Consider the following 62,428-nt stretch of genomic DNA (forward strand, 5'->3'; position numbering starts at 1 on the left):
GGATCACTTGAGCCCAGGAGGTCAAGGCTGCAGTGAGCTATGATCATGCCACTGCACTCCAGCCTGGGCAACACAAAAAGACCAACTCAAAAAAAAAAAAAAAAAAAGAGAGAGAGAGAAAGAAATAAACATGGTGTTAGTGTACGTAGCAATGGGAGGCAGGGCAGGGTATTAGGTGGTCCTTCCAGGCAAAGCCAATAGGCATGCAAATCTCAGATTGGGGATTTACATCTCAGGCCAAACACACCTCCCCATCAAAGCCCTTCCTGACCTCCCAAGCGAGGTGTTAGCCTATTGCTGATATCCTAACAACCCACCAGTCCCTTTTCGGACACTGATCATAATTATGTTTTTATTTATTTTATTTGTGAGACAGAGTTTTGTTCTCATCGCCTAGGCTGGAGGACAGTGGCACAATCTCAGCTCACTGCAACCTCCGCCTCCTGGGTTCAACCGATTCTCCTGCCTCAGCCTCCCAAATAGCTGGGATTACAGGTATGCACCACCATGCCCTGCTAATTTTGTGTTTGTAATTCAGATGGGGTTTCTCCATGTTGGTCGGGCTGGTCTTGAACTCCCGACCTCAGGTGATCCGGCCATCTCGGCCTCCCAAAGTGGTGGGATTACAGGCGTGAGCCACCAGGCCCAGTCCATAATTACATTGAAATAAACATAACATTGGCCGCTTGCTGTCAGTTTCCCTCCCTACAATGGAAGCTCCTGTGCCCCTTGCAGTGGCTCTAGGCACTTGGTCAATATTTGTTAAAGGCATAAAACGTGCTAGTTACATAATTTCTAACCAGCTTCCGAATTCCATAAATCTAATCAGAGCAATGCCCGGGGACAAATTTTACCCAGATGAGACATCCTTATACAGTAGATATATCTAGGAAACGTTTTTTTCGGTACACACTGTGCCTCTCAATCTTGAAAATGCTACAAAGTGCTCGCTTTGGCAGTGCATAGACTAAAACTGGAACGACACAGGGAAGATGAGCAGGGCACCTAATTTTAAAAATGCTAATGAAAATGTTAGAAAAACCATAAATGGGGCCGGGTGCAGTGGCTCACGCCTGTAATCCCAGCACTTTGGAAGGCCAAGGCGGGCAGATCACGAGGTCAGGAGATTGAGACCATCCTGGCTAACATGGTGAAACTCCATCTCTACTGGAAAAAAAAAAACAAAAACAAAAACAAAAAAAAAACCACTATAAATGGATGGAACACCGCAGTGCCTGAGAGGAAACAATTATTTAAATGATAGCATCACTGTTTAAAAACAAAAAACTGTCGGGCGCGATGGCTCACTCCTGTAATCCCAGCACTATGGGGAGGCAGAGGTGGGTGGATCACTTGAGGCCAGGAGTTCGAGACCAGCCTGGCTAACGTGGTGAAACCCTGTCTCTACTAAAAATACAAAAATTAGCCAGGCGTAGTGGCGTGCACCTGTAATCCCAGCTACTCCGGAGGCTGAGGCAGGAAAATCTATTGAACCCAGGAGGCAGAAGTTGCAGTGAGCCAAGATCATGCCACTGTGCTTCAGCCTGGGTGACAGAATGAGATCCCATCTCAAAAAGTAAATAAAGGCTGGGCATGGTGGCTCACATCTGTAATCCCAGCACTTTGGGAGGCTGCGGTGGGCGGATCACCTGAGGTCGGGAGTTTGAGACCAGCCTGACCAACATGGTGAAACACCGTCTCCACTAAAAATACAAAATTAGGGTGTGGTGGTGCATGCCTGTAATCCCAGCTACTCGGGAGGCTGAGCCAGAAGAATTGTTTGAGCCTGGGAGGCGGAAGTTGTAGTGAGCTGAGATCGTGCCATTGTACTCCAGCCTGGGAAACAAGATCAAAACTCCATCTCAAAATAAATAAATAAATAAAAATAAAAACGAAAACAAAAATAGCTTAAAATCACAAAGAAATCCACTTGAAAACAAATAAGACATTTTCTTTTCTTTTTTTTTTGATGGAGTTTTGCTATTGTTGCCCAGCTAATTTTTGTATTTTTAGTACAGATGGGGTTTCACCATGTTGGCCAGGCTGGTCTCGAACACCTGACCTTCTGATCCGCCTGCCTCGGCCTACTAAAGTGCTGGGATTACAGGCGTGAGCCACCCCACCCAGCCTAGTTTTTCTTTTCTTTTTTTTTTTTTTGAAACGGAGTCTCGCTCTGTTGCCCAGGCTGGAGTGCAGTGGCGGGATCTCGGCTCACTGCAAGCTCTGCCTCCCAGGTTCTCACCATTCTCCTGCCTCAGCCTCCCGAGTAGCTGGGACTACAGGCGCCCGCCACCACGCCCGGCTAGTTTTTTGTATTTTTTAGTAGAGACGGGGTTTCACCGTGTTAGCCAGGATGGTCTCGATCTCCTGACCTGGTGATCCGCCCGTCTCGGCCTCCCAAAGTGCTGGGATTACAGGCTTGAGCCACCGCGCCCGGCCTAATTTTTCTTTTTTATAGAGATGGGAATCTTGCTACATTGCCCAGGCTGGGCTCAAATGCCTGTTCTCAAGGAATCCTTCCGCCTGGGCCTCCCAAAGTGCTGAGATTACTGGCATGAGCCACCAGGCCCAGCCTAAGATAATGAACTTTTAAAATTCACTGTAAACAAGGCAAACAGCATCCAGTGTGTATGACGTTCTTGGCCAATGGAGGCTGGAATGGGCAGGGAGAAAACCGGGTTATCTTGGCACGCCAGCAGATTTTCAGCCTCACATCCTGCAACATAAGTCAGGAAGTGAGCTAACGGTGAAAGTCAAGGCATCATTCAAACCAAGATGTGTTGCCTGACCTCTCTGACAATTCAATTGGAAACCTCTGGATTTGGGGAAAGAGGATTTTGGTTTCAATTTTATTTTCTTTCTACATGCTTCCTCTTGGTGTATAACTGCCTTCCCCTCTTGTGATGACAGTCTGGGAGCTTAGCCTCAGTGTGTATTTAATTTCCTGAGATTTCATGGATTTGCTGGGAGGAATTCTCTGTGGCTACTCTTTGCCCTTTCACAAGAGCCTGTGGTTTCCCCAGCACTCCCTGGTTCCCCAACATGCTGTTTTTCAGTCCCAGGGACGCAGTTGGAGTTTTTAAGCTCTGAGCTCGGTTTGGGCCCAAGTCCAATGGGTCACAAAAGGCTCAGTCTAAAAAAAAGAAAAATGTCCTGACAGTGCAGCTTTGCCCTAAGAATCACCTCCGTCTCTGGTTCTCCTGGCATTCCAAGCACATCAGTTAAGAGGATAGCCCTGGCAGCACCAAAAGGCCTCTTGTAGAGTGGGGGTTTTTGGAGAACCATGAAAGGAATCATGTTCTGCATTTATTAAAAATTAGTTTAGGTTCTAAACTGTGTTATGTGATGGGAAGGATGTGTGTGATAGTGATTACAAGGAAAACATGAAGATTACCACACAGGAACAATTCTATGGAAAAACCGCAGACATTTCAAGAAAAGTTTATATTTCAAGAGGAGTGTGTATTTTCTCCTCCGGAAAAATGAAAGACCTGTGAATAATGATTGAAAAAACAGACAAGACGGCTCCATCAATTTAAAGGGGGAATAGGGGAAAGATGACCAATTCAAGCATTTTTTCCAAATTACATGGAAAGAAAAACACTGTGTAAGTTCTGAATCTGTATACTTTAATATTATCATTAAAACAAACTGTTTGGCCAGGGGCATTGGCTTACACCTGTAATCGCAGCACTTTGGGAGGCTGAGGCAAGCGGATCACTTGAAGTCTGGAGTTTGAGACCAGCCTGGTTAACGTGGTGAAACCCCATCTCTACTGAAAATACAAATATTAGCCAGGTGTGGTGGCACACGCCTGTCGTCCCAGCTACTCGGGAGGTTGAGGCAGGAGAATCACTCAAACCCGGGAGCTGGACATTGCAGTGAGCTGAGATCACACCACTGTACTCCAGTCTGGGTGACAGAGTGAGACTCCATCTCCAAAACAAAACAAAAACAAAACAGAATGATCAAAGCACTTGTGAATCTGAAGTACCTATTTTCTTTTCTTCTTCTTTTTTTAGAAACAGGATTTCTGTGTCCCCTGGGGCTGGAGTGCACTGACTTGATCATGGTTCACTGTAGCTTCGACCTCATGGGCTCAACCCATTCTCCTGCCTCAGCCTCTCAAGTAGCTGGGACTACTGTCACGTATCACAAGTGGATCATTAAAAAAATTTTTTTTGTAGAGATGGGGGTCTCACTTACGTTGCCCAGGCTGGTCTCAAACTCCTGGGCTCCAAGGATCCTCCCACCTCAGCCTCCCAATGTTCTGGGATCATCATTACTGATTATTACATTTTGGGCTATGGGAGGAAAGACTAGGTAGAAAAACAGCCCACAAAAATGCTCAAAGCCCTTACAAGGTTGAAGTATTTATTTTTCTTTTCTTTTTTTGAGACAGGGTCTTGCTGCAGACCAGGTTGGAGTGCAGTGGTGTGATCAGAGCTCACTGCAGCCCGCACTTCCTGGGTTCAAGCACTCCTCCACCTCAGCCTCCGGAGTAGCTGGAACTGCAGGTGCGCGCCACCACGCCCAGTTATTTTTTTTATTTTTATTTTTGTGGAGACGGGGGTCTCACTACGTTGCCCAGGCTGGTCTCGAACTCCTGGGCTTAATCTCTCTTCTGGTCTCTGTCCCCCAAACTGCGGGGATTAGAGGGGTGAGCCACCGCACCCGGCCTTGAGTCCCCATTTTCCTGGAACGAACACTGCATTTCATCTGACAAAAGGACAGTTTCAGTTTCCTCCTCTGCAAAATGGGCTGGGGGTGGAATTCCCATCTTGCAACCGAGAATTCCCTGATAATAAACGTCAAGTGCCGAACGCGGTTGAGGCGCAGGAGCCCACCCAACGGGAGCAGCTCACTGGGACATTCAGAACAATCTGGAAAAGTGGGCACGGGCAGCCCCAGACGTCATCCCCGGACCCCGCCGCCCAGCAGCGCCCGGACGCGAGCGCTGTCCGTGTCCTAGCACCGAAGTCGGCGTTTGGCCGCAACGCCCCCGGCCCTGCTCCTCCCACGCCGCCGCGGAGCGGATCTTCCACAGAAACTACACACAAACGTCCGTTCCGACAGCGACCTGCTTTCTCTGAAGGCGTCACGGCCAGAGCTCGCCTTCCTGTAGCTCCCAGGCCGGACGCCAGCTCTCCCCTAGCAACCGCGGCCTCTAGCGACAGCCGCCCGGGAACCACCGGAACCCTCTTCACCGGCGCGGAGAGGCGCGGGTACGTGACTTCCGCTCGCGCCCGGCGGAAGTCAGGGGGCGGGGCTTGTGTGGCGGCGTCACGGGGCGGGGCCTCGGGTGGCGGGAAGAGGAGGCGCGAGAATGGAGGTGGAGGCCGTCTGTGGTGGTGCGGGCGAGCTGGAGGCCCAGGACCCTGCCCCTTCCTCCAGCAAGGCCCCCGGCAGCGCCGGCCACTACGAGCTGCCGTGGTGAGGTCCCAGGCCGTAAAGAATGGGCGCATTTGGATGTGAGGGCGGGCGAGTGGCTGCCCGTGCTCTGGAGAAACTCGGGGGGCAGGGGCTCGTTTTGGGGGATCCCGAAGGAAGAGGAGACCCCGGGTGGCATCGAGATGATTTCAAGGAGGCGAGGGACATGGATCGAGAGTGGCCGGCCTAAACTCTGCGAGCGGAGTCTCGCTCACAACAATGCTTATGACAGTTAGGGCTACCCCAGGTGGCCACCTACTCTGACCTAGTTGGTTTTTTCAAAAGTTTTTGTGGATAGTAGTGTATGACCTCGTGTTTTTAAAAACCTCGGTCTTTTAAAAAAAATTGATTACCTGTTCAAAATAATATTTTGACTGTTAGGTTCAATAACATTTACATTTGAAATTTTTTTTTTTAATAGAGACGGGGGTTTTTGCTGTGTTGCCTAGGCTGGTGTCCAACTCCTTGGCTCAAGTGATCCTCCTGCCTCAGCCTCCCAAGTAGATGGGACTACAGGCATGCAACACCATGTCCAGCTAATTTTTTTGTTTTTTGAGATGGAGTAACACTTTGTCACATAGGCTGGAGTGCAATGGTGTGATCTTGGCTCACTGCAACCTGCGTCTCCCGGGTTCAATCAATTCTCCTGCCTCGGCCTTTCTAGTAGCTGGGATTACAGGTGTGTACTACCACACCCTGCTAATTTTGTATTTTTAGTAGAGACTGGGTTTCACCATGTTGGCCAGGCTGGTCTCAAAGTCCTGATCTCAAGTGATCCATCCGCCTTGCCCTCCCAAAGTACTGGGATTACAGGCATGAGCCACTGCGCCCAGCCTAGATCTACGGTTTTTGTCTAGCCAGCCATGCTGTATATTTGGCACATGTCTGCAGAAACTGGCAGGTAATCCTTGCCTGGCACGGTGGCTCACGCCTATAAATCCCAGCACTTTGGGAGGCTGAGGTGGGCGGACCACCCGAGGTCGGTAGTTCGAGACCAGCCTGACCAACATGGAGAAACCCCATCTCTACTAAAAATACAAAATTCTCTGGGCGTGGTTGCGCATGCCTGTAATCCCAGCTACTGGGGAGGCTGAGGCATTAGAATCGCTTGAACCCGAGAGGTGGAGGTTGCAGTGAGCCAAGATCGCGCCATTGCACAACAAGAGCGAAACTCTGTCTCAAAAAAAAAAAGAAACTGGCAGATAAGGGATGAGAAAGGAGCTTGGCTGCACCCATGTTGTCACACCAAATGATGTCAGCGTTGTGTGTGCTGGAACCCTTGTGACGGGCAGACAGGGTTGCAGCAGTGTCACGTTTCTCCAGGTGGCCTGTGCTGGCCCTGCTCCAGCAACAACAGGTGTTTCTCTGCTGTAGCAGGTTTGAAGCCTTTGCTGTACAATTCTCATGCCCTTAACTTTTCAAGTGGCACTTGGGCGTCTTATTACATTTTATTTATTTATTTATTTATTTATTTATGAAACAGAGTCTCACTCTGTAGCCTGGGCTGGAGTGTAGTGGCGCAATCTCAGCTCACTGCAACTTCTGCCTCCCGGGTTCGAGCTATTTTCATGCCTCAGCCTCCCAAATAACTGGGATTACAGACGCACACTACCACATCCGACTAATTTTTGTATTTTTAGTAGAGATGGGGTTTCACTATGTTGGCCAGGCTGGTCTCAAACTCCTGACCTCAAGTGATCCACCCACCTCAGCCTCCCAAAGTGCTAGGATTACAGGCGTGAGCTACCGTGCCTGGCTAGCATCTTATTATATTTAAAACCTGCAACCGTTTGGCATAGTTGTACTGAATGTATGTAATTTTCCAACAAAGCTCTCAGGATGACCCTTAAGTGCTTTTTGTGGGGTAGTGTGAAGATAACCATGTCAGCATTTTTATGCATTTTCTTAACAGGGTTGAAAAATATAGGCCAGTAAAGCTGAATGAAATTGTCGGGAATGAAGACACTGTGAGCAGGCTAGAGGTGAGTGGCTGTTTTTTGTTTTTTGTTTGAGATGGAGTCTTGCTCTGTTGCCCAGGCTGGAGTGCAATGGCGCGATCTCGGCTCACTGCAAGCTCTGCCTCCTGGGTTCAAGCTATTCTCCTGCCTCAGCCTCCCCAGTAGCTGGGATTACAGGCATGCGCCACCACGCCCGGCTAATTTTTGTATTTTTAGTAGAGACGGGGTTTCACCATGTTGGCCAGGCTGGTCTCGAACTCCTGACCTCATGATCTGCCCACCTCGGCCTCCCAAAGTGCTAGGATTACAGGCGTGAGCCACCATGAGCGGCCTTGAGTAGCTTTTTAAAAGATGACCTAAGGCCAGGCGCTCACACCTGTAATTCCAGCACTTTGGGAGGCTAAGGCGGGCGGATCACTTGAGGCCAGGTGTTTGAGATCAGCCTGGGCAACATGGTGAAGCCAGTCTCTACGAAAAAATTTAAAAATGAGCTGAGTGTGGTGGCGCGTAACTGTAGTCTGAGGTTCAAACTGGGCGTGGTGGCAAGTGCCTGTAATCCCAGTTACTCAAGAGGCCAAGGCAGGAGGATCTCTTGAGCCCAGGAGTTTGACGCTGCAGTGAGCTGTGATCACACCACTGCACTCTAGCCTAGGTGACAGAGTGAGACCCTTACTTTGAGAAACAAAAAGAGTTTGGGCTTCATAGTGAGGGCAGGGAGGAGTTAAGGATTTCAGTTAGGTCAAAATATTTTAATAGGGCCGGGTGCGGTGGCTCACACGTGTAATCCCAGCACTTTTGGGAGGCCAAGGTGATTGGATCACCTGAGGTCAGGAGTTCACGACCAGCCTGGCCAACATGGCGAAACCCTGTCTCTACTAAGAATACAAAAAGTTAGGCAGGCCTGGTGGTGGGTGCCTGTAATCCCAGCTACTCTGGAGGCTGAGGCAGGAGAATCACTTGAACCTGGGAGGCAGAGCTTGCAGTGAGCCGAGATCGCGCCATTGCACTCCAGCCTGGGCAATGAGCAAAACTCTTATCTAAAAAATAATAATAATTAAAAAAAGGCCAGTTTATGCCTGTAATCCCAGCAGTTTGGGAGGCCAAGGCGGGCAGATCATGAGGTCAGGAGATTGAGACCATCCTGGCTAACATGGTGAAACCCCATCTCTACTAAAAATACAAAAAATTAGACAGCCAGGTGGCGGGCGCCTGTGGTCCCAGATACTTGGAAGGCCGAGGCAGGAGAATAGCGTGAACCTGGGAGGCGGAGCTTGCAGTGAGCCAAGATCGCGCCACTGCACTCCTGCCTTGGTGACAAAGTGAGACTCCGTCTCAAAAAAAAAAAAATAGAAAGAAAAAAGCAGTTTTAATAAGTGTGTACTTTAGGAAAGTGGTTGTGGTTACAGGATGGGAAATGGATTTGAATGGGAGCATGGAGATCACTTAATGGCCCATTGGTAGCGATCAGACAAGATAATGGGAAAGTTAGGTAGCAGGGATGGAGAGAAGTAAAGGACACTGGAGACGAAGAGGAGGATGGTGAAGCCCTAGTAATTGAAGTACCCAGGGTGAGGATGAGGCCAAACCAAGATGATTGCGACCTCAGCTTCGTGGCATGGACAGTCCCTGGTGGGAAACATGGGTAGGACCTCAGGTTTGTACAGGAGAATGAAGTGTTCAGTTTTGAAGATGCCCAGGTGAGTTCCTGTAGTCCCAGCTACTCGGGAGGCCAAAGCAGGAGGATCGCTTGAGCCTGGGGATTCAAGACTGCAGTGAGCCTTGATCACACCACCGCACTCCAGGCTGGGTGACAGAGCCAGACTGCATCTCTAAAAGAATAAAAAGAACTTGAGGTGGATGGGGCATCCACGTGGATAAATTTGTAGCCACTTTTACTACACGGGCTGTGTAGCTGGGGAGATTCAGCTCCTCAAGCCTACAAATTAACCAGGTTTTGTGGTTTTTTTTCTTTTTGAGACAGGGTCCCACTGTTGCCCAGGCTGGAGTGCAGTGGCACAATCACAGCTCACTGCAGCCTCCACTTCTCAGGCTCAACTGATCCTCCCATTTCAGCCTCCCGAGTAGCTGGGAGTATGGGCGCACGCCACCACACTTGGCTAATTTTGTTTATTTTTTGAGGAGACAGAGTCTGACTATGTTGCCCAGCCTGGCCTCTAACGCCAGGCCTCAAGTGATTGTCCTGCCTTGGCCTCCCAAAGTGCTAGGATTACAGGCATGAGCCACTGTGCTCAGCCGAGTTTTAACCTGCTTGTTTGTTCTTTTTTCTATCTTTTTAATCTAGTCATCCAGAATCAAGTTTTAACCAGTTTTAATGATCATTTTCGCTGTAGGTCTTTGCAAGGGAAGGGAATGTGCCCAACATCATCATTGCGGTGAGTACCCAGCCCTGGGCCTGTTGAGTGTCTCCGTGTCTCATCCCACTGCGCGTTGAAGTACTTTTTTGTGCATAGCACTCCCTGCCTGGAGAGCCCCTTACCATTCCCACGGCAAAGGGAAGCATTTCGTTCGAGTTAGTTGGGAGGCCTGGGGTTGGTTGCTGTATTTTTTTTTTTTTAATTTTTTCTCTGAGACAGAGTCTTACTCTGTCACCCAGGCTGGAGTGCAGTGGTGCAATCTCTGCTCATGGCAACCTCTTCCTCCCGGGTTCAAGCGATTCTCCCACCTCAGCCTCCTGAGTTGCTGGGATTACAGGTACCTGCCACCACGCCTGGCAAATTTTTTTGTATTTTTAGTTAGAGACGGGGTTTCGCTATGTTGGCCAGGCTCGTCTTGAACTCCTGACCTCAGGTGATCTGCCCTCCTCGGCCTCCCAAAGTGCTGGGATTACAGGTGTGAGCCACTGTGTCCGGTAGCTGTGTTGATCTGTGTGTGGGATGCGGGGGTCAGAGGGGACGGAGGTGCATACAGCGGTGAGCAGAACTCAGGAGTTATCTGCAGTCCTTCTGGTGGTTTGTATTCTTTACTGGAGATCTTGTTCCCAGGGCCCTCCAGGAACTGGCAAGACCACAAGCATTCTGTGCTTGGCCCGGGCCCTGCTGGGCCCAGCACTCAAAGATGCCGTGTTGGAACTCAATGCTTCAAACGACAGGTAGGTCTTAGAGTCAGACCTTCAGGGGGGTGGGTGCTCTGCACTGAGAATTGTTACAGAAACAGCCTTTCTCAGCATTGGGTTGTATTCGAAGTTGGCCTTGCCAGCTATGTGATTTCCTCCACCCCTTCCCAGTGAAAGAGCATTACTCACTTGTCAACTTGCTGGTTTATTTTTTTTTTTTTTTCATGGAAATTTTCAAAAACTTTATCAGCTGGGCATGGTGGCTCACACCTGTAATCCCAGCACTTTGGGAGACCGAGGCGGGTGGATCACCTGAGGTCAGGAGTTTGAGACCATCCTAGCCAACATGGTGAAACCACATCTCTACTAAAAATACAAAAATTAGCTGGGTGTGGTGTCAGGCGCTTGTAATCCCAGCTACTCAGGAGGTTGAGGCAGGAGAATCGCTTGAACCTGGGAGAAGGAAGTTGCAGTGAGCGGAGATTGCGCCATTGGTCACTCCAGCCTGGGTGATGAGCAAAATTCCATCTCAAAAACAAAAAACATAAAAAACCAGTTTTTCTCTTTTTTTCAAGTTTAAAATTTTTGTAGAGATGGAATGTTACTATGTTGCCGAGGCTGATCTCAAACCCTTAGCCTCGAGCAATCCTCCTGCCTCAGCCTGCTAAGATGCTAGGACTGTAGACACATGCCACCGCACCAGCTTTTTTTTGTGGAGATGGGGTCTCACTATGTTGTCCAGGCTGGTCTCGAAGTCCGGGACTCAAGCGATCCTCCTTGCTTCAGCCTCCTGAAGTGCTTGGATTACAGACCTGAGCCACTACACTGGGATGTTCAACCAGTAAATATAATGCAAAATTCCAAAATGTGAAAAAAAACCCAGATCTGAAACATTTCTGGTCCCAAGCATTAGGGATAAGGGATACTCAGCCTGTATATTTAAAGTATATGTAAGGCTGGCCAGGCATGGTGGTTCACACCTATAATCCCAGCACTTTGGGAGGTTGAGGCAGGTGGATTGCTTGAGTCCAGGAGTTTAAGACCAGCCTAGGTGACATAATGAAACCCCATCTCTCTGTATAAAAGTAAAAATCTCTGTGTATCTCTCTGTATAAAAGTAAAAATAAAGCGTACTGGAGGATGTGTATAAGTTAATATGCAAATTACCATTTCATATAAGGGGCATGGGCATAAGTGAATTTTGGTGTCTGAGGAGGAGCCTAGCACCAGTCCTCAGGAACACTGAGTTCAGTCTTTGATTCTTTAGTTTGGGAAAATGTGTGGAGGATATTGGCATCTGAAGATTCATAGTCTGAGATTTTGCTTGTATGATCAGTTTCACCATCAGCAGAGTCTAGAATGTCGCTATTGGTGTCTCTGCAGTTCTTTTCTTTTCAGTTCTTTCTTTCTTTCCTTTTTTTTTTTTTTTTTTTTTTGAGGCAGAGGCTCGCTCTGTCACCCAGGCTGGAGTGCAGTGGCACGATCTCGACTCACCATAACCTCCTGGGTTCAAGCGATTCTTGTGCCTCAGCCTCCCGAGTAGCCAGGAGTACAGGAGTGTGCAGCCACGCCCAGGTAATTTTTGTATTTTTAGTAGAGATGAGGTTTCGCCATGTTGGCCAGGCTGATCTTAAACTCCTAGCCTAGAGTGGTCCGCCTACCTTGGTCTGCCAAAGTGCTGGGATTACAGGTGTGAGCCACCATGCTTGGCCTACATTGCAGTTATTTTCTGATTCATCTAATAATTAGGAAGAGTCCTGTCAATTTTTTTCTCTTGCCTGTTGTGGGTGGAAAGTGAAAAATTTTGAATTCTTGGCTGTGGTCAGTGAAAGCTTACAAGATAACAAAGGTGATGTATTTGCATTTCTGTTATATCTTTTGAAAGATAATACGGTATCTCAAGCAATGCAGTTAAAAAACTGAAGGATGAGGATTTTTTTTTTTTTTTTTTGAGGCAGAGTCTCGAATTATTGCCAGGCTGGGGTGCGGTGGTGCGATCCTGGCTCACCGAACCTGGGAGGCAGAGGTTGCAGTGAGCCAAGAGGGTCACTACACTCAAGCCTGGATGACACAGTGAGACCCTGTCTAAAAAAAAAAAAAAAACTATATATTTTCTTTGTTCTTTGAAAGAACTCCAAGAAGGAACAAATGCATAAAATCTCAATCCTTATAAATAGTTATAATTGTCCCCCAAAAAAACTTAAAAATGGAAATCGGGTCTTGCAGTCCCTGATATACCGATTGTTTAAAAGTCATCATGGGCCGGGCGCGGTGGCTCAAGCCTGTAATCCCAGCACTTTGGGAGGCCGAGGTAGGCGGATCACGAGGTCAGGAGATCGAGACCATCCTGGCTAACACGGTGAAACCCCGTCTCTACTAAAAAATACAGAAAAACCAGCCGGGCGTGGTGGCGGGCGCCTGTAGTCCCAGCTACTCAGGAGGCTGAGGCAGGAGAATGGCGTGAACCCGGGAGGCGGAGCTTGCAGTGAGCCGAGATTGCGCCACTGCACTCCAGCCTGGGCAACTGAGCGAGACTCTGTCTCAAAAAAAAAAGTCCTCGTGAAGGCAACTGAATTTGTCTCAGAAAGTGCCAGTAAAATCTTGCTATTCTTTCAGGGGCATTGATGTTGTGAGGAATAAAATTAAAATGTTCGCTCAACAAAAAGTCACTCTTCCTAAAGGCCGACATAAGATCATCATTCTGGATGAAGCAGACAGGTAGAGTGCTTTGCCAAATATATTTTGACCTTGATCTCTAAATCTCTTTTTGGACTTTATTCAGTCGGGATGAAAAGCACTTTTATGGTAGATTTGCTTATATCTTCAACAAGCAATTTAATAGGGGCCTGCATCTTAAATCTTTTCTTTATTAAGTAACTTACAAATATTTGTCTAGGTTAGTCATTCATGTAATGTGCTGGTTTCAGCATCTCTTACGTTAATAATTTAAATGAAGTGTTTTTTGTTTTTGTTTGTTTGTTTGTTTGTTTTGAAATGGAGTTTCTCCCTGTCACCCAGGCTGGAGTACAGTGGCGCAATCTCTGCTCACTGCAACCTCTGCCTCCCGGGTTCAGGCAGTTCCCTGGCCTCAGCCTCCCGAGTAGCTGGGACTACAGGCACCTGCCACCATGCCCAGCTAATTTTTGTGTTTGTATTTGTATTTATTTATTTTTTGAGACAGAGTCTCGCTCTGTCACCCAGGCTGGAGTGCAGTAGCGTGATTTCAGCTCACTGCAACCTCCGCCTCCCGGGTTCAAGTGATTCTCCTGCCTTAGCCTCCCAAGTAGCTGAGACTACAGGCGCGCACCACCACGCCCAGCTGATTTTTTGTATTTTTAGTAGAGATGGGGTTTCACTGTGTTAGCCAGGATGGTCTCAATCTCCTGACCTTGTGATCCGCCCGCCTCAGCCTCCCAGAGTGCTGGGATTACAGGCGTGAGCCACTGAGCCCGGCCTAATTTTTGTATTTTTAGTAGAGACAGGGTTTTGCCACATTGGCCAGACTGGTCTCGAACTGCTGACCTCGGGTGATCTACTCGCCTCAGCCTCCTAAAATGCTGGGATTACAGGTGTGAGCCACCATGCCCGGCCTGTAAAATTTTTTATTGTGGTTAAATGGACATAATTAACCATAACATAAAATTTACCATTTTAACTATTTTGAAATATACAGTTAATTCAGTGGCATTTAGTACATTTGCAGTGTTGTGCAACCATCACAACACTGTGGTTGGTATAAATGAAGAATCTGAGTCCAGGCTTGGTGGCTCACACCTGTAATCCCAGCACTTTGAGTGGCCAAGGCAGGCGGATCACCTGAGGTCAGGAGTTTGAGACCAGCCTGACCAACATGGAGAAACTTCGTCTCTACTAAAAATACAAAATTAGCCGGTATGGTGGCGCATGCCTGTAATCCCAGCTACTTGGGAGGCTGAGGCTGGAGAATTGCTTGAACCCGGGAGGCAGAGGTTGCTGTGAGCTGAGATTACGCCATTTGCACTGCAACCTGGCCAACAAGAGCGAGACTTCATCTCAAAAAAAAAAAAAAAAATTGAAATGACATTAAAAAAAATATAGAACCCTAACCCTATAATGTTGTTTTTTTGTTGTTGTTTCTGAGACAGGGTCTCACTGTGTCGCTCAGGCTAGAGTACAATGGCACAATCATAGCTCACTGCAGCCTTGAACTCCTCGGCTCTAATGATCCTCCACCTCAGCCTCCCAAGTAGCGGAGACTACAGGCTTGTGCAACTGCAACCAGCTTTTTTTTTTTTTTGCCCTAGAGGCAGGGTCTCACTATGTTACCCAGGCTGGTCTCAAACTCCTGGCCTCAAGTGATCTGTCTGTCTCGGCCTCCCAAAGTGCTAGGATTGCAGGCATGAGGTGCTGTGCCCGGCGAAATAAATTTTTTTTAGGGCCAGGCGCGGTGGCTCATGCCTGTAATCCCAGCATTTTGGGAGGCTAAGGTGGGCGGATTGCTTGAGGTCAGGAGTTCGAAACCAACCTGGCCAACACGGAAACCCTGTCTCTACTAAAAATATAAAAATTAGCCAGATGTGGTGGCGCCCAGGCTGGAGTGCAATGGTGCCTGTAATCCCAGGTACTAGGGAGTCTGAGGCAGGAGAATCGCTTGTACCCAGGAGACAGAGGTTGCAGTGAGCCGAGATGGTACCAGTGCACACCAGCCTGGGCAACAGAGCAAGACTCTGTCTCAAAAAAAAAAAAAAATTTTTTTTTTTAATATAGCAGTAATTCATGTTCTTTGAAGAAAATTTAGAATATATTAATAGTTCGCTGTGTTTTTATTTATTTTAGTTGGAGTCTCACTCTGTTACTCAGGCTGGAATGCAGTGGCATAATCTTGGCTCACTGCAATCTCTGCCTCCTGGGTTCAAGTGATTCTCCTGTCTCAGCCTTGCGAGTAGCTGGGACTACAGATGCGCACCACCACGCCCAGACAATTTTTTTTTTTTTTTTTGTATTTTTAGTAAAGTTGAAGTTTTGACATGTTGGCCAGGCTGATCTTGAACTCCTGATTTCAAGAGATCTGCCCACCTTGGCCTCCCAATGTGCTGGGATTACAGGCATGAGCCACCATGCCTGGCCATTAATAGCTTGCTTTATTTCTTCTGTTTTTATACACTATCAATGTTTACATAGTTGAGATCATAATATATATAATTTTTATATCCTGGTTTTTCCTTTTAATGTTATAGGCAGTGCTCTGCATTATGATAATCTGGTAAACAGGCTTTTTTGTTTTTTTTTTTAATTTTTTGTAGAAATAGAGGTCTCACTGTGTTGCCCAGGCTGGTCTCAAGTGGTCCTCCTGCATCAGCCTCTTGAGATGGGAGGAGGGCTTGAGCCCAGGAGTTCAAGGCTGCAGTGAGCTATGATCGCACCATTGCACTGCAGCCTGGGTGACAGCAAGAACCTGTCTCTTTGGGCAGATCACAAGGTCAGGAGATCGAGACCATCCTGGCTAACACAGTGAAACCCCATCTCTTCTAAAAATACAAAAAAATTATCTGGGCGTGGTGGTGGCTGCCGGTAGTCCCAGCTGTTCAGGAGGCTGAGGCAGGAGAATGGCCTGAACCCGGGAGGCGGAGCTTGCAGTGAGCCAAGATGGCACCACTGCACTCCAGCCTGGGCGACAGAAGGAGACTCCGTCTAAATAAATAAATAAATAAATCGACTGAGCGAGACTCCATCTAAATAAATAAATTAATTAATTAAAATAAAAAAAGAACCTATCTCTTTGAAGAAAAAAAGGAAGAAAGAAAAGTAGGCAGCTGGTGTCATGACTCTTCTCTTGAATTTGATGTCATGAAGGGCTGGAGAGTGTGATGGCAAGCCACTCTAGATGGTGGTTTTCGTGAATTTCACTTGAGGGCTGTTCTGATGCTGCGGGTACTAAATGCTGTTTGCACAGTCTTTGAGAGAGCGGCGTGCGGGTTTTAACATTAGAGCAGTGGCCTGCGTACTTCTGATGAGACCCTCATTTGGAACGTTGGGTGTATCTCTGTCCTGGGTTTTTGTGTACGGAGCGGTTTGTGTCGCACGGGCCCTGGGTCCCACTTACAAACCTGTTTTTCTTCTCAGCATGACCGACGGAGCCCAGCAAGCCTTGAGGAGAACCATGGAAATCTACTCTAAAACCACTCGCTTCGCCCTTGCTTGTAACGCTTCAGATAAGATCATCGGTGAGTGGGAGCTTTGGGTGGCTGGGGGTCCACGTAGTGCTCACCTGGGCTTTTTTCTTTTTTATAGACGTGGTCTCCCTCTTCACTCAGGCTGGAGTGCAGTGGTGCCATCACAGCTCACTGCAGCCTCAAACTCCTGTGCTCAAGTGATCTTCCTGCCTCAGCCTCCCAGTAGCTGAGACCACAGGCCTGTGCCACCACACCTGGATTTTTTTCTTTTTTTTTTTTTTTTTGAGACAAAGTCTCACTCTGTCGCCTATGCTGGAGTGCAATGGTGCGATCTCGGATCACTGCAACCTCCACCTCCGAGATTCCAGCAATTCTTGTGCTTCAGCCTCCTGAATAGCTGGGATTACAGGCCCACACCACCACACCCAGCTAATTTTTTTTTTTTTTTTTTTTTTTTTTTATTAGGGATGGGGTTTCATTCACCATGTTGGCCAGGCTGGTCTCAAAACACCTGACCTCGTGATCACCTGCCTAGGCCTCCCAAAGTGCTGGAATTACAGGTGTGAGCCACGGCACCTGGCCTCGCCTTGGCTCGTTAGCACTGGAAGAGTAGGGATTTTTTGATTGCATAGCATGGGCCAAGCACTGTATAATCAAATTTTAAAATTTATATTTTTTTAATTGACAAGGAAAAATTGTATATATTATGCACAACATGTTTCCCATTGTAATCAACTTTTAAATTTAATCTTATGTAATCCTATGAGGAGGTATTATTAGCTTCACTTTAGAGATGAGTAAACTGGAGCTCGTCCTGATGTTTAGGATCTAAGGAAAAAAGGGAAAGAAAACTAACTTGGGGAGGTTGAGTAGTTTGCCCAAAGTCACAGAGCAAGTGCAAGAGCAGCTGGGATTGGAGCCCCAGGTCTGTCTCCCTCTTGCACTCTTGGAGGCACACAGGACATTGTTGATGTCCCTTGCACAGTGTCACGATCACAGTCACTCTCTTGATACCTCTTGTGCTATTCGTGTGCTCTGAGCACTTGGCATAGGCAGTATCTGTACATTGGAATTTGTTGCCTCCAGGAAGCCTCTCTCTGAAATCCTGCAGTCCATCTTCTCTCTGACCTTACTGTTTGCCCTTCCACCTCCCTCCTTGCAGCCCGTCTGCTTCTGCACGGGTTTGTCCCGCCCCAGGTCCCAAGAGTGCTCTAGTCTGTCAACTTCCTGCTGGTTTCCCATCCTTCTCTTTCTTTTTTTTAAAGTCTCCCTCTGTCACCCAGGCTGGAGTGCAGTGGTGCGATTTCAGCTCACTGCTGTCTCTGCCGCCCAGATTCAAGTGATTCTCCTACCTCCACCTCCTCAGTAGCTGGGATTACAGGCTTGTGCCACCATGCCTGGCTAATTTTTGTATTTTTGGTAGAGACGAGGTTTCATCATGTTGCCCAGGCTGGTCTAGAACTCCTGGCCTCAAGTGACCCACCTGCCTCGGCCTCCCAAAGTGCTGGGATTATAGGTGTGAGCCACTGCGGCTGGCCCATCCTTCTCTTTCTGACACAGGCTGCCTGCACAGCCCAGCTGTCCTCTTTCCTCATTTCTCATCGCTCTCTCAGCTGCTTTCTTTGCCTCACTTCCGCCCTGCTGAACCCCAACCATATGAACTTATCCATCTGACAACCCCCTTGCCACCCAGGCCGCTGTTGCAGACAGGCACATTACCAAATGTGGCGCCCACAAAGTCATGGCTACCAGCCCTGGCGGGGCTCTCAGCAGTGTCGGGAATCCTTTACAATTTTCCCTTCCCCAAATCGCACTGACTTGTGCATTGATTCATTCAGCCGTTCATCAAACAGTTAACTCTGGTTCTTAGTAGCCGCCAGGCACCATGTTAGTGGAGAACTTGCGGAGTTTAATGAGAAGTATTCTCTGCTTTCCAGATGCCAGTGATGAAATGGAGAAAAATGCATTCCTAGTTCTTGTTTTGGCAGGGCACAGTGGCTCATGCCTGTAATCCCAGCACTTTGGGAGGCCGAGGCAGGTGGCTTGATCACCTGAGGTCAGGAGTTCAAGACCAACCTGGCCAACATGGTGAAACCCTATTTGTACTAAAAATACAAAAATTAGCCAGGCGTGATAGCGTGTGCCCGTAATCCCAGCTACTCAGGAGGCTGAGACGGGAGAATCACTCGAACCTGGGAAGTGGAGGTTGCGGTAAGCCTAGATCACACCACTGCACTCCAGCCTGGGAAACAGAGTAAGACTTGGTCTCAGAAAAAAAAAAAAAAGAAGAAGAAAAAGAAAGAAACTGGCCAGGCATAGTGGCTCACACCTGTGATGCCTGCACTTTGGGAGGCTGAGGCAGGAGGACTACTTGAAGCCAGGAGTTCAAGAGCAGCCTGGGCAACATAGCAAAACCCTGTCTATGAAAAAAAAGAAATAAACTGGGGTGGCCCATTCAGATTGAATTGTCATGTGCCCAGAAGGGCCAACGTCCAGCACACACCAATTCCAGAGTCCATCTGGGCCGGGGCTAAGATGGCACGTGGATGTGTCTCTACTGGAGGATCATTTCCCCGTCTGGAAGCCGTGGCTAACGGAGGCCATGCCAGGCAGTGCCAGCTGAGACCTATCATTGCTTATTAGTTGACACCTTGACATATCACCCTGTTTTTACCAAGTCTCTCTCTCTCTCTCTCATTTATTTATTTATTTATTTATTTATTTGTTGAGACACAGTCTTGCTCTGTTGTCCAGGCTGGAGTGTAGTAGTGTGATCTTGGCACACTTCAGCCTCCGCCTCCCGGGCTCAAGTGAGTCTCCTGCCTCAGCCTCCCGAGTAGCTGGGAGTACAGATGTACGACACCACACCCAGCGAATTTTTGTATTTTTAGTAGAGATGGCGTTTCACCATGTTGTCCAGGCTGATCTCGAACTCCTGACATCAAGTGATCCTTCCACCTCAGCCTTCCAAGTCTCTACTGAGTACCTGGGGCTGTGTGGATTATGCAGCTGCAGCCTTGTAACCAAAGAGCTAGCAGGGTGATGCCGGCCTCTGCAGGGAAGCCTCACTGCCGTCCCATCTCTGTTCAGAGCCCATTCAGTCCCGCTGCGCAGTCCTCCGCTACACAAAGCTGACCGACGCCCAGATCCTCGCCAGGCTGATGAATGTTATCGAGAAGGAGAGGGTACCCTACACTGATGACGGCCTGGAAGCCATCATCTTCACGGCCCAGGGAGACATGAGGCAGGTATGTGGGCCACTACCATTCAGGCGTGGGCGTCCCGTGCCTGCCATGCCCCTTCCATGGGGAAGGGGAGGGAAGTGACAGCTGCACAAGGTACAACAAGAGAAAGAGACGGAGACCCGGCACCCTCCTGGGACAGTGGGCTGTCTAGCTCAGACTCCAAGAAGAGAGGCAGGGAAGGGCAGAGCTTTAAAAGTCACCCTGGAGGCTGAGGCAGGTGGATCACCTGAGATCAGAAGTTCGAGACCAGCCTGGCCAACATGGTGAAATCCTGTCTCTACTAAAAAACATATAAAAATTAGCCAGGTGTGGCCAGGCGCGGTGGCTCACGCCTGTAATCCCAGCACTTTGGAAGGCCGAGGCGGGTGGATCATAAGGTCAGGAGATCGAGACCATCCCAGCTAACACCGTGAAACCCCGTCTCTACTAAAAATACAAAAAATGAGCTAGGCATGGTGGTGGGTGCCTGTAGTCCCAGCTATTCGGGAGACTGAGACAGGAGAATGGCGTGAACCCCGGAGGCGGAGCTTGTAGTGAGCCGAGATAGCGCCACTGCAATCCAGCCTGGGTGACAGCGAGACTCCATCTCAAAAGAAAAAAAAAAAAAAACAAAAAACGGCCGGGCATGGTGGTGGGTGCCTGTAATCCCAGCTACTCAGGAGGCCGAGGCAGGAGAATTGCTTGAACCTCGGAGGCGGAGGTTGCAGTGACTTGAGCTTGTGCCACTACATTCCATGCTTGGTGACAGAGTGAGACCCTGTCTCAAAAAAGAAAAAAAGAGTCACTCTTGGCCTAGTGCCGTGGCTCACACCTGTCATCCCAGCACTTTGGGAGGCAGAGGCGGGAGGATCACTTGCTCTTCCTCATCACTCTCTCAGCTGCTTTCTTTGCCTCACTTCCGCCCTGCTGAACCCCAATCATATGAGCTTATCCATCTGACAACCCCCTTGCCACCCAGGCCGCTGTTGCAGACAGGCACATTACCAAATGTGGCGCCCACAAGGTCATGGCTACCAGCCCTGGCGGGGCTCTCAGCAGTGTCGGGAATCCTTTACAATTTTCCCTTCCCCAAATCGCACTGACTTGTGCATTGATTCATTCAGCCGTTCACCGAACCCTTAATTCTGGTTCTTAGTAGCTGCCAGGCACCATGCTAGTGGAGAACTTGCGGAGTTTAATAAGAAATATTCTCCGCTTTCTGGACCAGCCTGGGCAATATAGCGAGACTCCCGTCTCTACCCAAAAAGAAATAAATATAAAAATCATCCTGACAGGCCGGGCGCGGTGGCTCACGCTTGTAATCCCAGCACTTTGGGAGGCCGAGGCAGGTGGATCACCTGAGGTCGGGAGTTCAAGACCAGCCTGACCAACATGGAGAAACCCCGTCTCTACTAAAAATACAAAATTAGCCGGGGTGGTGGCACATGCCTGTAATCCCAGCTACTCGGGAGGCTGAGGCAGGAGAATCGCTTGAACCCGGGAGGCGGAGGTTGCGGTGAGCCGAGATCGTGCCATTGCACTCCAGCCTGGGCAAAAAGAGCAAAACTCTGTCTCAAAAAAAAAAAAAAAAAATCATCCTGACATGTGTTTGCTCCTGAACAGGCGCTGAACAACCTGCAGTCCACCTTCTCAGGATTTGGCTTCATTAACAGTGAGAACGTGTTCAAGGTACAAGCGCTGGTGTGGGTGGTACCGTCAGCAGAAGCCATGCTTCCCTACGGGGGCCAGCGAGGCTGAGAGGCTGGGCTGGCAGCAGGGACAGACACCTGGCTGCTCTCGTGAGTGCCGGGGAGCCCACCCTGCTTCTGTCTGTCCTCTCCCTGTTGCTGCTTTTGCTGCACAAGTTGGAGAGTTTCGGGGGACCTGGAATGTCACTTGTGTGTGGTAGGTGAGGGGGGACCACTGATGCGTCCGACTCAGGGCCAAGCAATTTCTGACACGTCTTATTTGATCCCAGTGACTTCCCTGCACAGCGGTTCTTACCATCACATTGTGAGTGATGACGTGGGACCCCCTGGTCCCTAAAGGGCAGGCAGGAGCGCTGTGCTATTCCCCAGCAGCCTTCAGACCCCACACCCTGGGTTTTTTTTGCAATGCCATACCCTTCTCCCCACTTCTGCCTCTGGAGGGTGGGTAGCAACCCTCAAAGCCAGGCCGAGGAAAAGGGCTCTCACTTACTCTCCCATGTCGGCAAAACATTTTTCTCTTGGGAATTCTTTTGAAAACTGCTTCCACATCCTGATAACTCAGCATCTAAATGCCATTTGGGAGACTCATTTCCTCCTTATTTGGGTAGAAACTGGGAAGGGCTGTCCAGGCTTTCAGTCTATAGCTCTTTCTTACCAGGTTTGTGGACAACAGACAAGCTATTTTTGAAGCATCTGGGTAGACCTGGGCAGTGAACGCATTTTTGAGGCCACTTAGGAAAGGGAGGCCCGCTCAGAAACAGTGGTGATGGTTTGGGCCCTGTTTTGTCTTGGAGGGTCACTGAGGGCTCAGGAAACCATGGCTTCTACTGGGAAAAGGCAAGGGCAGGTGTGGGTGGCCTCTGGAGCCATCAGGAGACTTTCATTCGGAAGATTTAGGGGTCGACATTGCACCGGAGGCAGAGCCTCGTGCCAGTGCGGGGAATGCTGCAGGGAGGAACGAGTCCCCAGCACCATCCACCCGTCTGCTGGAGCAGCGGGACCCCTCCTTTAGGGTGTCAGGCTGAGGCTGGGGGACCCTTTGCAGAGAAGGCCAGTTCCTACTCCGGGTTGGAGGTGGGAATTGGCCCAAAGGACCTCCCAGTTCTAAAGTGAATTCCAAGTGGTTCTGGGCAAATGGCTCCCCAAGTGATCTAAGACAGGTGTCTGGTGGCTTTAAAGCTGTCCCCGAGTGAGCATCCTTCACAGGCCTTGGTTGCTTTCTTGTTCATCTGTCTTGTGTTTGGAACATTTATCTTTCTGGTGCTATAAGCACTTCTCTTTGGTGGTGAGAGGGGCATTCCGCAAACTCATTCTGGTTGCTGGAGAATTTGATGATAACAACAGATTGAGTAGTTTTACCCATAGATTGCCCGGAAATTGGTCTGTTGGGGCCTCCCCGGTCACACTGTCCCTTCCAGCCCCTGACCACCTTTCGTTTCCCTTTGGCCAGGTCTGTGATGAGCCCCACCCACTGCTGGTGAAAGAGATGATCCAGCACTGTGTGAATGCCAACATCGACGAAGCCTACAAGGTTGGCCCCCTTCCCCTCGTCCTGGCAGAGGAACCACTCACTTCTTGGGCAGAGGAGAGAGGGAGCCCTTCTAGTGTCAGGGACATTATACACATCACTCCATTAATTCTTGAAATCTTACTTGGGAGGCTGAGGCAAGAGGATTTCTTGAGCCCTGCAGGTCAAGGCTGCAGTGAGCTTTGCTTGCGCCACTGCACCCCAGCCTGGGTGACAGAGTGAGACCCTGTGTCAGGAAAAAAAAAATTATTAATATCATGCTATGTGTTAATCTGTCTAGGAGCTGGGAAAAAAAAAATCGTACCAGGAGTTGGGTGCACTTTACTGATGAGAAAACTGATTCAGAGAGGCTGAATTCCTTGTCCTAAATCTCTGTGTTTATTTATTTCTTATTTCTTATTTTTTTAGAAACAGGGTCTTACTCTGTTGCCCAGGTTAGAATGCAGTGGCGCAGTCACAGCTCACTATAGCCTCAACCTCTCAGGCTCAGGCGATCCTCCCACCTCAGCCTCCCAAGTTGCTGGGACTAGAGGCACATGTCACTATACCCAGCCCTAAGTCATACGGTTTAAAAGCAGTAGAACTAGAATTCAAAATGGTGTTTTTCTCCTGTAATTATATTCTCTGCAAGAGAAATTTGTCAGCTGAAGTCAGGAGGAAAGACCAGCCTAGCTCCTTCTCCAGGGAAGCCATCTTCTCTCCGGTTAAGGGAGGTGTCCCCACCCATTCTCATAGGCACAGGCATTCTGGGACCCAGCAGCCCCCAGCCAGCCAGGGGAGGAGGGAGCAGGAAGATTCTACCCTGACAATAGGACTGGGTGCTGTGAGCAGATTCCAGCAGGTGTGGCTGGGGCTCAGGTGACCTCAAGCCACGTGGGTGTGGTGTGGTTGGTGTGGTCCAAGGTCATTGATCCAATCATAGTTTCCCTCTGCCTACCCCCTAACAAACTAGGCTGGAAGTTGACTGGGTTTAGGGCAGAGTTGCACCTAATGTGAAACCGAGTGCAAGGCGGGGAGACTGAGCAGAGACTCAGGCCCAGGTCCCTGAATGGACCTGAAGAAAGCCTTCAGATTTGTGGGCACAGAGCTTCTCTGCCCCCCTGAATTCACCCCAAGATGCCAAAGCAAAGGCAAAAAAGTCCCTGCAGCCTGGGCGGGGCAGGTGGGTGGGAAGCAGAGGCTGGGATTACCCGTCAGGGTGTGCTCCGGGCTCGTCCTGCAGAGGTTGCATTGGGACTGCAGCTGGGCGAAGCTAGCAGATGAATGGTCTGCTTTTTCCACTCTGCTGTACCTCGTCATCAGATTAATAAAGCATTTTAAGAGCTCCGGATCAAGAGATTACATGGGTGTGGTAGTATACCGTTTTGCAACACAGCTTAAAACATTTGCAATAGGCTGGGCTCAGTGGCTCCTGCCTGTAATCCCAGCACTTTGGGAAGTCAAGACAGGAGGATTGCTTGAGGCCGGGAACTTGGGACCAGCCTGGGCAACATAGCAAGACTCCATGTTTATATTACTGAAAAAAAAAATATTTAAGCAAAACAAAAATACATTTGCAACGTCATCTCTCTATCTGCCATGAAAATCAGTTAAGGTAACCCCATGTGACCTGAAGGATGGGCCCCACCAGCTGGGATGAGTCTCAAAATCACACGGCTTCTTACAGTTTAAAGTGTTAAGCAGCCTTTCTGTCTCCTTTGTCTAGATTCTTGCTCATCTGTGGCATCTGGGTTACTCACCAGAAGATATCATTGGCAACATCTTTCGAGTGTGTAAAACTTTCCAAATGGCAGAATATCTGAAACTGGAGTTTATCAAGGTCAGTGAGAGTATAGAAGTGCCTCTGTCCTCAAGAGTGTGGGCCATAGTGGCTGGGTGCCGTGGCCCACACCTGTAATCCCAGCACTTTGGGAGGCCAAGGCGGGCAGATCACCTGAGGTCAGGAGTTCGAGACCAGCCTTGCCAACGTGGTGAAACCCCCTCTCTACTAAAAATACAAAAATTAGCTGGATGCAGTGGCAGGCGCCTGTAATCCCAGTTACTTGGGAGGCTGAGGGAGGAGGATCGCTTGAACTTGGAAGGTTGCAGTGAGCCAAGATCGCACCACTGCAGTCCAGCCTGGGCAGCAGAGCAAGACTGTCTCATAACAAAATAAAAGACTGTGGGCCCTGGCTTCGCTTTCTCTTTTTGCTCACAGGCCTGGCACCTAGAAGGCGCTCAGTGTTTCCCAGCTGCAGCGGGAGGGAGGGAGGGTGTGTCTTAGTCACTTTGAGTTACTATAAAGGAATACCAGAGATGGGGTCATGTAGAAAGAAAAGAGGTTGATTTGGCTCACAGTTCTACAGGCTGTACATGTAGCGTGATGCCAGCATCTGCCTCTAGGGAGGGGTTCAGGCTGCTTCCGCTCATGTTGGAAGGGGAAGGGAGAGCCTGTGCGTGCAGAGATCAGCTGTCGAGAGAGCAGAGGGAGGTGCCAGGCCCATTTGAACAGCCAGCTCTCCAGGGGCCTAATTGATCCAGAACTCACTACCTTGGGGCGGGCATCAAGCCATTCACGTGGGATCTTCCTCGTGACCCGAACATCCCCACATTGGGGACCAAATTCCAAATGAGATTGGGAGGGGCAGATGTCCAAACTAGATCAACGTGGCTGATTGTCCTGAGGACCAAGTTTGTTTCACACAGTCCTGATTTTCTTCATTCAAGGCTCTCTTGTCTATTGATTGATTGATTGATTTTCAAGGTCAGATTAATTGAGGTTTAATTTACATAGAATAAAATTCAGCCTATCAGGTACAGGACACACGCAGTCAGTCACGCAAACACCATCACCATCAGGATGCAGAATCTGTCATCCCAGAACAACTCACATGTCCCTTTGAAGCCAGCCCCCTCCCTGACTACCACTTGGAGACTACTGATATAGTTTCTGTTTGGGGGATGCAGTTTTCCAGAATATCATAAATGGAATCATGTAGAACTTAGCCTTGTGAGTCTGGCTTCTTTCTTTCACTGTAGCAGAAATGCCTTTCAGATGTGTCCACGTTGGTACTTCCATCCATGCGTCAGTCCGTTGTATCACTGAGAAGTAATCCATCGTGTGCACGTACCACAGTTTGCTCATCTGTGCATCAGCTGGAGGACATTTGGGTTTACAGATTGTGGTGACTGTGAATAAAGCCAGTGTAAACATTTGCATATATGGATTAGTGTGAATGCAAATGTTAAGTTTTTCTTTTTCCCAAGTAAGTTCCCAGGATTGCCTGGGAAAATGATAAGTGTATGTTTCACTCCATAAGGAACTGCTGAATGGTTTTCCAAAGTGACTGCAGTACGTGCATTCCCAGCAGCATTCCAGAGGATGCTCAACCTAGTCGCCACGCGGAGTGCTCAGTTTGGTTTTTAAGCTGTTCTGATAGGTGTGTAATGACCGGATGCAGTGGCTCATGCCTGTAATCCCAGCTACTCATGAGGCTGAGGGAGGAGGATCACTGGAACCCGGGAGGTGGAGGTTGCAGTGAGCTGAGATCACACCACTGCATTCCAGCTTGGGCAACAAGAGTGAGACTCTTTCTCAAAAAAAATAAAATAATTAACAACAACCACCAAATAACCTAATAGGCATGTGATGAGGTCTCATTGTGGCTTTAATTTGCATTTCCCTAATTAATATGCTGAGCATTTAATCATGTGCTTATTTGCCTTCCAGAATCTTCTTTGATGAAGCATCTATTCATATGTACCCATTTTTTAAAGTTTTTACGTTTTTTATATTTTTGGTAGAGACGAGGTGTCCTGTGTTGCCGAGGCTGGTCTTGAACTCCCAGGCTCAAGTGATCCTCCCTCCTCGGCCTCCCAAAGTGCTGGAATTACGGGTGTGAGCCACTGCACCTGGCCTGCATTTTTTATGTTTTTGAGAGACAGGGTCTTGCTCTGTCACCCAGGCTGGAGTGCAGTGGTGCAATCATAGTTCACTGCAGCCTGAACCTTCCAAGGCTCAAGCAATCCTCCCACTTCAGGCTCCCAAGTAGCTGGGACTACAGGCGTGTGCCACTACGCTTAGATCGTTTTTATTTTCTTTTTTTTTGTAGAGTTTGGGTGTTGCTGTGTTGTCCAGACTGATCTCCAACCCTGGGCTAGTGATCCTCCTGCCTTAGCCTCCCAGAGTGCTGGGATTACAGGTGTGAGCTACTGCTCCAGGTCTAAATCTACCCATTTTTTAATTGGGTTGTTTGTTTTTTATTACTGAATTTATTTATTTACTTATTTATTTTTGAGATGGAGTCTTGCTCTGTCGCCCAGGCTGGAGTTCAGTGGTGCTATCTCGGCTCACTGCAACCTCCGCCTCTCAGGTTCAAGTGATTCTCCTGCCTCAGCCTCCTGAGTAGCTGGAATTACAGGCATGCGCCACCATGCCTGGCTGATTTTTGTATTTTTAGTAGAGATGGGGTTTCACCATGTTGATCAGGCTGATCTCAAATCCTGGCCTCGTGATCCACCCACCTTGGCCTCCCAGAGTGCTGGGATTACAGTCACGAGCCACCGCACCCGGCCTTTATTACTGAATTTTTGAGAATTCTTTATAGTCTGGATGCAAGTTCTTTATCAGATATATTAATATTTTCCTCTAGCCTGGCTTTCCGTGCTGCCCCCCCGCCCCGCCCACCCATTTTCTTTACAGTATCTTTTAAAGAACTGTCAGCATCCTTCTAAGAAATAAATTGAACTTTAGGTAAACATAATCTATCGCATCTTAGCATTCATTTTCCGGCTGGAGTTGGAATTCCTCATGCTGATTTTGAACAAACCATTAGTTCAGTTTGTTTCTGTTTTTATTTTTATTTTTTCAGTTCAGATTTTAAAAAAGAACTCCCCCACTTACTAACCAGATTTGAATTTGGTTTGTTTTTCAGGAAATTGGATACACTCACATGAAAATAGCAGAAGGAGTGAACTCCCTTTTGCAGATGGCAGGCCTCCTGGCCAGGCTGTGTCAGAAGACAATGGCCCCGGTGGCCAGTTAGAGCAGAGACTTCGCTGACTGACTTACAGGAGCCCTATCCTGAGGTACAGGAGCTGTGGCTTTCTGATGGGGGAAAATGCCGCCTTAGGCTGGAGCCAGCATGACTGCCGTTTAAACTCCAGTGGCTGGCCAGGCGCGGTGGCTCACACCTGTAGTTCCAGCACTTTGGGAGACCGAGGCAGGTGGATCACCTGAGGTCAGGAGTTCGATACCAGCCTGGCCAACATGGGGAAACACTGTCTCTACTAAAAATATAAAACTTAGCTGGGTGTGGTGGCAGGCACCAGCTACTTGGGAGGCTGTGGCAGGAGAATCGCTTGAACCCAGGAGGTGGAGGTTGCAGTGAGCCAAGATCATACCATTGCACTCCAGCCTGGGTGACAGAGAGAGACTCTGTCGGGGGGGGTAAAAAAAATTAAATAAATAAACTCCTGTGGCTTTCATGATTGCTTCTGGGACATCTGTGCCTCACGAGTGTTTGCGTTCAGCCTCCGCCCCACTGATGTGGTACGGGGTGGAAAGGCGCAGAGGAGCTGAGGGTGGTCTCTGATCTGTGTGTGGGTTGACATTTTAGCTAATAAAGCCTTGCAGTGTTTGTTGGCAATAAGGTGACCACGTGAAGCCTCGAGGAAAACCAGCTTCCTGTCTCTACTGGCCTTGGCAGCCTACAAGTAGAAAAGGCGATTAGATAGTAGGCCCACAAGCTCATCTCGGTTCTTCTAGAAGCCTGAAGGGGCCACTTCCCCAGGGCGAGGGCAGGGTTTGCTGTCATTTCCTATTTAGACTGACTTCTCAGAATGGCCAGGTGGCGAGCCTCTCAGAGAGGGCCGCAGAGTGGAGAGACGCAGCCCAGCCCTCAGGAAAACACCGTGACGCCCTTCCTGTGTTCTAGACCATACTCTTTGTGCTTGCCTTTGTGCTTGCTTTAGAATTCCCCGGGGAATTTCCTACTAATTTGTAGAATTGCCTTTTTTTTTTTTTTTTTTTTTTGTAAGATGCTATTTTGTTTCCGGTTTTGTTTATTTATTTATTTATTTATTTATTTTTTATTTTTTTTTTTTTTTGAGACGGAGTCTCACTGTGTCTCCCAGGCTGGAGTGCAGTGGCGCGATCTCGGCTCACTGCAAGCTCCGCCCCCCGGGTTCACGCCATTCTCCCGCCTCAGCCTCCCAAGTAGCTGGGACTACAGGCGCCCGCTACTGCGCCCGGCTAGTTTTTTGTATTTTTAGTAGAGACGGGGTTTCACCATGTTAGCCAGGATAGTCTCGATCTCCTGACCTTGTGATCCACCCGCCTCGGCCTCCCAAAGTGCTGGGATTACAGGCTTGAGCCACCGCGCCCGGCTATTTATTTTATTTTTAAGATAGAGTCTTGCTCTGTTGCCCAGGCTAGAGTGTAGTGGGCCAATCCTGGCTCACTGCAGCCTCAACCTCCTGGGCTTAAGTGATCCTCCTACCTCAGCCTCCCAAGTAGCTGGGACTACAAGCATGCACCATGATGCCCAGCTAATTTTTAAATTTTTTGTGGAAATGGGGTCTCGCTCTATTGCTGGGACTGATCTCAAACTCCTGTCCTCAAGTGATCCTCCCACCTCAGCCTTCCGAGTAGCTGGGACTACAGGCATGCATCACGATGCTCAGCTAATTTTTGATTTTTTGTAGAAATAGGGTCTTGCTATATTGCTGGGACTGGTCACAAACTCCTGGTCTCAAGTAATCCTCCCACCTCAGCCTCCCAAAGTGCTGGCATTACAGGTATTAGCCACCATACCTGGCCCATTTGGGCACAGTGGCTCACGCCTGTAATCCCAGCACTTTGGGAGGCCAAGGCCGGTGGATCACATGAGATCAGGGTTCAAGGCCAGCCTGGCCAACACAGAGAAATCCCGTCTCTACGAAAACACAAAATTACCTGGGCATGGTGGTACATGCCTGTAATCCCAGCTACTCAGGAGGCTGAGGCAGGAGAATTGTTTGAACCCAGGAGGCAGAGATTGTAGTGAGGCAAGATAGTGCCACTGCACTCCAGCCTGGGCGACAGAGCGAGACTCTTACAAAAACAAGGAAGAGAAGCTTGTCCCTGAGGTTGTGCAGTCAGGACTTCAGGGTGTGAAGTAACACGCGGGCAGCAGTTGGGTTCTAGACGTTTCTTTGGATTTCCTAACTTGTTGCATTAATTTCTTCTCATGGGAAGAGTCCCTGGGCCATCCCAGAAAGACGGCTGGACTTGGGAACTAAGATCCCATCCGCAGGCCTGACACCCTCAGGGTCCCTTTTTATTAAACAGGAGCTGTGGCCGTCATTCCCTTAAGGTTTTTTGTATTTGGTTATGTTTTTGGAGACAAGGTCTCCCTCTTTTGCCCAGGCTGGAGTGCAGTGGTGCAATCACCTTTCACTGCAACCTTCTGGGTTCAAGTGATTTTCCTTCCTCAGCCTCCCAGGTAGTTGAGACTACAGGCATGCACCACCATGCCCAGCTAATTTTTGTTTGTTTGTTTGTTTGTTTGTTTTTGAGACGGAGTCTCGCTCTGTCGCCCAGGCTGGAGTGCAGTGGCGCGATCTCGGCTCACTGCAAGCTCCGCCTCCCGGGTTCATGCCATTCTCCTGCCTCAGCCTCCCGAGTAGCTGGGACTACAGGCGCCCGCCACCTCGCCCAGCTAGTTTTTTGTATTTTTTAGTAGAGACGGTGTTTCACCGTATTAGCCAGGATGGTCTCGATCTCCTGACCTCGTGATCCACCCATCTCGGCCTCCCAGAAGTGCTGGGATTACAGGCTTGAGCCACCGCGCCCGGCTCCATTTTTGTATTTTTATAAAAGGTTTTTCACCTGAAGCAGGGGAAAGGAGACACAGGATAATCACTGCTTTTCAACTAAAATGGTTTTATTGAGATGTTTTGGTTGGAGGAGATACTTTTTCTGGCAGCATTTCTGACTCAGAAGGTCCCTCTGGGCCCTGCTCTTCCCATGAGACAGTCATATTACTGTCTAATCAGCTCTGCAGAGGCCAGCCCTGGAGCAGAGGAGGATTCTGGGCCATGGAGGAGACCTACTCCGCCCCGTTCTGGTCACTACTTCTCTAAACTCTCACGCACTATTGTCCATAGCAAATGACATTTCCACTGAAAGCGCATAAAGATGGCGACAGCCTTATTTCTTCCTTAGTGAACTGAAGCCCAAAGAAAGGGGAGGTCCCACTAAAGGGGAAGAGAGCCAGGGCCCCGCCCAACCAGGATGCTGAAATTAACTACATGTAATGCTTTCTAGGAGACAACACAGAAATCTCTACTCTGAAATCCAGAATATTAAATATGGCTCCCCCTCTATAAGTTAACTGGAGAAGCTTATCAATCCTTTAAGACCCCGGCAACCAACAATAGCAATTAGGAATCCAAATTCATAGCACAAAAGGACACAGATACCAGTGTTGGACAATGGTTTTGGTATGGGGACAGGGCGACAGCTTATCCTAAATCCTACGCATCCATCCATACCAGGAGCCGGGTTACCCTCGGTACCAGGTGCCTGCCCCACAAAGCCCGGGTTGGGAGAGGGCTTGCTGGCAGGGCTGCAGCTCCTGTGGGTAACTGTCCTTTCCCGGGCTGTGCGCGCCTGGCCATGTGGTCCTCAGGGTGGCTGGTTCTCCTTCCAGGAGCAACCATGGCAGGGGCTTAAAAGTTGAGTAGCTCTGGGAAATGGTCCTTGGAAAGCAGCGACAGGTCCATGAGCACAATAGTCCCTCTTCGCCTTGACTCCTTAAATGAAGAGGAAAGTTTGTAGAAGGAGGTTTGCCTTGATCTGTATTTTGTTCCTGAGAACCAGAACCACTGGTTTGGGGCAGCTCACAGCAGCTCAACCTCCTAGACTCAAGCTATCCTCCCACCTCAGCCTCCGAGTAGCTGGGACTACACGTGTGCACCACTACACCTGGCAAATTTTTGTATATTATGTGGAGACAGCATTTCGCCATGTTGCCCACCCCTGTCTCCACTGCTGCCACCCCTGGCCCAGATGGCACCAGTGCCTGGGTCCTTCCTGGGCTTCCTGTACCCACTCTCCCAGTACCCATTTGTCTGCCCAACAGCCAGAGAAATTGAATTAGAAACATCTAGCCAGTCTTTTGTCCAAAACCTTCCCATTGGCCGGGTGCGGTGGCTTATGCCTGTAATCCCAGCACTTTGGGAGGCTAAGGTGGGCCGATGACCCTGAGGTCAGGAGTTCGAGACCAGCCTGACCAACATGGCGAAACCCCATCTCGGCTGGGAGCGGTGGCTCAAGCCTGTAATCCCAGCACTTTGGGAGGCCGAGACGGGTGGATCACAAGGTCAGGAGATCGAGACTATCGTGGCTAACATGGTGAAACCCCGTCTCTACTAAAAATACAAAAAACTAGCCGGGCGTGGTGGCGGGCGCCTGTAGTCTCAGCTACTCAGGAGGCTGAGGCGGGAGAATGGCGTGAACCCGGGAGGCGGAGCTTGCAGTGAGCTGAGATCACGCCACTGCACTCCAGCCTGGGAGCACAGCAAGACTCCGTCTCAAAAAAAAAAAAAAAAAAAAAGAAACCCCATCTCTACTAAAAAAAAAAATTAGCCAGGTGTGGTGGCACGTGCCTGTAGTCCAGCTACTCGGGAGGCTGAGGCAGGAGAGACCTGAACCCAGGAAGCAGAGGTTGCAGTGAGCCAAGATTGCACCACTGCACTCCAGCCTGGGTGACAGAGCGAAACTCCTTCTGAGAAAACAAATACAAAAAAATTAGCCAGGCGTGGTGGCAGGTCTCTGTAATCCTAGCTACTCGGGAGGCTGAGGCAGGAGAATCGCTTGAACCCAGGAGGTGGAGGTTGCAGTGAGCTGAGATTGTGCCGTTGCACTTCAGCCTGGGCAACAGGAATGAAAAAAAAAGAAAAAACAACCTTTATGTCTCCCTCCCTCCCTCCCATCTCATGCAGTAAAACCCCAAGTGCTGGCCCTGCCTGGTCAGCCTCCCCACCTCTGGCCTCGACCTCCACTAGCTTCCCCTCACCCGCTCCTCCCCACCCCGGCTTTGCTCAGACCTGTGGGGCTCATTCCACCCTGGGGCCTCCGTTGTTCCCTCTGCCTGGATGCCCTTCCCCCAGATGGGGTGAGGAAGGGAGCTCTGAAAGGCTTCTATAGCCTCCTTCCTTAAATTGCAACACCCCGTCATGCCCACAGCCCCACACTACTTCCTGCCCTGCTTCCCTATTTTGTTTATCTCTGCCGGACTTACCACCAGTGAACATGCCATGTCTTCTTACCTGTTTTCTTTCTTTTTTTTTTTTTTTTTGACTGGGTCTCATTCTGTCATCCTGGCTGGAGTACAGTGGTACCATCATAGCTCACTGTAGCCTTGAACTCCCGGGCTCAAGTGATCCTCCTGCCTCAGCCTCCCAAGTAGCTGGGACTACAGGCACACACCACTATGCCCAGCTAATTTTTAAATTGTTTTGTTTTTTGAGATGGGGTCTTGCTCTGTTGCCCAGGCTTGAGTGCAGTGGCGCGACCACAGCTCACTGCAGCAACCGTGGCTCATTGCAACCTTGACCTCCCAGGCTCAAGTGATCTTCCCACCTCAGCCTCACGAGTCAGTGGGACTCTGGGGCATCCACCACCATGCCTGGCTAATTTTAAAAGTTTTTGTAGAGGCTGGACATAGTGGCGCGTGCCTGTAATCCCAGCTACTTGGAAGGCTGAGGCATGAGAATCACTTGAACCCAGGAGGCAGAGGTTGCAGTGAGCCGAGATCATGCCACTGCACTCCAGCCTGAGTGACAGTGATACTCTGTCTCATTAAAAAAAAAAAAAAAAAAAAAAAAAGAAAGTTTTTGTAGAAACAGAGGTCTTGCTATGTTGCCCGGGCCAGCCTCAAACTCAGAGGCTCAAAGGATCCTCCCGCCTCAGCCTCCCGAAGTGCTAGGATTTATAGGCATGACCACTGTGTCCGGCCCTATCTGTTTTCTCTCTCCCACCAGAACGTAAGTTCTAAGGGGTCAGGGGTTTCCTGTTCTTTATGTTGGTGTCCCCAGCACCTAGAGTGGGACTTGCCCATAGCAGGGGTCCAGTGGATACTGGTTGAATGAATGACGTGGGGCTCTGCATACGCGGCTCAAACTCCTGCACCTGCCTCTGGGGCTGAGTCTTGACCGCCCAGGTTCAATGTGGTTTCCACCCTCCAGCCTGCTCACTGAGATGACGGCCTGGGTCTCCCAGATGGAGGCTCTGGGCAGCCTTCAAGGCCCTCTGGGGATCCATCCTGCTTCCCAAGCGGTAGACCCAGCCTGGGCTTTGATGTCTGATGTCTGACCACTGGGGCTTCCATCTCCTCCTCCCCTTACTCCAAGATGTGACCTTGGGCAGGTGGCTTCACTGCTCTGTGGCTTTGGGTGCCAAGAGATGGTGCACGTGTGAACACTTAGCATCACTCCATCTCACTGGCCTGCGGTGGCTCCTCAGTGCGTCTCAACCACTGTTACATTTCCCAGTGTCCCCGCCTCCTGTCTGTTCCCAGCAGTGACCGAGTGCCTGCTGGGCTGAGGCTTTGTGTGCGATGTCTGGTCTGTTTTTTTATTTGTTTATTGAGACGGAGTCTCGCTCTGTCGCCCAGGGTGGAGTACAGTGGTGCGATCTCCGCTCACTGCAACCTCCGCCTCCAGGGTTCAAATGATTCTCCTGCCTCAGCCTCCCAAGTAACTGGGACTACAGGCGCCCACCACCATGCCCGGCTCATCTTTTGTGTTTTTAGTAGAGATGAAGTTTCACCATGTTGGCCAGGCTGGTCTCAAACTCCTGACCTCAGGTGATCCGCCTGCCTCGGCCTCCCAAAGTGCTGGGATTACAGGTGTGAGCCACCGCGCCCGGCTGTGTGTGGGATGTCTTGTCTGAGAGGGAGGCACCATGTGAGGAACTAATTTCTGGGAGGTTGTCACTTGGTCCAAGGTGGCAGCCAGGAGGATGCAGTGGAGTTGGGAGACCCACCCGGTGCCCAATCCTTTGCCCCCGAAGTCACCAGAATTCCCTGCCTGATGCCCCTGGCCAGAACACAGGAACAGAGTCGCCAAGCTGCCCTCTTGGAGCACCCATGGGTGCACCCTGCAGCCCCCACCATGGCCCCTCCACCCACACTCTCGGCTGTTCCCTTGGATTGGGGGTCCTGCAGCCTGGCAAGACCTCCAGTCCTTGGCCTACAGCAGCTGGAGAGCAGGGGCTGTACCTTTCTTCTTGGTCTGCCCTAGGCTTCTGTGGCCGCCACCTCCCCGTTCACGTAATCCGGTTCCCCGTCCTCCTCCTCGTCTGGGCTTCCCACCGGGCCAGGGGAGGCTTGTCTCTGGAGTTGCCCTGCGGACCAGCGGGCAGACAGGTCATCGAGTGGGTCATGTGGAGACACCCATAACTATTCCCCCAGACTCAGACCCCAGACTCCACAAAACAGCCTGCGGGAAACGCCATGCCGGACAGGTCCTAGCAGTGTGTGTCTGTCCCGTCTCTGGGATTTGCCGAAGATCGTCCTGCTCTGAGAGCAGGTGAATGTGTTACTCTATGCATGCAGCTGGATGGGGCGGCCTGCCCAGGAGGACCTGACCCCACCCCAGAGGCTGGGTGGCTGCCGAGGGCCGTCCTGTGTGGTTCAAGGTCTCTGCAGCTGCCCCTGCACCCAGGCATCACTGCGGGGTTAGCTGGACTGGCTGGAGGGAAGCCCACTTTCAGCCCGCCCTTCCAGGCCAGTCCCTCAAGCCTGCCCTAAGTGGGCCACCCTGCATCCTCCTCTGGCCACCTACCCATGACCCTCCTGGACTCGCGCCACTGATGGATGGATGCTGAGTTCTGATAATCCTCGGATTCCTCATCTTCTTCCGGGGAGGCAGAGGGACAGAGACCAGAAGTGGGGCCAGTCTTCAGGGCCGGCGACGGGATGTGGTCTCCTCTGCAGAGGCCACCTGTGCCGTCCTGCTGGGCAACTGGAGAGAGGGAGAATAGGCCCCCCTTGGCTCAGTCCCACAGAGGCACCAGGAGCCAACAGAGTCTCCTCCAAGGATACTAGGGGCAAGGCTCTACCCAAAGGTACCCAGGGATCTGAGAGCCTTCGGTTTCAAAGTGGGGGCGGCCTTTGAGCAGTGGGGAGTGCAGGGGCCAAGGAGGCCTGCTGCTCCCGGCCCCAGCCTGCCCCTGGCTGGGCAGCCTCACCTGGCTCTGTGGTTTTCTGCTTGCAAATGAGCACATTCTCATAGGAATTGGCATCATCTGTAGGAGAGAGAGGAGCGGGCACGGGGGTGTGGGCAGGCCCTGCAAGGCCTGGCTCATCCTCCGCCTCTGTCCTGCCTTCCCTTTGCAGGGGACCTTTCCTGCCAAGCCCTAGCCCTCTGGGTCCTCTGGGACCTCAAGCCTTCTCCTGGATGAGCTTCCTAATGGGCGCTGGCCTGGCGCCTCTGTAGGCTTTTCCCTGAGCCCTGAGCTCCTTCTCTGTCTTCTTTGTTTCTTGTTGAGAAGGTGTCCGCTCTGTCACTCAGGCTGGAGGACATTGGCAAAGTTATAGCTCACTGCAGCCTCCAACTCTTGGCTCAAACGATCCTCCTACCCCTCAGCCTCCTGAGTAGCTGGAACTACAGGCACGTACCACCGTGCCCAGCTAACTTTTAAAATTTTTTGTAGAGAGAGGATCTCGCTGTGTTGCCCAGGCTGATCCCGAGCCCCTAAACTTAGGCCATCTTCCCAAAATGCTGGGATTACAGACGTGAGTCACTGTGTCCAGCCTCCTTCTCTGTCTTCTGAGATCCCCTCCAAATGCACTTGGGAGGAGGTACTCTGGGGGAAGGTTGCAATTCAGGCCCACGATGGGTGGCTGGAGGGAGGGAGGGAGGCAGGAGCAGCCTCAGGGCTCATCTCTAATCAGGAGCTTTCCCTAGAGCCACTGCCGGGAGGGGCTGGACTCTTCCAGACAGGGCGGGGCAGGCTGGGGACGCTTTGCTTGGGGACCCAGGCTGAGTGTGGCACCTCAGCGCCTGGCACCCCATCTTGGTCTTGTAATGGGGAAGCTGGGCTCTGACCGATGCCCCACCCAAAATCCATCAGTGATGTTGGGGTCCTAAGAAATTGAGCACTGCTGGCCTGGTAGGGTGGCTCACGCCTGTAATCCCAGGACTTTGGGAGGCTGAGGCGAGTGGATCACCTGAGATCAGGAGTTGAAGACCGGCCTGGTCAATATGGTGAAACCCCGTCACTACCAGAAATACAAAAAATGAGCCAGGCGTGGTGGCAGGCGCCTGTAATCCCAGCTACTTGGGAGGCTGATGCAGGAGAATCACTTGAACCTGGGAGGTGGAGGTTGCAGTGTACCAAGATCGTGCCATTGCACTCAGCCTGGGTGACAAAGCAAGGCTCTGTCTCAAAAAAAAAAAAAAAAAATGGAGGTGGCAGTGGTGGGGGCAGAAGAGGACCCCCCAACACCTACCCAGCATGGTCCAGGCAGGAGCCAGGTCAGGCAGCTGGATTCAAGCCCCGGGCCCATGCACCTCTCAGCAGGCTCCTCCCACCTTGAGTCCTCAGTTGCCCTTTTTTTTTTTTTGGTTTTTTTTTTTTTTGAGATGGAGTCTTGCTCTGTTGCCCAGGCTGGAGTACAACAGCATGATTTTAGCTCACTGCAGCTTCTGCCTCCCAGGTTCAAGCGATTCTCTTGTCTCAGCCTCCTGACTAGCTGAGATTACAGGCATGCACCACCATGCCCGGCTAATTTTTTTTTTTTTTTTTTGTATTTTTGTAGAGACTGGGTTTCAGCACGTTGGCCACACTGGTCTTGAACTCCTGACCTCAGGTGATCCACCCACCTTGGCCTCCCAAAGTGCTGGGATTACAGGCGTGAGCCACCGTGCCCAGCCTCTCAGTTGTCCTTTCTATAAAGCAAAGGCATTCAGGGACCAAGGTTCTGGTGGCCTCAGAGCCTGCAGGGATCACCGTCCCGGGTACCTTCTGGGCTCAGGAGGAGATGCTCAGTCCTCGTTGACAAGGACCTGGCCTCCCCCGACCTCCCCGAGCCAGCCCTCTAGTTCCCTGCCCCTGTGACCCACTCCTCTCTCCCACGCCTGTGCCCACAGCTCCCACGCTGACCCACCTGCCCCCTAGCCCTCCTTGGCCCCTGCCTGCAGCACCAGCCTCCTTCAGTCCACCCAGCCGGCTTTGCCAATTCACCTGAACCCAGGCCCAGCGTCCTCTCCTGCTGGAGGTGTGGCTTCTGCCCCGAGCTCCCACTCTACTTCCTCCCCCACCACCGGCTTTGTCTTTCACCTCACCTTCCGGGGGCTTCCGGAACCGCCCCCAGTTGTAATACTCCATGGCAATGGGGTCTCTGGCCAAGAGAACATACACAGCACAGGTTTCAGGGCAGGCTGGAGGTCAAGTTGGGGGGCTCTGTAGGGGGACGGTGAGGCCAGGGCTGCCCCCACCATTGCTCGTCATGGGGGTCTGCCAGGATCTCCTCTCTGATTCCCCCACCCCCACTTCCTGGGACCCCTGAGCCACCGGGGGAGGGGGGGGGGCTGGAGGGCGTGGCCAGCCGCCTGGTTGGAGCCACCTTTTTTGTGTGTGTGTGTTTTTTTTTTTGAGGCAGAGTCTCTGTCATCCAGGCTGGAGTGCAGTGGCATGATCTCGGCTCACTGCAACCTCAGCCTCCCAGGTTCAAGCGATTCTCCTGCCTCAGCCTCCCAAGTAGCTGGGATTACAGGCACGCACCACCACGCCTGGCTAATTATTTTTAGTAGAGACGGGGTTTCACCATGTTGGCCAGGCTGGTCTTGAACCCCTGGCCTCAGGTGGTCTGCCTGCCTCAGCCTCCCAAAGTCCCGAGATTGCAGGCATGAACCACCGCACCTGGTGAGCCACCTTGCTTTGTGACCTTAGGCCAGTCCCCGTAGTTTGCCCATCTGTGAGATGATGCAACACCCTGGAGGGGTTCTGGGTGTCCTGTAGCTTGTCTTTGGGTGATGCTGAATGAGTCTCCATCCCCCACCCCGACACCCTGTGTCCCAGAGCAGGGCCAAGTCCGGTCCCACAAAGCCAGGGTCACCTGAGAGACAACAGTGTCACCCAGTGCCTGCCTGTCAGGAGAAGGAGGGGAACCTGGATGCCTTGTTCTAGTGCAAGAGGGTGGTTCCTGGACCAGGAAGCCCAGGGCTGTGGCAGGCAGGTGGGGCAGGGGGAGAGGTGAGGCAGGGGGACAGGACCAAGGTCACTCACATGTAGCCTTCCTCCGACCCGTGTCTGCTTCCTGTGGGAGGAGGTGAGAATCGGCCCTGAGCCCATGGGCTGTGGCCCCCACTGTGGCCTCCCCCTTTCCCCAGCAGCCCACCTACCTTTGCTGAAGTTCTGGTACCTGCAAGATGCTGGATCTGGAAGAAAGGCCCAGCTCATCGCTCTCTCCCCTGGCCCCTGCTTTCCACCCAGCTCGGGCGCTGCAGCCCAAGGCAGGGCAAGCTATTTCCCGTGTCTGAGCCTTTGCAGTGCTCCCTGTCCCCTCAGTGGGGCATGTGCGAGTGTGCACCCTCCCCCTGCCAGGCCGATTCCAGCAGCCCGCCCTGCCCCAGCCTGTGTGTCTCTCCTGGGGAGGTCTCGCCTGGCCCCACAGCCCCCACTGCACGACGCCTGTCCCATGGGGTGTTCGCCTGTCTTAGTCCCAGCTTGGCTAGGCCTGTCCCTGTCCCTGCCCTGTGCCACTCACCCTCCAGGCCTGGGGAGAATTGCAACAGCTTGTCCTTCCTGCAGGGAGGGGGAAGGAGCGGGTTGAAGGAGGGGCCGTAGCGGAGATGCCCCCCAGGATACATCCCCTATACCCCTGGTGGGGCCTTCATAGCTGAGCTCTGGAGCTCTGGGGTCCAGGGAGGGAGGGAGGTCTTGACCTGGGCTCACCAGGTAGGGACCTACAGGACTTTCCTTCTTGTCACTTCCTGGGGGGCTGTGACCTACCTTGTGGGTGCCGTGTCCTCCAGGGCTCCTGGCCATGCCTGCCCGACCACTGCAAAGGGCAAGAAGTGGGGTGTTGGCTGGGCCTCCAGGCTAGCCCAGCCCCCTCACCCCATCATCCCCCCACATCAGGCCTGGCCATGGTCTTACAGCAATGGGGACCGAGAGAACTTGATAGGGACACCCCCAACCCAGAGTCCAGCCCTTGGAGGGGGCCCTTGGAGACTCACAGGAGTAGGTCCAGGACCCTGTGAAGCTCTGTTGGTCCTCACGCCTGGAAATGCATGGGCTGTGCTGAGCCTGGGCCTGGCCTCCCACAGTCCAAGGACACAGGGACAGGAGAGAGGGACAGGCAGGGACGAGGAGGGAGAGCAGAGGGACGGACCAGGGTGACAGTGTGGAGGAACCGCTGTCCTTTCAGGCCTCACAGCTCCCCCTGCTACCCCCATTCTCTGGCCCCTCTGTGCACTGGGTGCCCACCCCTCACACAGGGTCCTGGGCTAGAGCCCGGCTCTCAGCCAGACCCATCCGCGACGTGGCCTCAACAGGGCCACATCCTGCCGGGGGGTCCCAGGTCCCTGGAGACGGGTCAGGAGGGATCTGTGGACAGGGCTGAGGAGGCAGCCCTGAGATTCTGGGGCATGAGGGTGAATGAAGGCAGGTGATGAGGAATCCAGAAGTGACTTGGGGTAAAACATTTCAGCCAGGAGTCACAAAGAGGCTGCCTCCCACCTGCTGGTCCCAGGAGTGTTTGCAATTCCTTAAAAAAGCACACACTCGAGGCCCGGTGCGGGGGCTCACGCCTGTAATCCCAGGGCTTTGGGAGGCCAAGGCAGGCGGATCACCTGAGGTCGGGAGTTCAAGACCAGCCTGACCAACATGGAGAAACCCCGTCTCCACTAAAAATACGTAAATTAGCTGGTTATGGTGTCGCATGCCTGCATTCCCAGCTACTCGGGAGGCTGAGACAGGAGCATCACTTGAAGCCAGGAGGCAGAGGTTGCAGTGAGCCAAGATCATTCTACTGCACTCCAGCCAGAACAACAGAGTAAATGTGACTCCATCTCTAAATAAATAAAGAAAGAAATAAAAGACGATTCCTAGCCTTCCTTGCACCAAAGTGTGGCCATGGATTAAGCTCTGGTCTATGAGATTCAAGCCAAGGTTGTTGATATTTCCAATAAATCTTTTTAAAGGGGGGCACTGGCAACTGGGAGACACCCTTTGTATCCTTGTTCATTCTTTCTTCCTGCTGCTGGGAATGCAGAGATGAGGGCCGGCGCCCCAGCTGCCATCTTGGACCATGAGCTGCTCTTGAAAATGGAAGCCACCATTACAGGTGATGGAGTGGATTCGCTCATTATTAAAGCAGGTTTGGTGACTCCTCCTCTGAACCAGAACGGGTACCTGGCCCAGCCTTCCAAACTCCTGGAAGACTGGGGCTCAGAGTGACCTGATTTAGGAGAGATACCCTAAATCCACAGGAGAGAGTCAGATGTGGCTTTCTGGGAGAAGCAACAGAGGAACGGAGCCTGTGCTCACAGCAGTCACTTCATGCAGACTGGTGGGACTGAGCCCAACCGAGGTGACAGATGGAGAGGCAGGCAAAGGCATTCCAGGGAGGGGACCGAACAGCTCCCCTTCCACCTCCCACATGGGGACCCTGAGTCTGGCCCTGACCATCTGTGGCTCTAAGATCAATCGGGGGGCCGGGGGTGGGCAGGTCCTGAGAGAAGAGGGGATGGGGGAAGTGTCCGAGGAGTCAAGGGCGTGGGGGGCATCGGGGGAGGTTGCAGGCAGGCCAGAAAGCCACGTGGCCAGAAAGACCGAGAAAGGTCTAGCCCTGGCCCACACTGAGCAAGGATGGGAAGATTCTATTTTCAAATCTCACTGTGGTTTTTCAGTTGCAAAAGGAAATGAGGAAGGATGTGTGGCGTGCGTGTGTGGGTCATGAGTGGCTGCTCGGGGGTGCACGTGGACCTCCAAGGTCTCCTGGGCCCACAGCAAGTCATTCTCTTAAAGGACACCTGTGGCTACTGCCCATGTTCCCAGGCTGTTTTGGGTTTTAGCCCTAGCCTGCAGTGTCGAACCCACTGCCCTTCCCTGGGTCTTTCTCACAGTCCTTCCCTGGTTCCCCAAGGGACTTGCCCACATCCTCCCCAGAGCTCCAGCAGCTTCTCCCAGGGGAGACTCCAACAACGTTCACATTTCACCCTGTGCTGGGGTCTCTGTCTCTTGCATTGCAGGGGGAGAGCAGACTAGCCCTGGGGGATTGGGGTCAAAGGGAGGCTGAAGACACAGGTGCCTGGACTTCTTTTTTTTTTTCTTTTCTTTTTTTCTTTTTCTTTTTTTTTTTCTGAGATGGAATCTCGCTTTTTCACCCAGGCTAGAGTGCAGTGGCACAATCTCAGTTCTCTGCAACCTCCGTCTCCTGGGTTCAAGTGATACTCCTGCCTCAGCCTCCAGAGTAGCTGGGAGTACAGGCACCCACCACCATGCCCGGCTAATTTTTGTATTTTAGTAGAGACAGGGTTTCACCACGTTGGCCAGGCTGGTCTCGAACTCCTGACCTCAGGTGATCCACCTGCCTCGGTCTCCCAAAGTGCTGGGATTACAGGCGTGAACCATCGCGCCTGGCCAGATGCCTGGACTTCTAGAGGGGTTCACAGGAAAGCTGAAGAGTGGCTAGCCCCACAGCCCAGGCATCTCCGCCTCTCAAAGCCCTCCATAACCCAAGCTGCAGCAGGGCCTGGACAGCCTCCGGGCACTTCCTCTCCCTTCTCTGATGGCTAGGAACCCGCTAGAGCCTGGCATGGAGGAGGTGTGAGTGAAGGGGTGAAGGACGGGGGGGGGTGCCAGGAATTCCCTTGGGGACGCCCATGCCCAGGGCACGTGAATACACCAGGCTAGGAACATCGAGGCAACTCACAAACTTCTCTGCTGGTAGATTTTCTCTGACCGCTTTGCACCTGCAAGAACAGGCCAGGATTAGCAAAGGGTCCGGGAGCAGCTGCGAAATGAGGTCAGACACCCCCCGCCATGTCTTGTCTCCCAGCAGGACTCAGACAGGACTTGGGGGCCAAACTGTCAATCATCACCGGCCACCTGACATTAAAGAGTATTTGGGACGGGGTGTGGTGGCTCACTCCTATAATCCCAGCACTTTGGGAGGCCGAGGCAGGAGGATCACCTGAGGTCAGCAGTTCGAGGCCAGCCTGGCCAACATGGGAGAAACCCCGTCTCTACTAAAAACACAAAAATTAGCCGGGTGTGGTGGCGGGCACCTGTGGTCCCAGCTACTCAGGGGGCTGAGGCAGGAGAATCGCTTGAACCCGAGAGGCAGAGGTTGCAGTGAGCCGAGATTACGCCACTGCCCTCCAGCCTGGGAGAGCAAGGCTCTGTCTCAAACAACAACAACAACAACAACAACAACAAAAAAAAACCTGTATTTGCTCACCCTCTTTTAGAAGAGGAGAGGCTGGAAAAGTGGATGCCACAGGCAACCTCGCCTCCCCTCCCTTGTCTGGGGCAATTTCTCTGGCCCGATATCGCAGTTGACCTGGCAAAACCAAAGCCCACAGGTGCACCTCACCATTGTCTTCAGGGGGCAGTTTAGGGGTTCAGGGCTTAATCATGAGGTTCATCTGACCACCCCTTCTGACCACAGCCACGTCTGGGCCTGAGACGGTCTCTGAGATCCACCATCCACGCCTTCTCCCCATCCTACTCCCGGGACCCCCGCCTACCTGGGCGTGAGCAGCGCACACACAAGCTGGCTGCCACGCCCAACAGCACCAGCAGCGCTGCTCCGGGCCACAGCAGTTCAGTCCCTGAGCTCATGTCGGCTCCTGGTGTTGCCTCCTGTGATGCTGAAATGGGAGGTGCCCGTGAGCAAGGGGCCCCTTTTTCAGGAATCCCACCCTACACCCGCATGTGCTCGGACAACCTCATACCGGAGCCCAGGCTGCAGAAACACCACCTCGCTCCCCGCTCCTGCACTGGGCAGGGACAGAACCAGTCCCGTTCACCCCATGTGACCCCAAACCAACACCTCTGCCCCAGGGGCCGTCTTCACCCTTGATAAGTGCTGGAAGGTTCTGGTGGCCCACAAGACGGCCCCATGTGCACACACACAGCCCTACACACAGCCTCGCTTAATCCAGACAACTGCCCTTTGAAGACGAGGTTCACTGCATTTCACAAATCGAGAAACTGAGGCCAGAGAACTCACGTCTGCTAAGTGGAAAGACGAGATTCAGGCCCCAGTGTCCTGTCCCCAACCCTGGCTCTGCCCATCAACCCACAGTGGGTTGCCTCCAGTAAACCCCCTCTGGCTCCTGGAGGTGACAGTCTGTGGCCACCACTCACACAGAAGCACCCGGAGGCCCTTGCCCACCCCGGAGCAACTCAGGGCTCCTCTATGCTTCCCAGGACCCCTCTCTGCCTACCTCCTGCCTTGGGGTCCCCCCAGGACCTGGGAATGGGGCTTCCATTCCTGAAACAACTGCAAACCCAGATTCTGCCTGTGGTGGGAGCTGGGAGGAGGGAGGTTGGGGAAGGCTTCTTGGAGGAGGTGGCCCAACAGCATGAGGTGGAGAAAGGTGATCCGCAGAGGGATGGGGCCCTAGCGCACTGCTGCAGGGGGCTGGGATGAAATTGGCTGGGATGCCAAGGCTGGGCTGAAGACAGGATGTTCAGAGGGAGCCCTGAATCCCCGGCTGGCACCTGGCCGGCTTCTTGGTCTGTGGCTGGTCCCAGCCTTGGAGCCACGGCGTGATGACCAGGCCTCAGCAAAACACACGCACACCACCCACCGTGGCCTGGTGAATGGAAGCGTGGCCCTCTCCAATGGGCTTCTAATAGCTGTTGCAACTAGAAACAGACCCGGGCCAGGCGCGGTGGCTCACGCCTTTCATCCCAGCACTTTGGGAAGCTGAGGCAGGGAGGATCGCTTGAGGTCAAGAGCTTGAGACTAGCCTGGGCAACATGGTGAAATTCTGTCTCTACAAAAAAAAAAAAAAAAAAAAAAAAGGCCAGGCGCGGTGGCTCACGCCTGTAATCCCAACACTTTGGGAGGCCGACGCGGGCGGATCCTGAGGTCAGGAGATCGAGACCATCCTGGGTAACACGGTGAGACCCCCGTCTCTACTAAAAATACAAAAAAATTAGCTGGGCATGATGGTGGGCACCTGTAGTCCCAGCTATTCAGGAGGCTGAGGCAGGGTCACCTGTAGTCCCAGCTACTCAGGAGGCTGAGGCAGGAGAATGGCATGAACCCGGGAGGCGGAGCTTTCAGTGAGCGGAGATCGCACCACTGTGCTCCAGCCTGGGCAACAGAGTGAGACTCCGTCTCAAAAAAAAAAAAAAAAAAAAAAAAATGCCGGGCGCGGTGGCTTAAGCCTGCAATCCCAGCACTTTGGGAGGCCGAGACGGGCGGATCACGAGGTCAGGAGATCGAGACCATCCTGGCTAACACGGTGAAACCCTGTCTCTACTAAAAAATACAAAAAAACTAGCCAGGCGAGGTGGCGGGCGCCTGTAGTCCCAGCTACTTGGGAGGCTGAGGCAGGAGAATGGCGTAAACCCGGGAGGCGGAGCTTGCAGTGAGCTGAGATCCGGCCACTGCACTCCAGCCTGGGCGACAGAGCGAGACTCCGTCTAAAAAAAAATATATATATATATATATATATATATCTATCTCCAGGCATGGTGGTGCATGCCTGTGGTCCCAGCTACTTGGGAGACTGAGGCAGGAGGATTGCTTGAACCCAGGGAGATTGAGGCTGCAGTGAGCTGTGATCATGCCACTGCACTCCAATCTGGGCAACAGAGCGAGACTGTTTCAAAAAATAATAATAAGGAGACCTGGCCCCCTAGAGATGGCCGAGGACAGAGTTGAGGGTGGTGGGGTCTCTGAAGGGGTTGAGCATGGTGGGCATTTGTGGAGCCAACACTTCCGAGTGTCCACTGTCCCCCACCCTAGTGTTCTTCCCGCCCTGGCCACCAGTGAGGAGGGTTTCTCCCCATCCCACAGCCGGGGAAGGTGAGGCTTGGAGCAGTAAACAGGACTTAGAAGGAGGCCCTCCAGCTGGGTGCAGTGGCTCACGCCTATAATCCCAGCACTTTGGGAGGCCAAGGTGGGCAGATCACGAGGTCAGGAGTTCGAGACTAGCCTGACCAATATGGTGAAACCCTGTCTCTACTAAAAATACAAAAATTAGCCAGGTGTGGTGGCTTACGCCTGTAATCCCAGCTACTCAGGAGTCTGAGGCAAGAGAATCGCATGAACCCGGGAGGTGGAGGTTGCAGTGGGCCGAGATCACACCACTGTACCCCAGCCTGGGCAACAGAGCAAGCCTCCATCTCAAAAAAGAAAAAAAAAAAAGCCCAGGCACGGTGGCTCATGCCTATAATCCCAACACTTTGGGAGGCTGAGGCGGGTGGATCATGAGGTCAGGAGTTCAAGACCAGCCTGGCCAAGATGGTGAAACCCTGTCTCTACTAAAAAAATGCAGAAAATTAGCCAGGCATGGTGGTGGTGGGTGCCTGTAATCCCAGCTACTCAGGAGGCTGAGGCAGAGAATTGCTTGAACCCGGGAGGCGGAAGTTGCGGTGAGCCGAGATCCCACCATTGCACTCCAGGCTGGGCAACAAAAGCGAAACTCCATCTCAAAAAAAGAAAAAAAGAGGAGCTCCAGGCTGCCTACCTCCTGCCTTGGGATCCCCGAGGCCCACCAGGACCGGGGCTGTCCCCCTTGAAAGCTGGGTGGCTTTGGACAAGTCTCAGGACCTCTCTGGACTTCCCAAATCCCTGTGGTAAGATGATGCGGAATTTCCATGTGGCCCTGAGCCATGGTCAGGGGCCCATCACAGAGAAGCCACCGGGCCTCTCCCCAAAAGCCAAGTGAGTCAGTGGGAACAAATGAATTTCCAAGCCGTGTGACTGGCACGACCCACGTCACCCCGGGAGGTTGTCCAAGGAAAGCTCTGCTCTCTCCTCCCCATGGCCCGCCTGGGCACTGCCCTTCTCCCTCCCTGAATCTCACCTTGCCTCAGTGTCCCCAACCTAGGGTGCACCCCCAACCCCTCCAGCATGGCCCAAGTTCATCTCAGGCTTGTGAGGTTGGAGCACCTTGTCTTGGGGGAGGGCTCATGGGACCAAATCTAGCCTGCGCCTGAGAGCCCCCAGCCTCAGTTTTCTCATCTATAAAACGGGGTCGGGCTGGGTACAGGGACTCACACCTGTAATCCCAATACTTTGGGAGGCCGAGATGGGAGGATCACTTGGGTTTGAGACTAGCCTGGCCAATGTGGTGAAACCCTGTTTCTACTAGAAATACAAAAACTAGCCAGGCGTGGTGGCACAAGCCTGTAATTCCAGCTACTTGGGAGGCCAAGGCATGAGAATTGCTTGAACCCGGGAGGCAGTGAGTTGCAGTGAGCTGAGATCACGCCAGTGCACTCCGGCATGGGAGACAGAGTGAGACTCCATCTCAAAAATAAATAAATAAATAAATAAATAAATAAATAAATAAATAAATAAAATGGGATCAGGCTGGGTGTGGTGGTTCACGCCTGTAATCTCAACACTGGGAGGCCGAGACTGGAGGATCACTTGAGGCCAGGAGTTCGAGACCAGCCTAGACAATGTAACAAGGCCCTGTCTCTACAAAAAAATGAAAAAAATTAGGCAGGCACAATGGTACATGCCTGTGGTTCCAGCTACTCAGTACACTGAGGCAAGACAATCACTTGAGCCCGGGAGTTGGAGGCTGCAGTGAGCCAAGATCGCACCACTGCACTCCAGCCTGGGTGACAGAGTCAGACCCTGTCTCTAAAAACAAAAAGTAAAATTTAACAAACAGTTGTGTGTCTGCCCCCAGACTGAATACATCCTGTGCTGTTGGCCAGGTGCGGTGGTTCACGCCTGTAATCCCAACACTTTGGGAGGCTGAGGTGGGCAAATCACCTGAGGTCAGGAGTTCAAGACCAGCCTGGCCAACATGGTGAAACCCTATCTCTACTAAAAATAAAAAAATTAGGCTGAGCGCAGTGGCTCACGCCTGTAATCCCAGCACTTTGGGAGGCTGAGGCAGGCAGATCACGAGGTCAGGAGATCGAAACCATCCTGGCTAACACGGTGAAACCCTGTCTCTACTAAAAATACAAAAAATTAGCCAGGTGTAGCGGCGGGCGCCTGTAGTCCCAGCTACTCGGGAGGCTGAGGCAGGAGAGTGGTGTGAACCCGGGAGGCGGAGCTTGCAGTGAGCCGAGATCGCGCCACTGCACTCCAGCCTGGGCGACAGAGCAAGACTCCATCTTCAAAAAATAAAAAAGAAATAAAAAATAAAAAATTAGCCAAGTGTGGCGGCACGTGCCTGTAGTTCCAGCTACGTGGAAGGGTAAGGCAGGAGAACTGCTTGAACCCAGGAGGTGGAGGTTGTAGTGAGCCGAGATCACACCACTGCACTCCAGCCTGGATGACAGAGTGAGACTCCGTTTAAAAAAATAAAAAAATAAAAAAATAAAAAAATAAAACTTCTCTGCTGTCTCTGTGTCTCTGTGTCTCTCTGTCTCTGTCTCCCTCTCTGTGTGTGTCTCTGTCTGGCTCTTACTTTCACTCTTCCATGTAGGTTCTGAAAGCAGGTGGGGGGAGGTGGTGGGAGCAGAGGGTGGGCCCTCTAAGGCCCCCAGGGGCCAGCAGGGCTGGGCGGGGTGGGGAGTGGGGGCTGCCACAGACCACAGTTCTGCAGAGGCCAAAATAGCACGAAAGGGAAGTGGGCAGTTTTCATATGAACAAAGATTGCCAAGAGCCGGCTTCGGGGAAGCTCTCGGGGCTGGGCTGGAGGACACTCAAGACCACCCTGCCTGTTCCCCCAGCCGAGCTGCGGCTGCGGACACTGGGGTAGGGGAGGGGGCGGCCTGGCTTGAAGCCCCGGACAGCTTTATCCACTGAACTCTGCTCTGGTGTCTGTTGGTTTTTTCATTTAGTTTTTAATTTTATTGGTTTTTTTTTTTTTTAAGAGATGGGAGTCTTACTATGTTGCCCAGGCTGGTCTCCAGCTCCTGACTTCAAATGATCCTCCCGCCTTGGCCTCCCCAAACGCTGGGATAACAGGTGTGAGTCACCGTGCCAGGCTGGTCCTGTTGCTTTTTCCAAATAACTTTGGGCTTCAAATGAGGCTGGCTGGGATGGGGGGAGGCGGGCGGGTGCAGCAGGGGCCTGAGCAGCCCTAGTCCCAGGGACAGAGCTGAGGGCCAGGCAGGGGGCTGGGCAGGGAGGCAGTGGGGGTTCTCCACCTAACCTGGGGCAGGACCTGGGCCCTGGTCTGTATCTCACCGTTTTTCCCTGACCTGTATAGGGGGTTACAGTCCCATTTCATAGATGAGGAAACCGAGGCTCCCAGGCCAGGGCAGCCACTGTTTTGGCTCTCGGCTGCCCTTCACCAGTCTCTGGCAATGATGGGACCACCCTGGGATGTCCCAAGGCTGTGCAGCCTGGACAGGGGAAGGCAAGGGCAGGAGAGTGGCCAGAAGCCCAGAAACAAACTGATTCCTGACGTGCCACAGGATCTGGTGCCAGGGCGGGAGTGGCACTGCGGGAGGGGGTGCCAGGCATCCAGGCCTCTTCCCACCCCACCCAGTGGGGCCAGGAGCTCCTGGGGGATGGGGGACAGCCTAAGGACTGAGGCACCTCTGGGAAAGGCTTACCTGAGAGTCCAGGGCTCCTCACCGCGGCCGTCCCATCCTGAGCCCGCACACCTGCCCGAGCTGATGCCAACACCACTGACACTGGCGGGCGGGCAGGGCGGGCTTCCTGCCAGCCACTGAATCATCTGTACATCCGCTGCTCTGCCGGACAGGCTCAGCTATGAACCGGGTGGGGGGGGTGGGGGAGGGAGGGGAGATAGGGGAAGGGGGTGGAAGAGAGAGAGAGGGAAAAAGAGAGAGGAGAGAGAGAGACAGAGGGGGTGGGAGAGAGAAGAGAGGGGGAGAAAGAGGTGGGGGAAGAGAGAGACAGAGGGGGAGGGAGAGAGAGAGAGGACAGAGAGAAGAGAAACAAAATGAGAGCGAGTAAGAGAAGAAAGAGAGATAGGGCCGGGTGAGGTGGCTCACGCCTGTAATCCCAGCACTTTGAGAGGTCGAGGCGGGTGGATCACCTAAAGTCAGGAGTTTGAGACCAGCCTGGCCAACATGGTGAAACCCCCGTCTCTACTAAAAATACAAAATTAGCTGGGTGTGGTGGTGTGCATCTGTAATTCTAGCTACTCAGGAGGCTGAGGCAGGAAAATCGTTTGAATCTCAGAAGCGGAGGTTGCAGTGGGCCGAGATTACACCACTGCACTCTAGCCTGGGCGACAGAGGGAGACTCTGTCTCAGAAAACAGAAGGAAAAAGAGAGAGAGACACAGAGAGCAGAGAGACACAAAGAGAACAGGAAAATACGGACACACACTAAACACACACATAAACACAAAAAGTCACACAGAGAGGAAGAGAGATACTCTCCAACAGACAGGGAACAAGATAATGAAACTGAGGTACTCCTGCAGACGGCAGATACGGAGACACACACAGGCAGACATTCACACCCATGGGGCGGGCACGGTGGCTCACACCTGTAATCCCAGCACTTTGGGAGGCCGAGGCAGGCAGATCATGAAGTCAGGGTTCGAAACCAGCCTGACCAACGCGGTGAAGCCCCAACTGTACTAAAAATACAAAAATTAGCCGGGCATGGTGGTGGGTGCTTGTAATCCCAGCTACTCAGGAGGCTGAGGCAGGAGAATTGCTTGAAGCTGGGAGGCGGAGGTTGCAGTGAGCCGAGATCGGGCCACTGCACTCCAGCCTGGGTGACAGAGTGAGACTTCATCTAAAATAAACCAAAAACAAACAAACCAAAAAACACACACAGGCAGAAATTCACACCCACGGGCCAGGCGCGGTGGCTCACGCCTGTAATCTCTACACTTTGGGAGGCTGAAGCGGGAGAATCACCTGAGGTCTGGAGTTCAAGACCAGCCTGGCCAACATGGTGAAACCCCATCTCTACAAAAAATTTAAAAATTAGCTGGGCATGAGATGGACCAAGAGACACAGAGAGAGACACACAGAAATACACAGAGAGAAAGAGAGCCACAGACTGTCAGAGACACACACAGAGGGGGAGACAGCAAGAAACAGGGAGATAGAGGCCAGGTGTGGTGGCTTGCACCTGTAATCCTAACACTTTTGGAGGCCAAGGCAGGAGGATTGCTTAAGAACAGGAGTTTGAGACCAGCGTGGACAACAGAGCGAGACCCCATCTCTAATACAATTTTTTTAATTAGCTGGGTGTGGTGGCACGCACCTGTAGTCCCAGTGTTTTGGGAGGCCAAAATGGGAGGATTGCTTGAGCCCAAGAGTTGGAGGCTGCAGTTAGCCATGATCGTGCCACTGCACTCCAGCCTGGGGGACAGAGCAAGACCCTGTCTGTAAAAACAATAAATAGGCTGGGCGTGGTGGCTCAAGCCTGTAATCCCAACACTTCGGGAGGCTGAGGCGGGTGGATCAGCTTAGGTCAGGAGTTCAAGACCAGCCTGGTGAACATGGTGAAACCCCATCTCTACTAAAAATACAAAAATTAACCGGGTGTGGTGGTGTCCCAGCTACTCGGGAGGCTGAGGCAAAAGAATCACTTGAGCCCAGGAGGTGGAGGTTGCAGTGAGCCGAGATTGCGCCATTGCACTCCAGCCTGGGCGACACAGTGAGACTCCATCAAAAAAAAAAAAAAATCAAAATAATAATAATATTTAATGAATAGCTCGATGGCCTTGGGCAGCTGTTTAATGGTCAATAGCACAAGGCACTCCACCCACTTGCGGGATGTGGCTTTATTGACCTCAGGTGCCAGAGCGTCCTGGGCTCCACAGGGAACTGTCTCACTCAGTCCTCACATCTGTGTGGATGGCAGCCACGGTATCCACCCCAGGGCTGGGCACAGGAGCGGTGCTAGGCAGGAGTGGGCTGTGGTCCCTCTGCCTGTGCTGTGAGCCATTCTCTGCATCCCCTGACGCCAGGAGCCTCATCTGTGCAGTGGAGTGATGAGACCTGCAGGGCTGGGGTGGAGCAGGGCTGGCTGTCCTTCCTTCTCCCACCCTTCAGCGCCCTCTCCATCCGCAGCCTCTGACACGTGTGCCATCCACTCCTCCACCTGTCTTCGGTCACTTATTCCACCTGCCCTGCCCTCGTGGCCTCTGCAGGGGTCTCTCTGTCACTGCCCTGCCCACCCGTGTCCCGCGTCCTTTGCCTCTGTGTCTGTCTCATCCTCTGAGACTCTTGCTGTCTGACCCTCTGTCTCTATTCCTTGCTCTCTTCTTTCTTTCTTGAGACAGGGTCTCACTCGGTCCGGAGGTGAAGTTGGATTTGAACCCAGATCCCAAAGCCTGGCTTCCTTGCTGGGACCCCCTGTCTGGCTCCTTCTCACACAATGGGAACAAGCTTGCATCAGTTTCCCTCCAGCCCCAGACTATGCACCTGGACAGGGGTTACCTACTGTTCTTTCCCCTTTATATTTATTTATTTATTTATTTTAAGATGGGGTCACACCTGGTCACCCAGGCTGGAGTGCAGTGGTGCAATCTCAGCTCCCTGCAACCTCTGCCTCCCAGACTCAGATGATCCTCCCACCTCAGCCTCCAGAGTTAGCTAGAACCCCAGGTGCGTGCCACCACGCCCAGCTAATTTTTTTTTTTTTTTTTTTTGCAGAGACCGTCTCGCTATGTTGCCCAGGCTGGTCTTGAACTCCTGGCCTTAAGCGATCCTCCATCCTCAGTCTCCCAAAGTGCTGGGATTACAGGCGTGAGGCCACTGAGCCTGGTCCCATTGAATCTGGTGTCTATCCCACCTGCTGGAGACACCAGGCAAGAGCATGACAGTCCTCCAGCTCCTAAATGTCTGGCATTTCAGAACCTGAGCCCCCAGTTCTGGACGACTCTAGGCCCAGGACCCTGGCTCTGGGGTTCCACTCTCAGCTTGGGGCTAGGTTTCTCCTTCAGCCTTGGCGGCGGTGTCCCGGCCAGGCCAGAAGAGGTGGCCGCTGAGACAAGAGGCTGGGCCCGCTGCTGCCACCTCGTGGAGCAGGAGGGTAGCACATGCTCCAGGGGCTGCTTCTGAGAGTTCCTGCAGGCTTCCGTGAGAGGAGCTCACCCTACCTCCCTCTGTGGCCGGACTAGGACTGAAGCTAGGGCCATCAGATGCCCAAATCTGTGCCTGTGCAAGCAACCGCCACCCTCCCTTATTCCATCCAGCAATGCCAAGTGCACTGGATTCAGGACCACGTTTCCTTCCCACGGTAACCGGTAAGAAGACAGAGGCTTACAGAGCTGAAGGTGGATTTGAACCCAGACCCCAAGGCCTGGCTTCCTCGCTGGGACTCCCTGCCTGGCTCCTCCTCACACAATGGGAACAAGCGTGCATCAGCTTCCCTCCAGCCCCAGACTATGCACCTGGACAGGGGTTACCTACTGTTCTTTTTCTTTCTTTTCTTTCTTTTTTTTTTTTAGATGGGGTCTTGCTTGGTCACCCTGGCTGGAGTGCAGTGGGGCGATCTCAGCTCACTGCAAACTCTGCCTCTCGGGTTCAAGCGATTCTTCTGCCTCAGCCTCCTGAGTAGTTGGAATTACCAGCACCTGCCACTCCGCCTGGTTAATTTTTTATACTTTTAGTAGAGACGGGGTTTCACCATGTTGGACAGGCTGGTCTTAAACTCCTGGATTCAAGTGATCTGCCTGCTCGGTCTCCCAAAGTGCTGGGATTACACTGCACCTAGTCTGTTCTGGTTTTTTGTTTTGTTTTGTATTGTTTTTGACAGGGTGTTGCTCTGTCACCCAGGCTGGAGTGCAGTGGCAAGATCATAGCTCACTGCAGCCTCCAACTCCCAGGCTCAAATGATCCTTCCACCTCTGCCTCGCCTGAAGGTGGAACTACAGGCACACGCCACCATGCCTGGCTCATTTTAAAACTTTGTAGTGATGGGGTCTCACTGTATTGCCCAGGCTGGTCTTGAACTCCTGGGCTCAAGCGATCCTCCCGCCTTAGCCTCCCAAAGTGCTGGGATTACAGGTGTGAGCCATCGCACCCAGCACACTTGCTCTGTTCTAGCTCCCTGCTTCCTTCACGAGCTTGGGCACTGGCAGGTGCTGGAGGGGAATGGTCTGTAAAAGGGCCTCATATGCAAAATGATCTTACAGACGGAAGCGTGGTCTTTTTTTTTTTTTTTTTTTTTTTGGAGATGGAGTCTCACTCTGTCACCCAGGCTGGAGTGCAGTAGCATGATCTCCGCTCACCGCTCCCTCTGCCTCCCGGGTTCCAGCGACTCTCCTGTCTGAGTCTCCCTAGTAGCTGGGATCACAGGCACCTGCCACCACATCCAGCTAATATTTGTAGTTTTAGTAGAGACTGGGTTTCACCATGTTGGCCAGGCTGGTTTTGAACTCCTGACCTCAGGTGATCCCACCTTAGCCTCCCAAAGTGTTGGGATTACAGGCGTGAGCCACAGCACCCAGCCAAGAAGTCTGGTCTTGCACAGCTTGGAGAGGGGTAGATCTCTGCACTGTTGTTGTCCAGACCCAGGGCTTGCCTGTCATAGGGAAAGAGGATGTGTGTTCCAGCAAGACAATGAGAGGCAGCCCTCCGGAACAGGCAAGAATGCTATATGCCTCTCAGTCTATAATTTGTGTGATAGCATCAAGGTTGACACGCTGTTACCCTAGGGGCAGTACATAAAGTAGGGGTCTGGCAGGGTGGCTCACACCTGTAATCCCAGCACTTTGGGAGGCTGAGGCAGGAGGATCGAGCCCAGGAGTTCAAGACCAGCCTGGCCAACATGGCAAGACCCGGTCTCTACAAAATATTATAAAAATTAGCCGGGTATGGCGGCGCACCGGGAGCTATGATCGCACCACTTCTCTCCAGCCTGGGGTGACAGAGCGAGTCCATACTCAAGATGCTTTCTGGAATAGATGAGAAAAAGGCAGTGGAGCAATTAAGGGGACTCGCCCCATAACCAAAAAGGAGAGGAGTTTCACTTCCCCTGGGAAGGGATCTAAACTGGTGACTGGGGGTCAGGTCTTTCAAAGGCCACCGATAGTGCATTGGGTTGCTGGTCTGTTTTCTCCTTGTCTGCCCCGGCTGGGATCAGATCATTGCACATTTGTCTCCAGGTAACAATAACTAGGTGTTGTGGGCCTCCCTTCTTGAGCTGTACAGACTTGCTTCGCCCCTTTCCCTTTGGTTAACAGCGGGTCCTGGTGTTATCTCTTCCCTTCCCTCCCTCCCTGCCTCCCCTCCCACTTTCCCTTTCTCCCTCCCTCCCTCCTTCCCTCTCTCCCTCCTTCCCTCTTTCCCTTCCTCCCTCCTTCCTTCCCTCCCTACCTCATTCCCTCCTCTCCTTCCCTCATTCCTTGCCTCCCTCCTTCTTTCCTTCCTTCCTTCCCTCCCTGTCTTTCCCTTCCTCCCTTCTTCCTTCCTTCTCTCCCTCCCTCTCTGCCTCCCTCCTTCTTTCCCGCCCTCCCTGCCTCCCTCCTTCCCTCCCTTCCTTTCCTTCCTTCCCTCCCTCCCTTCTTTCCTTTCTTCCCTCCCTCCTTCCTTCCCTCCCTCCCTCCTTCCTTCCCTCCCTCCCTCCTTCCTTCCCTCTTCTCCTTCACTCCCTTCCTTTTCCTTCCTTCCCTCCCTCCTTCCTTCCCTCTTCTCCTTCACTCCCTTCCTTTTCCTTCCTTCCCTCCCTCCCTCCTTCCTTCCTTTTCTTTTTTCACTTTTTTTCTTTCCCTCCCTCCCTCCCTTCCTTCCTGCCTTCCTTTTTTCTTCCTTTTTTATCTTTCTCTCTCTCTTTTCCCTCCCCCCCCTCCTTTTCTTTTTTTTTTTTTTTTTTTTTTTTTTTTTAGAGACTGTCTCACTCTGTCACCCAGGCTGCAGTGCACTGCTGTGGTCTCAGCTCACTGCAGCCTCAGCCTTCTGGGCTCAAGCAACTCTCCTACTTCAGCCTCCTGAGTAGCTGGGGCTACGGGTACGCATCACTGTGCCCAGCTAATTTTCTTTATTTTTTTGCAGAGATAGGTCTCATTCCATTGCCCAGGCTGGTCTTGAACTCTCGGACCCAAGCGATCCTCATGCCTCAGCCTCCCAAAGTGCTGGGATTACAGAACTAACACACCTAAGCCTTCCCTTTTTAATTTTTTTTTTTTTTAAACCCATATCCCTAAAGTTGCCTGGGACATCCTTCCCTTTTGAGAGCAGAACCGCTCCTGCCACAGAAAACAAAAGCCCAGTGCTTGCAGCCCTCAGCAGAATTATTGGATAGAGGAAAAACGTTTAAACAGCTGCCGAGAGAAAGCTTAGCCACAAGTGGGGTGCGGCTGTGGGACACTGGTGGGATGGTATTAGGTTGGTGCAAAAGTAATTGTGGTTTTTACCATCACTTTCATGGCTGTGCCTGTAAATCCTAGCTACTCGGGAGGCAGAGGCTTGAACCTGGGAGGTGGAGGTTGCAGTGAGCTGAGATCATGCCACTGAACTGCAGCCTGGGTGACAGAGTGACACCCTGTCTCAAAAAAAACAAAAACAAAAACAAAAAACAAAAACAAAACCAAAAAACACAAACTGGACAGTTCATGTTCAGCTGCATAAATTCTGGTACACCTGGGTTTTTTTTTTTTTTTTTCCGACAACTCAATCGTTTTTGGTATATTACATTATTTTTTTAAACTGTGATATACATAACAAATGCTAGACCGGGTGCGGTGGCTCACGCTTGTAATCCCAGCACTTTGGGAGGCCGAGGCAGGTGGATCACCTGAGGTCGGGAGTTCAAGACCAGCCTGACCAACATGGAGAAACCCCGTCTCTACTAAAAATACAAAATTAGCCGGGGTGGTGGCACATGCCTGTAATCCCAGCTACTCGGGAGGCTGAGGCAGGAGAATCTCTTGAACCTGGGAGGCGGAGGTTGCGGTGAGCCGAGATCGCGCCATTGCACTCCAGCCTGGGCAAACAGAGCGAAACTCTGTCTCAAACAAACAAACACACAAACACAAAACACAAATGCTGGCAAGGATGTGAAGGGAACTCTTGTACGCTATTGGTGGGAACATAAATTACTACACTCACTATGGAAAACAGTTTGGAGGTTCCTCACGAAACTAAAAATGGAGCTACCATATGATCCAGCAATCCCACTGCTGGACATATACCCCAAAGAAAGGAAATTTGTACATTGAAGAGATACCTGCACTGACATGTTTACTGCACCACTGTTCACAACAGCCAAGATTTGGAAGAAATCTGAGTGTCCATCAACAGAAGAATGGAAAAAGAAAACGTGGTATTTATATACAAAGGAGTACTATGCAGCCATCAAAAAAGAATGAGATCCTGCCATTTGCAATCACATGGATGGAACTGGAATCATGATGTTAAGTGAAATAAACCAGGCACAAAACCACAAACATCGCATGTTCTCACTTATTTGTGGGATGTAAAAGTCAAAATAAGTGAACTCATGGACTTAGAGACTAGAAGGATGGTTACGAGAGGCTGGTAGTAGAGGCTTGTGGCGGAAGGTGGGGATGGTTAGTGGGTACAAAAAAAAAAGTAGAGCTGGCTGGCTGTGGTGGCTCACGCCTGTAATCCCAGCACTTTGGGAGGCTGAGGTGGGTGGATCACAAGGTCAGGAGTTTGAGACCAGCCTGGCCAACATAGTGAAACCCTGTCTCTACTAAAAATACAAAAATTAGCCAGGTGTGGTGGTGTGCGCCTGTAGTCCTAGCTACTTGGAAGGCTGAGGCAGGAGAATTGCTTGTACCTGGGAGGCGGAGGTTGTGGTGAGGTTTGTATTTTCAGTTGAGATGGAGTTTCGCCATGTTGGCCAGGCTGGTCTCAAACTCCTGACCTCAGGTGATCTGCCCGCCTCGGCCTCCCAAGGTACTGGGATTACAGGCGTTAGTCACCACGCATGCCCAGGCTTGTTATATTGTATATATTTTATCACCGTTTTCTAAAAAAAATTTTAGGTTAGGCCCAAGCTGGTCTTAAACTCCTGACCTCAAGCCATCTTCCCACCTTGGCCTCCCAACGTAGTGAAACCTTGTCTCTACTAAAAACACAAAAATTAGCCGGGCGTGGTGGCGGGCGCCTGTAATCCTAGTTACTCAGGAGGCTGAGGCAGGGGAATCATTTGAACCTGGGAGGTGGAGGCTGCAGTGAGCCGAGATTGCACCATAACACTCCAGAGCAGACTGTGTCTCAAAAACAAGAAATTTGTGTGTGTGTGTGTGCATAGTAGATGTATATATTTATGGACTACATGAAATGTTTTGATACAGGCATGTAATATGAAATAAGCTCATTATGGAGAATGGGCATCCGTTCCCTCAGGCATTTATCTTTTGAGTTACAAACAATCCAATTACATTATTTTTTAAATATACAATTAAGATATGATTGCCTATAGTCACCCTGTTGTGCTATGAAATAGTAGGTCTTAATCACTTATTCATTTTTTTTTTTTTTTTTGAGACAGAGTTTCGATCTTGTTGCCCAGGCTGGAGTGCAGTGGCACTATCTCAGCTCACTGCAGTCTCTGCCTCCCGGGTTCAAGTGATTCTCCTGCCTCAGCCTCCTGAGTAGCTGGGACTATAGGCGCCCGCCACCACACCTGGCTTTTTGTATTCTTAGAATCCCGGCTCACCACAGCCTCTGCCTCCTGAGTTCAAGTGATTCATTCTCCTGCCTCAGACTCCCTAGTAGCTGGAACTTCAAGCCACCACGCCCGGCTCATTTTTATATTTTTAGTAAAGATGGGGTTTTGTCATGTTGGCCAGGCTGGTCTCGAACCGCTGACCTCAAGTGATCCATCCGCCTCAGCCTCCGAAAGTGCTGGGATTACAGGCATGAGTCACCTCGCCAAGCCTCTGGTGACCATATTCTTAACTTCAAACAGAGTATCATGCCTTAGAAAGACTTCTACCAATTCCAAGGAATCTAGGTGCAATTTAAAGAATTTCGGGACTACCTGAAATGCTCCTCTGACCTCCCCTGTTCCAATCCTGATTAGAAGGACAAGCTCAGCCATTTACCTCGTCTCCCACAGTGAAGGAAAGAACAGGGTACAGGTTATCTGCAGTGTCCAAACCGAGTACTGAAGAGCCTGCCAGAGTGAAATAATGTGCTTTGGTTTGTATATTTAGTATTTTATGGAGTTACAGTGTGTTTACAGATGGGGAAGAGGTGAGTAGGTTATAATTTTAAGTACATAGTATTCATTATTTGTGTTCTGTCATGACCAAAACATGAAAAGGGAAGATTTTTTTTTTGAGACAGAGTCTTACTCTGTTGCCCAGGCTGGAGTGCAGTGACACAGTTTTGGCTCACTGCAAGCTCTGCCTTCTGGGTTCACGCCATTCTCCTGCCTCAGCCTCCCGAGTAGCTGGGACTACAGGCACCCGCCACCATGCCCGGCTAATTTTTTTGTATTTTTAGTAGAGACGGGGTTTCACCGTGTTAGCCAGGATGGTCTCGATCTCCTGACCTCGTGATCCACCCGCCTCGGCCTCCCAAAGTGCTGGGATTACAGGCGTGAGCCACTGCGCCCAGCCAACTTTTTTGAAGACTGTCCAGTGGCCAGGCATGGTGGCTCACGCCTGTAATCCTAGCACTTTTCGAGGCCGAGGCAGGCAGATCACCTGAGGTCAGGAGTTCAAGACTAGCCTGGGCAACATGGTGAAACCCCGCCTCTACTAAAATACAAAAAATGAGCTGGGTGTGGCGTCATGCACCTGTAGTCCCAGCTACTCGGAAGGCTGAGGCAGAATAGCTTGAACCCGGGAGGCGGAAGTTGCAGTGAGCTGAGATTGCATCACTGCACTCCAGCCTGGGTGAGTGACAGAGTGAGACTGTCCCCCCGCCCCCCCCCCCCAAAAAAGAAAAAGACCGTCTTGCTCTGTTGCCCAGGCTGGAGTGCAATGGCACGATCTCGGCTCACTGCAACCTCTGCCTCCTGGGTTCACGCGATTCTCCTGCCTCAGCCTCCCCAGTAGCTGCGACTACAGATGTGCGCCATCACACCAGGTTAATTTTTGTATTATTAGTAGAGACAGGGTTTCACCATATTGGCCAGGATGGTCTTGATCTTCTGACCTCATGATTGGCCCACCTCGGCCTCCCAAAGTGTTGGGATTACAGGTGTGAGCCACCGCACCCAGCCCAGGAAAACTCAAGACTGGAAGCGTTTGAGTCCTTCAACCTCACAAATGAGAAAATGACTTAAAACATCTCAACATTGGCCTGGCGTGGTAGCTCATGCCTGTAATCCTAGCACTTTGGGAGGCCAAGGTAGGAAGATCGCTTGAGCTTAGGAGTTTGAGACCAGTCTGGGCAACATGGTGAAACCTCCACAAAAATTGAAATAGGCCAGGTATGGTGGCTCACGCCTGTAATCCCAGCACTTTGGGAGGCTGAGGCAGGTGGATCACTTGAGGTCAGGAATTCGAGACCAGCCTGGCCAACATGGTGAAACCCCATCTCTACTAAAAACACAAAAATTTGCTGGGCGTGGTGGCATGCGCCTGTAGTCCCCACTACTAGGGAGGCTGAGGTGGGAGGATCACTTGAACCCAAGAGGTGGAGGTTGCAGTGAGCTGAGATCACACCACTGCACTCCAGCCTGGGTGGCAGAGCATGACTCTGTCTCAAAGAAAAATAAATATAAAATAAAATAACATCTTAAAACATCCAGATGTGGCCAGGGTCCGACTTGAGAGAAGCCCAGTGAGCCTGGCCCCAGGAACCTGCTCCCTGGGCAGTCTTCCTTCAGGTTTTAGGACGTTTCACCACCCTACAGGCGAGGTCAACCCATGTTCTAGGTTAATCAGCTCTTCTTGTTCTAGACTTAATCTCCGTTAAGTAATGTCCTTCATTGAGAAAACCAGGCTATTCCCTAGAAATCACCAACTGAAAATAGATGTCAGGGCCAGGCATGGTGGCTTGTGCTTGTAATACTAGCATTTTAGGAGACTGAGGTGAGTGCATCACTTAAGGTTAGGACTTTGAGAACAGCCTGGTCAACACAGTGAAACCCCATCTCTACTATACAAAAATTAGCTAGGCATGGTGGTGGGTGCCTATAGTCCCTGACACTTGGGAGGCTGAGACAGGAGGATCACTTGAACCCGTCCGTGAGGCAGAGGCTGCAGTGAGCCGAGGTCGCACCACTGCACTCCAGCTTGGATGACAGAGAGACTCTGTCTCAAAACAAATTAAAAGTGGATGCCAGATAACAATCCTGCCACCCTGCTCAAGTGCACACCTCCCACTCTGGCGCCTGCTAAGACATCCACGAAGAGGCAAGACATCATGAATCACGATAGGAGACCCAGACTTCTTTCTTCCGCCAGCAGTGGTGGTTCACACCTGCAATCCCAGCACTTTGGGAGGCCATGGCAGGAGGCGGCTTAGGCCAATAGTTCAAGACCCCCCTCCATCTCTACAAAGAACTGAAAAAAATTGGTGCGGCTGCCGGGCGCAGTGGCTCATGCCCATAATCCCAGCACTTTGGGAGGCCAAGACGGGCGGATCACAAGGTCAGGAGATTGAGACTATCCTGGCGAACATGGTGAAACCCCGTCTCTACTAGTAAATACAAAAAAATAGCCAGGTGTGGTGGTGGGTGCCTGTAGTCCCAGCTACTTGGGAGGCTGAGGCAGGAGAATGGCGTGAACCAGGGAGGCGGAGCTTGCAGTGAGCTGAGATCACACCACTGTACTCCAACCTGGGCGACAGAGCAAGAATCCACCTCAAAAAAAAAAAAAAAAAAAAAAAAAAATTGGTGGGGTATTACTACCAGCTACTCAGGAGGCTGGGGAGGTTGAGGCTGCAGTGAGCTATGACTGTGCCACTGCACTCCTGTCTGGGTGACAGAGGGAGACCCTGTCTCTGAAATACCGGTCCTCTCTACCACCTACTCTTGGGTAGGAAGCAGTTGAGGCAGGAGAGTTACTCTAGGCCCCCACCTGAACAGCACCTGCCCACCTTACTAAAATTGAGTCGTGGTCCAGGGCCCTCCATTACTGGACAATGCTCCTACCTCAAGGTAGGCGAGGTCTGCCTTGGCCAGGCCCTTCCCAAGCCAGCCAGGGCTTTGCCAAACATGCACCCATGCCCCGCACCTTGCCCACTCAGCTCTTGTCTACTAAGTCAATTTTAACACTACCCAACGGCAAAAGTACAGAAGCACCTCCCCAGAATCAGGATCTGCTTGTCAGGAAGCAGCAGCCCTCCTAGCCATGAGGGGCACCTAACATCTCGTTTACAAGCAGTTGTTAAAAGAAAGCCACATGTTGT

The 62,428-nt window shown here is 51.6% G+C and overlaps 2 protein-coding genes across 4 annotated transcripts; one reads left to right on the top strand and one right to left on the bottom strand.

Moving 5' to 3' along the window:
* The first annotated feature begins 5,251 nt into the window (after window positions 1-5,251).
* Window positions 5,252-28,537, top strand: RFC2 (replication factor C subunit 2). 3 transcript variants are annotated; one of them, XM_025380206.1, is made up of 11 exons: window positions 5,258-5,433; window positions 7,343-7,412; window positions 9,740-9,781; window positions 10,391-10,497; window positions 13,078-13,179; window positions 16,564-16,664; window positions 19,704-19,861; window positions 21,461-21,526; window positions 22,997-23,077; window positions 24,780-24,893; window positions 27,988-28,537. In XM_025380206.1, exons 1-11 carry the CDS (start codon window positions 5,327-5,329, stop codon window positions 28,096-28,098), a joined length of 1,059 nt encoding a protein of 352 aa, XP_025235991.1. In that variant the 5' UTR covers window positions 5,258-5,326; the 3' UTR covers window positions 28,099-28,537. The 3 variants fall into 3 exon arrangements, with proteins under 3 accessions (XP_025235993.1, XP_025235991.1, XP_025235992.1); XM_025380208.1 differs by lacking the exon at window positions 10,391-10,497 and having other exon boundaries at window positions 5,252-5,433; XM_025380207.1 differs by lacking the exon at window positions 13,078-13,179.
* A 2,420-nt stretch (window positions 28,538-30,957) lies between these two features.
* Window positions 30,958-49,919, bottom strand: LAT2 (linker for activation of T cells family member 2). Its single transcript, XM_025378079.1, has 14 exons — window positions 49,767-49,919; window positions 44,781-45,058; window positions 43,802-43,924; window positions 42,985-43,024; window positions 40,286-40,329; window positions 40,059-40,107; window positions 39,814-39,851; window positions 39,449-39,484; window positions 39,333-39,363; window positions 38,390-38,445; window positions 36,291-36,347; window positions 35,885-36,064; window positions 35,320-35,444; window positions 30,958-31,849 (listed from the first exon to the last, which is right to left on the bottom strand). The coding sequence occupies exons 3-13, from the start codon at window positions 43,893-43,895 to the stop codon at window positions 35,338-35,340; spliced, it is 732 nt and encodes a 243-aa protein (XP_025233864.1). The 5' UTR covers window positions 43,896-43,924; window positions 44,781-45,058; window positions 49,767-49,919; the 3' UTR covers window positions 30,958-31,849; window positions 35,320-35,337.
* Between the last annotated feature and the right edge of the window lie 12,509 nt (window positions 49,920-62,428).

The sequence above is a fragment of the Theropithecus gelada genome, chromosome 3, assembly GCF_003255815.1.
Source record: "Theropithecus gelada isolate Dixy chromosome 3, Tgel_1.0, whole genome shotgun sequence".
NCBI classification, from domain to species: domain Eukaryota; kingdom Metazoa; phylum Chordata; class Mammalia; order Primates; family Cercopithecidae; genus Theropithecus; species Theropithecus gelada.

What these genes read in the sequence shown, in the direction of transcription:
- LAT2 (XM_025378079.1), bottom strand. Translation starts at nt 43,895, where the DNA reads ATGAGCTCAGGGACTGAACTGCTGTGGCCCGGAGCAGCGCTGCTGGTG. An exon ending in AGGGTCCTGGACCTACTCCT is followed by an intron (nt 40,108 to 40,285) that starts GTGAGTCTCCAA and finishes TGCCCTTTGCAG; the next exon opens with TGGTCGGGCAGGCATGGCCA. An exon ending in GAGGACACGGCACCCACAAG is followed by an intron (nt 39,852 to 40,058) that starts GTAGGTCACAGC and finishes CCCTCCCTGCAG; the next exon opens with GAAGGACAAGCTGTTGCAAT.
- RFC2 (XM_025380206.1), top strand. Translation starts at nt 5,327, where the DNA reads ATGGAGGTGGAGGCCGTCTGTGGTGGTGCGGGCGAGCTGGAGGCCCAG. An exon ending in CCCAGGGAGACATGAGGCAG is followed by an intron (nt 19,862 to 21,460) that starts GTATGTGGGCCA and finishes GCTCCTGAACAG; the next exon opens with GCGCTGAACAACCTGCAGTC. An exon ending in ACAGTGAGAACGTGTTCAAG is followed by an intron (nt 21,527 to 22,996) that starts GTACAAGCGCTG and finishes CCCTTTGGCCAG; the next exon opens with GTCTGTGATGAGCCCCACCC.